The sequence below is a fragment of the Maylandia zebra genome, linkage group LG2 (genome assembly GCF_041146795.1).
Source record: "Maylandia zebra isolate NMK-2024a linkage group LG2, Mzebra_GT3a, whole genome shotgun sequence".
Classification (NCBI taxonomy): domain Eukaryota; kingdom Metazoa; phylum Chordata; class Actinopteri; order Cichliformes; family Cichlidae; genus Maylandia; species Maylandia zebra.
This window is the reverse complement of record NC_135168.1, coordinates 17,343,880-17,409,369: the sequence shown is the minus strand read 5'-3', so window position 1 is coordinate 17,409,369 and position 65,490 is coordinate 17,343,880. Positions and strand designations below refer to the sequence as shown.

The 65,490-nt window shown below is 38.2% G+C and overlaps 4 protein-coding genes and 1 long non-coding RNA gene across 11 annotated transcripts in view; 4 read left to right on the top strand and 1 right to left on the bottom strand.

Annotated features, from left to right (window-relative positions):
* Nucleotides 1-5,608: 5,608 nt before the first annotated feature.
* Nucleotides 5,609-16,824, bottom strand: LOC143421023 (uncharacterized). 2 transcript variants are annotated; one of them, XR_013100750.1, is made up of 4 exons: nucleotides 16,647-16,824; nucleotides 16,429-16,525; nucleotides 16,201-16,291; nucleotides 5,609-6,765 (listed from the first exon to the last, which is right to left on the bottom strand). It is a non-coding gene; the product is annotated as an uncharacterized LOC143421023 (long non-coding RNA). The 2 variants fall into 2 exon arrangements; XR_013100752.1 differs by lacking the exon at nucleotides 16,201-16,291.
* Nucleotides 16,825-18,214: 1,390 nt separating this feature from the next.
* Nucleotides 18,215-25,973, top strand: tmem33 (transmembrane protein 33). The gene is made up of 8 exons (XM_004553681.2): nucleotides 18,215-18,353; nucleotides 19,445-19,512; nucleotides 20,226-20,320; nucleotides 20,432-20,619; nucleotides 23,776-23,843; nucleotides 24,273-24,406; nucleotides 24,635-24,718; nucleotides 24,929-25,973. Exons 2-8 carry the CDS (start codon nucleotides 19,465-19,467, stop codon nucleotides 25,056-25,058), a joined length of 747 nt encoding a protein of 248 aa, XP_004553738.1. The 5' UTR covers nucleotides 18,215-18,353; nucleotides 19,445-19,464; the 3' UTR covers nucleotides 25,059-25,973.
* Nucleotides 25,974-26,994: 1,021 nt separating this feature from the next.
* bbs7 (Bardet-Biedl syndrome 7) lies at nucleotides 26,995-34,885 on the top strand. 4 transcript variants are annotated; one of them, XM_004553679.4, is made up of 20 exons: nucleotides 26,995-27,494; nucleotides 27,594-27,659; nucleotides 28,389-28,451; nucleotides 28,526-28,701; nucleotides 28,801-28,987; nucleotides 29,075-29,144; nucleotides 29,236-29,343; nucleotides 29,667-29,797; nucleotides 29,976-30,060; nucleotides 30,167-30,269; nucleotides 30,377-30,569; nucleotides 30,694-30,768; nucleotides 30,872-30,937; nucleotides 31,055-31,194; nucleotides 32,285-32,389; nucleotides 33,039-33,203; nucleotides 33,317-33,426; nucleotides 33,537-33,640; nucleotides 34,178-34,301; nucleotides 34,406-34,885. In XM_004553679.4, the coding sequence occupies exons 1-20, from the start codon at nucleotides 27,459-27,461 to the stop codon at nucleotides 34,537-34,539; spliced, it is 2,241 nt and encodes a 746-aa protein (XP_004553736.2). In that variant the 5' UTR covers nucleotides 26,995-27,458; the 3' UTR covers nucleotides 34,540-34,885. The 4 variants fall into 4 exon arrangements, with proteins under 4 accessions (XP_004553736.2, XP_004553735.2, XP_012775206.1 ...); XM_004553678.4 differs by having other exon boundaries at nucleotides 26,998-27,494; nucleotides 30,869-30,937; XM_012919752.3 differs by lacking the exon at nucleotides 32,285-32,389 and having other exon boundaries at nucleotides 27,004-27,494.
* Nucleotides 34,886-36,523: 1,638 nt separating this feature from the next.
* Nucleotides 36,524-40,131, top strand: ccna2 (cyclin A2). The gene is made up of 9 exons (XM_004553677.3): nucleotides 36,524-36,674; nucleotides 36,787-37,221; nucleotides 37,734-37,992; nucleotides 38,074-38,180; nucleotides 38,349-38,572; nucleotides 38,663-38,867; nucleotides 38,948-39,061; nucleotides 39,290-39,423; nucleotides 39,534-40,131. The coding sequence occupies exons 2-9, from the start codon at nucleotides 37,012-37,014 to the stop codon at nucleotides 39,583-39,585; spliced, it is 1,305 nt and encodes a 434-aa protein (XP_004553734.1). The 5' UTR covers nucleotides 36,524-36,674; nucleotides 36,787-37,011; the 3' UTR covers nucleotides 39,586-40,131.
* Nucleotides 40,132-51,419: 11,288 nt separating this feature from the next.
* Nucleotides 51,420-65,490, top strand: part of anxa5a (annexin A5a) — a 25,466-nt gene continuing 11,395 nt past the window's right edge. For 2 of the 3 annotated variants that reach the window (XM_014408563.3, XM_014408564.3), the window contains exons 1-8: nucleotides 51,420-51,822; nucleotides 51,978-52,062; nucleotides 53,299-53,393; nucleotides 55,648-55,761; nucleotides 57,733-57,823; nucleotides 62,451-62,530; nucleotides 62,873-62,923; nucleotides 64,947-65,040. In XM_014408563.3, the coding sequence (XP_014264049.3) occupies nucleotides 51,784-51,822; nucleotides 51,978-52,062; nucleotides 53,299-53,393; nucleotides 55,648-55,761; nucleotides 57,733-57,823; nucleotides 62,451-62,530; nucleotides 62,873-62,923; nucleotides 64,947-65,040 (649 nt within the window). In that variant the 5' untranslated portion in view covers nucleotides 51,420-51,783. The remainder of the gene's footprint in view (nucleotides 51,823-51,977; nucleotides 52,063-53,298; nucleotides 53,394-55,647; nucleotides 55,762-57,732; nucleotides 57,824-62,450; nucleotides 62,531-62,872; nucleotides 62,924-64,946; nucleotides 65,041-65,490) is intronic. The other variant, XM_014408565.3, reaches the window with a different exon arrangement.

The window sequence follows — 65,490 nt, the reverse complement described above, 5'->3', positions numbered from 1 at the left end:
TGGAACTTATGGTGAATGAAATTATACTGCTTTAGTAATCTGTTACTTAGCACCAATTAGCATGCCATCCTTTTATCCATATAAGGTAACCTTTGGCCCCAAAGTACAGCAGTGGCTAAAACTACCAAACTGTAGATTTCCCAATGTTGCATGAGATGTTACACATCTTGTGCTTCATTTAACATCTAACATGAACTTTACCTCTTTATCATTTAAACTGAGATGTTTGTGCTTCATTATGTTTAAGACACAAAGTGAACCATAAACTACATTTGTTTTTGTAAAACAAATTTGAGCCATATATTTTTTGCGTGAAGTGTAAAGTTCTGTAAAATAACTCCAACAAATGCTCTTATCTTTATTTAAATCGGGAAAAAGATGTTCTATTTCAGACAAAAAAACGTGTTTTTAAGACATTTAAAACATTTAAACAGCATATTGGGTTGCTAGAGGATGCCTTTTTTGTTTTGTTTTTATTTTTGTTTTGAAAAGCTAATACTTACTTACGTGACCTAATGATAAGAAGAACAAACACATGGCAATTTCCTGCAAAAACTGTGACATAAACATATAAAAATAAACGATAAAAGAAAATCATGTGCTATGGATATGTTGTGTGAACCTTTTCAACAGACTTTTCTATGAATAAATACCAGTATTGTTGAATAAATGAATTATAAACATTTGATATTTGTTATGAAGGAAATTCTTGGTTTGTATGTGATATTGAGATACCCAAGAAATTTAATTTGGTTCATTTGGATGAAACTTTTCCACCGCAAATACGTTCTTACCTGGATTATTGAACATTTACAAAGGCATGCTCATGAGATACTCTCAATAAATACAGCCTCACTCCCTCCTCTTTCTTCCTTATCTGTGTCACACAGCTGTTACATGCACCTTCCCAAGAATAGGGAAAAAGCTGATGAGAGCTGGAGAACTAGGGGGAAGGTGGGAGGAGGTGAGACAGGATGAGATAGAAGATGGAGGGAGAAACCAGGCAGTAGAGAGAGAGAAGCTCTTAGACAGATTATTGCTCATTAGAGGCTGCCTTGCACCATACCATTATGTCAGGAGGAATCCTTTTTCATTTGCACAAATTTGCCTGGAATTTTTCTTATTTAGCCTGGCCTCCATTATCAGAGCTGGAAATCAGATTAGCCTATGATTATTCTCTGGCTCGCTTGCCAACATTTCCCCATGCGGCCAGCGCCGGTGGCTTGGATTTGTCTTGGCCTTTTGTTAACCTCTGCCCACCAACAATGCACACAACAACAGCAGCAATATGAAATAATTCAGTGCTGGATAATAGCTCCACCTGAGAGCACGCATATTGGATTTGTCCGTGCTGTACAACCATTTCCAAAAACAAAACAAAAAACAAAAAATGGTATGCTGAGTAAAATATAAATAAAAATACATATGCATTTTAAATTTTACTTCAATAACACTTTTTAAAAAAACAATTAGGACAGGGCCCAAAAAAGACTATAAAAAGTGGCAAAAATGCAAAAAATTAGGTGATTTTATCACCTGAAGTATAAAATATCGTTAAAAGACTCAGAGAATGTGACTGAATATGTGACCATCATTAAAAACATCCATATCAACAGTGTCAACTTTTTGGATTTACTTACTTGGATGATCAAGCATGCATTGAGACTACTGTGCGTAGAATATACGTATAAAATACTGAGAGAAGATTCCAGAAATAGCATTGCCCTTTCCAGGCTTGAACTTCTTCAACATGGATAGAGTGAAGTGGAAAACTGCCCTGTGGCAATGAAAATTTGAAATTCGTTTTGGAGTCCATGGACAAAGAGTACATCCCAGCCACAGATAAGGGGGACTATACTTCATGTTACGAGTGCACATTTCAAAAACTATTACCAGGGATTGTATGGGGGTGTACACAGTATGGAAAACTTAACATCTCTGAAAGCACCATTCATGATAGTGGAGAAACATATGCAGTAATCAAGTCAATATGAATTTTCTTATTTCAGCAAGAGAATCCTGCACCAATTCTGCACATAATGTAACAGGAAGGCTCCATGGTGAAAGAGTTCAGGTGTTATACTAGCCTACAAGCTAAACTCATCTCACGTTAAAGCAAGAAGGAGAAGACATTTTGCTTTTAAAATTAGAGCAACTGTTCTCATCAGTTTCTAAATGGTTACAGGAAAAAGTGGGAAATTGTTACAAACCTTCTAATTTGTTTCCAGCACACAAGCATCAGTGAACATTGCATGTATCCCCCTGATTTATACCCAAAACACCATAAACTCCAGCCAGCACCACTGAGGTGAATTTGTGCTAGTTTCCACTGCCCTCAACTTACTTTGGAGTCTGACATCTGACAGATAATTTTCCAGACATTGTTTGAGGACAAAGAACTAAATGTACTTTCAGTTGTAATTTGGAAGATTGTTCTCTGCCACTACATTAACATTTCAACCACAAATATGAAAAGAGCACAGCCAGCTTTCGCTTTGAGTGTATATAGACAAAGTCTTTTTCAGCTTTTATTACTATGAACCATTGAGACCAAATTTTGGACACGCACCATAAAAATAAAAAGTCTATCCAAATATTGCATTTTTATGACAAAGGATGCATCTGAGGCTTTCCTTTTTACTGGTCCTTTAAGATATCTGACTGCTAGTAGGTAAACTAGTTTAAATCAGATTAACCTCATCCAGCTAAAATATTAAATTATGAATGGATGTCACATAAAAATAATTTACTGCAAAAGGAGTTTAGAAGCAGGATTTGAATGCAGGGGCTTTTATTTGCAATGCAGAACTTGTAACTGTATGCTTCAACATGACTTTCAAGCACTGTTGACTCATTCACGTGTACAGAGGGGGGAACAGGTGGATTGGTTTCCCATTGCTAAATAATCACTCCAATTAAGCAATTAAAATATGAGACAAAATCAAGTTATGGATACCCCACGAATGAGCCCCCCACACTAATCACAAATCAATAAAGACACATTTGATTGTTATCTTTCATCAACCTATTGCTTTTGAACTGCTCACACAGATTTTTCTTGTGGCTTTAATTGACTGTAAAGCAATAAGATGTAATTTGTTGCTAGCTAGGCAGTTTTAGGTTCATTAGTAAATAGTACAAGTCATTCATTCACATCATAAGGAGATTACAAAACCCTAATAACAGGCCATGGATAAGAGGGGTTGACAGAAAAGCCAAGCAGCTTCACACTCCTGAACATTAGTCATTATCATTATTGTTTATTTCATAAACCTAGTTCGTTTGTTTGTTTTTAAACCAGTCTTCCTGTGTTGTTTGAATCTTGAAACCTGACCAGTGTTTTCTAGCTTTGCTGTCTCCTTTGTTTTTATTTTTCTCCTTGTTGTAAGTCCGTCCCCAGAGTTCATACAGTTCATCTAAAAACCCCGAGGTCCTGTCTGATCAGACAGTGTGGCCCTAAACCTGCTTTAAGAGGGTTTGTGAATTTTTTTCGCCCTGTGCAATGCTGCTAAAATATTAAACAATTTAAAATGCTCAGTGTCCTGATATAATTTGTGCTCTATATATTTTGAATTAGTTAAATACACTACATTAATAATCAACAAACGGCAAAAGTTGAGTACAGGTCTAATTTACAATCATGTTGCTTTATGTTTATTTTGAACATCTCTACATCCACCTTTATTTCAAATCAATCCTTATGTGAGTGGATTATACTGGTCTGTCACCATTTTTGACAGAAGTACCTCTTTTCTAGTCTACTTTTAATTTGTTAAAGTGCTCTTAAAATATATTTTAACTCAGGGTTAATTCTTGTCCAGTTAAGTGTTTTTTTCTTCTTTTAAAAGTTCTTGCCTGGTTATTGCAGCACTGCAATAGAAATATCCTAAAAGACAAACTTAACTTTTTCTTTAGTGTTTGGTAAGAAAATGTGTATTTGTAGTGCTTCTATAAGACTCATCTACTTTTTTGCACCTTTAGCAGTCATTTCAAATGCTCAGTCGACTACCACCTTTGATTCAGGGTGTGGGCATTTTGGCCAGGTCAGCAGCAAGGCATCATTGTTCAAGGACAGCCCCTGCACCTTCTTCAATGTTTGACTCTTTGGCTGACATTCATTGACTCTTCCTTTACCTGCTAATCCACTGCTGGAGGTTAGGTTCTGTAGGTTTTGATGCTATTTTGGCTTTAATCGCTTTAATGAATCACATTTCTTTCTTGTTCAGGCTGTTCTACTCAGTTTACAGATGGAGTTTTTTCTTTAATGCTTCCAGCTTTAATAGGAAATTGCGTGATTGTTGTTTCAGTATGTCTGCAGTGTGTCTATCCTGTTTTTTTAAATTATCCTTAGGATCAAATACTTGAAAATTCAGTGACTGATACAACTTTGGATATCCAATTTAGTGTTGATGTTGGATCGGTGATAAATATAACTGCAAATATCTTAAGTTTAGACTATTTATTGGACTTTTGGTACATCTTACATGGCAAACATACAAATATAAAGCATGCTATAGCTATGCCTTCTTTATATTGGTTTTATCATAACATATCAAAAAACACCTTCTCCTCATTCTCTAATCTACTAAAATTACAATTTGCTATTAAAATGTTGTTGACTTGAATCTTCTGCTTAGGTTCACCTAAAATCACCCAGTCAACTACTGCTTTGAGGTCTCAACAGCCTGAGGACGTTAGACTTGAAAGCAAAAACTTGATTGATTGATTGATTGATTGATTGATTGATTGGTAATTTATTTCAACATGTGAACAATATACAAGTACATTTAGAAAAGAAATGAGAGAAAAAATATATATACTATACAAATTACATACAAAAAAAACATTCTGATTAATTTACATGTTGAAAGGGAGTGGGAAGAAGTATACACTTATTTAATCCCACCCCTGTCCCATAAATTATCAGTGAATATTTAGTCAGCTTCCTTACTGATATAATTTGTAATAAAAATAGTGAACAGATTTCTGATATACTATAATATCACATCATGAATTTTTTGTTTGTTTGTTTTTAAATAGAGACATTCACTTAATTTAAATATTTTCCTTTTCTTTATAGATCGAGAAGATCATATTTTTATAACTCTTTTGATTAGTTTTGACCTCATAAGGCAATAAAAACTGACCTCACAGTCAATGCCTTCATTCACTGGAGAAATTTGTGCTCTGGGTTACTAGTAAGATTTGGGAGATGTGTGTTTATTCTGTTATTGTGATTCCATTTTTGACCTCCATTGTTTTGACCTCCGATGCTATGCCCTCCTGTCACTGTGCTGCAAGGACACATCAGCGGTAACTATGTCCTGGGATATGTTGTTCTTATATGGCTTACAAACCCTTATACCTTTCCTTGAATCTTCATGCAGGTGAGAATCCTCCATTCAATGTCCAGTGCCAGATAACCTCTAAATTTAAATTTAAAATCTTGACTTCCTTTCTAAAATTTGTGAGATATGGTTTGGACATGTGCTTATGAATATATATATATATATATATATATATATATATATATATATATATATATATATATATATATATATATAATATTATTGCATGGTGTGCAAGAGCAGATTAATCAAAGAGCAGATGTAGTTGGTGAAAACTTTGGTAGATTTATTTTTAGAATGCGTTAACACAAAGATGTTCATTAACATGCAATACAAATCCAACGGAAGAAAATGCAGATCTGAATGAGTTAAAATCTGTGCAAAGTATTCTTGGGAGAAGCGCATTCAAACCAGGCCGCAACTGTTATGAAACTTTCATTTATTTGTAAATTGATAGCAAACTTTTTTTTAATATTCGTCCTTATTAGCCCAAGCTCTGGAAAATGTTTCCCTACAACTTTGATCTTTCCAGACCCTCATCAGGCCAACAGTCATCAGTCCATTCTCTCAACTCCAGCCAGGAGGGTCTGCAGGACATCGTGTAGCCATGCTGGAGTCGCTGAAAGCTGGCTTGGTAGGAGCAGATTATTGCCTAATTGTGCTTTTCAGAGTTGCTGTGAACTAGGGGTTGCAACAGGGCTGCATGGGGCCACAGCCGTGGACGCAGCACCGAAGGAATCCAACCTAGCAGGGTCTCATTGATTTGCTGAAGCAAAGGTCACCGCAGTTATGCATCTGTAGGCTGAATAATGGCCACCAGAGTGGCAGCACTGGGGTCAGATCACTCAGTTTGAGTCTCCAGTCACTTTCTTGTGGTCAACTTTTTTGGCTTTTGATCATTTATAGTGTGCGTGTATGTGTGTGTGAAAAGCAGCCTGCAGATCTCATTTCCAGTTTGGTTCATCCGCTTCCCTTTTTTCCATTATGCATGCTGAGACTGGATGATCCATCTCTCGCTCTGTTTTTCCCTCTCTCTCTTTCCCTGTATCTCCCCTCCAGCACTCCACCAGCCAACCCCTGCTATTTTCACCCCACACACATCCGTCGCTGCACTTATCCAGCCTCAGACGGCTGCTGGCTCGATAGCTAAACAGATTATCCAACAACAGAGCACCTCTCCTTCTCCCTCTCTTCCTCTCCCTCTCTCCATGCACTCTTCTAGCCGTGGGTCCTTAGAGGCGGAGGGGCCCTATTGAGCGGGGCCCAGGCTCTCCACTAGCCAGGCTCTTTATTGAGGCATCTATGGGGCTTTATGCTGCTAGCGCTCGGCCTTGCCCTCGCCATCATCAATCATCCTCGGCTCCAGGGCTGCTATCACTGCCCAGACAGACGGCCAATCACAGCCTTCCAGGAAGCTCTATAGGAGATGGAGAGAGAAGCAGAGGAGATGGCAAAAAAATAAAAAAATAGAGAATCAGTGTGTTTCTGTTGCTGCCAGTCTGATTTGATTGACACCTTCTGTACCTTCTGGGTGAATGACAACAGTGGACTGTGTGATATTTGATTAGATCATGAACTAAGAGTGCGAGTCATGAAAGCACATATAACCATGTTAAAATAATAATTATAGAAGGCGCATTTGTCAGCAATATCAAAGCCTTTTATGACAGATCTATATTAATCTTGTAAGAGTTCAGTATAAAAAATATTGCAAACCTATAAATCCCAAAGGAGAAAAAGGCTATTCTGACAGATTAAAAAAAATCACTAATGAGTGCTGCAGCCGCACTGGAGGGTTCTATAGTAATAATGTGGGTTTATTTAAAGAAAAGTCAGGCAATTTGTATGTTAAAGCCGACTTTCCTCTTTTTCATCAAGCCTCAACAGTATGTTGAATTTCTACTCAAGGCTTAACTTTTTTAATAACGATTTTTCCCCCCCTGTTCTTTCTTTTTTTGCCCCATCTCTTTCTCTCCGCAGCCCTGAGCTCTCATCCTGCTCCAGGAGGAATAGGCGGAATCTGATTACAGACCTATTTTACAGCAGACGCCGGGGCGCAATAAAGGGAGAGAGAGCACGGAAACGGGACTCGGCCCATCAATTAGATCTCTATTAGCAGCCAATGCAGACCTCACCTCAGGAAACGCCGGGGCTCTGAAATTAAACAATTCTTCAAGCTCGACAAGCCAGTCAGTTCTGTTGTATCTTTTAGAGGGAATGAGGGAGGGGAAGAGTCCTTACAAGAATGCACTACTAGCCTAAAATCATTAAAAGAAAATACGCTATATGAAAACAGAAATATAACCGTGGTGATAAAAGCAAAAAGAAAGATACAAACCTAAACCGAAAGTCGCTACTTATAAAGTAGAAACTATAAATTCTCATTTGAATAATAAATAATGTAGGAGGGCCATTGATGGGATTTTATATGAGCAGTAAACACGAAGGTAAAAACCACCCCAACAATGTCTGAGTAACATTACACGGCCTGTTATAGCCGAAAACATTGAAGTGAACAAAATCTTAAGTATTATATTGCAATATAAAAAATTACAGTCAGGTTTCCTTGTTACCTCTTCCTACAACCTCCTTCCGGTGTCATTAATCTCCAACTGCTGACCTGTTGACCTGAGGCGGGACAATATGTCAATACTGGATAATTAGCCGCGGCATTAAGGCCATTTAGATAGAACACCTTCATGGGCTTCTGAATGACCATTAAATCAAAACGGCTTTTTGGGGAAATTAAAAGTTTTAGTCCACTCTAAAGATGCTGCGAGTCTGCACATAATTGAGTTTTAGTCAATGGGATGTGACATTTCCATGTTAATAGAGGTTTATTGGATGGGAGGGAGGGCAGGAATAGTGGACCAGCTCCCTATAGTTCCAGGCCAAAACCTCCTTTAAGTTTATGAGCACGCGTTTCATTTGTTACACTTAACCTGGTAAAATAAAGACCAATATTATCGGTATGATATGGCACCCGTTGGTGAACTTAATGTCTGTCTGTCACTCACTGTTTCGGCTTGAGTAGTTGAAAAATAACCTTCATGGCACTAGTGTAAAAAGAGTTTTAACATTTTTCTTAAGCGTGCGTAATACTTATCGTTCTGGTAATAGTGGCCATTAAGCTACTTAAGTTTTACGTAAGTGTGGATCAGTTAAGATCTAGCCTGCTCTTAAGCCTTACAGATTTCCAGGGTTTGGGAAAATGCAGTCGCTTTTATAGCCTAATGATTTGTGGTGATTCATTTCTGGCATGATCTGACGCAAGACCATGAGTCCTCGCCTCACAATCTTCGCCTGTTTCTCAGTACTATGGCACGTATTTCTCTATTTGCTCAATCAAAGGATGGCCATTTATCATCGAGAAGGACAGCTTCGTATTTTCTACCTTTCCCGCTCGGTTCCAGGACCAAATTCAGCATTTTTATGGAAAACTGCAGTCATTTTGATTGATGAAATCCAAAGATGTCCAAAACAATCATGGAGATCCCCAACTGTGGCGCACCGGCGGGGTGCTCCAGTGTTGTCATTGTTCCGCAGAAAGAAAGGAGCGCGTCCGGAGAACACCAGGGGAAAAATCACGATTTTCAGTTCAAAAGGCCCAGAAAAGCAGCATTTCTTTACAGGCAGTGGGAAAGTGCAGGAAAACCTTTTTCCACTTGCAGACGAAAACAATACTTGCTTGGCTTTTTCCTCCTGATGCATTCAGCTATAAAGACATGGTCTAATAGAAACAGGCCAGAATAATGAATTGATTATTTTACTGTGAGGGGTGATGTTATTTGTGTCTGAGCCAGCTGAATGGCTGGTGCAACACATCCCCCTGAAGTCATCCGATTTGCGCATACAGGCTCATTGTGTGTCATGTAGCTGCGAAAAGTAAAATAACTTTTCCTTAAAAGCGATTTCACATAGCCTTTATTTACCCGCGCTTGTCTTGTTTGCTGTGATTCATAATGTCACAAGAAATGTCACCTGTCTGGCCTAATTGCCACCTTCTGTTATTAATACCAGGAGTGTGACTCCCTTTTGCACCCGTGGATATAAGCCTATATTGCGTACTTAATACAGCGTCACCCAAAGGGAGATTCAATAAATCTCCCTTTAACGGCGTTTCCCCTCAAAACTCCTTCAGGCGAGTGGAGGCCGTGTCAAGATTGCGATTGTGCGCCAGTGCTTAGGACCAGCTGCTCCCAGGACAGACAAGCCCTTGTCAATTAGGCGGTGACAAGCAGGTCCTCCAACTGCCTGCAGGCGCTCCACTAGCCAGCAGTGTACAGTCCCTGCAATTAGTATCAATTTCTGTCGAGACCTCCTTGGAGCGCGCAGACACAGGCTGGGTAAATGGCCAAACATTGTCCAAATAACACCAAGAGCCACAAATGACAACGTGTAATGGGCCCAGTGTTAACCGCACGGCGCGCTGCAGAGAAAGAAAAACGTTTGAATTTAGGAAGAGCGGGACATAAACCCAGGATAGCTTTCACATAAACGCACAAACCTTTCGCTTATGACCGCCTTATTGCCTATAATTACCGTTACTATTTGCGTTGCTGCAGTTTACCCCAGGCACTGTTTATATTGGTGGAAGAATGACAACATTATTAAATATTTAATCGGAATAATCTTGTTAACTAATCACTTCTCTGGCAGGCGATGCATTCATTAATCAGTCTAATGAATAAACACAAAAATATGTTGCATGAACATTTTGCATTGCTGCGAAAGCACTTTCTGGTTTAAATGTTGCTGGTATTAGCAATTCATAGATACTTACCGCTGTTAGACTGCAGATCGCTTTTATTTATTTATTTATTTATTTATTTACTGCACTAAGAAAAAAGCTGCAAATTTCTAACTACTGACTTTCAAATGATCAAACACAATGCTATTAGACCTGGGGTCTTTCCTCCCTTAATTACGATGGCAAAAGTTACAGCGTGGGTCTACCAGGTTGTTAACCTCTCTATTTGATGCCTTATTTAAACATATTAATACTTCACTGATAAATTGTATGGTTCTTGTCTATAGTTATTAGCATTAATACGTTTTACGAGTCAGTAATTAACACAGATTATCTACAGACTGTTCTCCCCAGTCAGGTAGTTTTCATCACCTGCCAACTGCCAGCATCTCATTATTAGTGGAATATAACTAATTTATAAAGCATTAGCAGATGCTTTCTTTACCTTTGAACCAATGTACAACTTGGCTCTTTGCTTAAGCCAAACCGTCAGTTTTGATCCTACAAGTAAATAAATGTCAGAACAGCACTGTCACAACACTGACAACCCATAGAAGGATTGCTCACCAAGCCCCCTTTGTAAATGGTGTCACCGCAAGCAGCTGGTGGTGACATTCCCGGGCCTTGGACGCTGCCCTTTGCCCTCTGTGGGGGTTGGACTCCGGACAGGGCGGTCCAGCCATCTACACAGCTTCGTGATAGCTCGGGTCAGCAGGGCCAAGTTTCCAGCGGGGGAAGTTGGGGGAAAGTAGGCGAACAAAAACCCCGAAGCTCACCAGGCCAGTGGGATCATTAGTATGAACGTTTGTTTAACTAATTAGCAAGCTGGGCAACCAGAGGGAGGCTTGTATAGACGACATGGACGTCATATATGGCAAAGGTACGGGCATCCGTCACTCTGATTCAACAGAGGATGAATGCAGTTTGGATGATGTGGATGGAGCACACAAATCCAGCCAAGACTGCGTGGATAGTGAGCATCAAGGATCAGATAATAATCCGTCACATCGGCCAAATTATGATGCTCGGACAGTCCGTCCACTCTGTTTTATAGCAAATTAAAGAGTGTGCAACATTTAAGGGACTGACTCCATCCGTTGGCGAACAATGCGTGTTTTTTTTTCGACGGAAGATTTTACTGCAGAGTTCAAAGTACAGGATGAGGACAGGGCAGCGCACTGAAGTTCAAGAACAGTGCAAACAGCACATGCCAACAAAAGGAGCCACTGAGCATTCAGCTATGGCAGAGCAGAAGAAGTTGGTGGGGAGGAGGCTGCGGGTCCCGCGTTAAATATGGGAAAGTTTGGGGAACGAGGTCGGCAGGTCAAGAAAAGTCAACAAGAGAGCAGTCTTGATGACAGAAGGAATTTAATATCAAAAATACATAAATCTTCAAGTGAGGGCAGGCGCATAATGGGCACAATGGAGGCGAGTGTTAGAGTCAACACAGATTTGTTGGCGATTAAATGAATCAGGCCAAGTTGTTAACATTTAACACAAAACGTTGGCACTAGAATAGAGGTTGAGCGGGATGGAAGGGGGTTTCCTGGCTGGAGCAGAACTGTCAGGGCGTGCAGAAAGACAGCCAATGTGCAGCGACAGATCTGGCGCAAGACTGCACATTTTGTGCGTTTGATATTATGCAGCAGCTTCGTTATTTTAAATTTGAACAAATAATTCCAATTTAAGTTATATGAGTGTTCTTAGACGATTTGCTGATCATTTGTGCCGAGTTGTTGGTGCGCAATTACACACTAAGTTTTAAGAATTGGGTGACTTATCGCGCGTTAAGATAAACCCACCTCAGTTTGTTGAATCATATGTCACTGCAAGGATATCGGTCATCTCGAACAATAGGTATTAATCTTCCCATGGTGTAGGAAATAAGCCTACATTTGTCTCCACTTCCCTTCTGACTGCTGTGCTACACTGGACGCAGCGCTGAGAACTCTGTCTGACCTTCGCCCTCGCCCCTGCAAAGCCCTGCAAGTTCCCCGGCAGTCGCAAACAACTCTGAATTCCATAATTCTTCACGAAAAGGCACTATTAGGGAAAAATCCTTCCTTTTTGACAATTTAATAGTGCAAACTAATCATCTGGTTGACACGGGCCATTCATCTCCGTACAGGCAGACAAAGACAAGGCCTTTTCCATAGGTTTGTCTGGATCCTGGAGTCAGACCAGCCTCTATTTTGAGATCAAGTGCACAATAAAAGCATTGTGACTGCTTAATGGCTATGTTTGCGAAGCCACCCAAAACCCAGTGTATTAAATGCATTTTTTTGTAAAGAATGAAAAATAGGCAAACGTGGACAAAAGGCCGCAGAACTGACAATAAACCTGTTTCCACGGTATAAAACTTTGTTTGGGTGCTTAAAGCAATCAAAACACGAAATAAAAGAAAAGATTGGGGATAAAAAACTGGGCGCCACAAAATTGCTTAAACGCCTCAAGTTATGAATTCGTTTCTGAATCAATTTAGCGGTGCAGGCATTTTCCAAACATCCTCTTGCGGGAGTAACAAGACAGGGAAATTGATCCGGTGAGACCTCACCTCTCGGTGCGCCTCAATAAAAGAGACATCAGCCTCTCTTGACGACTGTATAATTTTTAATATATATGCAATAAATGTTCAATTTGTTTCCAGAAATGACGGGAAATAATAACGTCAAATTTTAAAGCCATCCATTACAACCAAACAATGCTCATGCATAGGTGCTCTAGCGCAGAGTGCTTTGATTAATTCGCATTTTGATTGTGTTTGATAAAGCAATAACGTTACGGCGCTCGACTCTGGACCATTTTACACTCCTGGAAAACAAATACGATGGTGGCTGAGTTTTGATTAAAAAATATATGTATTTCAGGATCATTTCTGAAGCCAACAGATCCTCTTTTAAAGGCTTTACTGCTTGTTGTCCGGGTGGAATCTGATAAACTTCAAGAAACCCTAGGAGTGAATTTCCATGGAAATTAAGTAAATCCAATATGAAGAAACAATCTGATTGGTGTCACAGTCCTCGATTTCTGTGGTCATTAAGTGAGCAGTCACAACACCCCTCAACAGAATCTAGTTATAAATTCTGTTTTAGGGGTTGTTATTAGCAGTAAATTCATCAAGATCTTAAATAAACTAAACTTCAAAATAGTAATAGTAAACAGGCTGATTTGTTAGAAAATACATAAAAAAAATAGCCATGTGCTGTTTAAATTGTCTTCCACTCCAGACTCAGTCCAATAACATCGCAAATATATGATTTAGCCTGTTACATAAATAACATTTTTAAAAAATGGTGCCATAGACACATAGCTACTTTCAATACCAGTATATTTAACACCTAATAAGTACCCACAGAAATGATGAAATGGCAACTCATGCTATATTATAAAAAGTCTCTTGGGGAAAAAAAGGGCAGAGACAATTCAGTTTTTGTGGCATAATAAATGTCCCTTTAGAAATTTGATTCAGCCAGGTTACAGTCCATGCATGGATATGTTCAGATGCAGGAAGTCCAGGTAGAAGGGGGCTGAGGTCCCAGATCACTGCAGACCTTGACACAAAGTGCATTAAGTTGGCTGATCTCTCTCAAACCATTTGATTAATTCACTCCCATTCAAAACCAAGCGAGCAAGGAGTGGAGGGACGTGACCAATGACATAATAGGTTCTGTCAAACAGCCTTGCAGAACGCCCAGACCATTTGTGGTGACAATCCTGATGCCATCAGTTCCATTATAGAACCCCCATTCAAGCCACAAACAAACATGGCTTTACTTCCAAAAAAGGGGAAAAGTCAGCTTTCTGGTAGATCCCTTTTTGCTTTTTATCTCAATAGATTTTGGCTCAGTGCTAAGCGTGGACACCAGATACCCTGACTGATCAGTAAATAATATACACTGATCAAAAAGAAAGACAAAAACCAGACCTATGTGCATCTATGCAAATTGCTCTAATTTCATATAATGTGAGCTATAATATCGATAGATGTACGTTAGACTTTAAAAAGAAATAAGGGCTCACATAATACATTTAAAATGGCTACACAATACAGTATGATTGTACACATCTCCCCTGTTACAGGAAGATAAATCTATTTAACGTTTTACCTTCCAAACAAGTTCATTTTCATTTGCCTTAAGTGTTCTGTGATCATTATGTCAATCAAAGCCAACATGTCAGGGAAGGTTTTATTTCTGAGCACTTGCATAAAAAAGGCTGGCATGAAAAAAGATTTCAGAGATTTTGCAAAATGTGATAAAACAGTTTTTAGTGTGTAAACACATACAGCAGCAGACAGTAATGGCCATCACAAACTGAGGGTCGTTACAAATGTAATGAAGAAAACACACTACATGTAAACAACAGACAAAAATGTGGTACAACTGGAGCCACTTGTCTGTTAAACAGTAGATCACATCTCCTCCAAAAGTGTTTAGCTCAAATAAATATTCCAGGTCTAAATCTCCAACAAGATGGTCCAATATCAGGAGTCAACATGCTGTTTTTGTCATTTTGCCTTATATAAGAGCAGCCTGTTAAAGCAATAATGTGTAAGATGACCACTTGCAGGATATCTTTTGAAAATTGTGCATGGTCTAATAAAATTAAGGGATAATTTGTATAACCTAAAATATTTAATCAAAAACATTTTAGTGTGCTGTTTTCTATCTTTTGTGAAAAAAAATATTAAGATTGTAAGAGAACCCTAATCCAAATAAAATCTGCCAAGAGAACAAAGTATATTTTAACCAGCTGACAGAAGTGAAAACAGGCACAGCAAACTCAAATAAATAACTTAAATAACTGACAAGTTACTGCAGGTAAACGGGTATGTAAATATTTGTCTTTCCTTTAGCCTTGGGGGAGATCTGGTACGCGTCTGACTTTATTCCGGCTTTCTTTGGGAGTTTTAAAGCAGTTCAAATGTTTTTCCAACGCGTGATTGGATAAAAATTAAGCAAAAACATTCATTTGTATAAATTGTACAACTTCACTTTTTAAACCTGAAGATATAAAGATATCATTCGGCCTCATCAGTTCGCCTAGAGGTTTCACACCCACCATTAATCACTGCAGTCATCGTGAAATAAGCTTGAAACGCATTCTTTGAGAAAAAAGGCCAGAGTCTGTTGATAACTCGTTTTATTGTTCTTTTAACCAGTCTGAGGGAAATTCACCGTGTCCTTCTTTTCCTCCCTATCAAACCAACTCTCTCTTAACATCTTCTTCCTCGCTTGTCCCGATTTTCATCCCCTTCCACGCCCTGTTTGTTTTGTCCGAATAGATTCAGAGACTAAGATGGAGCCACTACAAGCGCATTCCTTTAAGCATACACGACTGTTTATTTCTTTAAGAAGCTTTTCGCTTTGGTCTGTCACTCACACTCCTTTCTTTTTTCCCTTCTTTTTTCTCTCGAAAACTGTTGAAGAAGCTTTGAAGGAAAAGATTAAAAGCGGAATAAAGTGAGTGCGTAATGCGTAAAAGGGTGTTTCTTTAGATCAAAGACAATAGATATTGTTCTGCTGAAGTCAATTTCTGTAAGTATAATACTTGCATCGTTTTCCCTGTTACTGATAGTCGTACGTGTCCTCGGACGATAAATAACCACAATAACACTTAAAAATCGAAATTTAAGTACAGTTTAAAAAAGAAAAAGAAAAAGAAAAAAATGAAAAAACAGATTGAAGGGCCCCACATTATGAAGGCAAGACAATTTCAAAGCTTATCATTACTTTGGCTGGCTTCCGGATTGTTTATTTTAGATTTTATTTTACTTTATTTTATTTAAACGCAGACTTACGCTGTTTGTGTTCTATTATATTTTTTCTTACTTTTTAGGAAAAAAAATCGTGTCATATTTTAAGTTCTGGGCTCCTAACCCACAGAACTCGACCCACAGAAAAGGAAAAAATCGAGTAAATTATTCGAAACTGCGAGTTTGTTGATGCTGGTGTTTGATCTCAAGGGGTTTCTAATCATTAAAATGTTTAAAGGCAGTCTGGCTTTCTAAAAGCCAAAATCGTGATAAATATAAAACAGTAATGATATATATTTGTCCCATTTGCTTTCAAACGATAATGTTGAGATTTCAATAACCTTCACCTTTAGAAAGCTTCCTCAGCTGGTTCTCATCCACCCAGCAGCAATGCGGGACTTATACTGGTATCATTAACGTCCCCGAAGTCCCACATTTCTGCAAAAACATCGACATTATAATTTTTGTGACATATTTCTCTCTGCGAAACTTATCAAATACCCGCTCCATTCTTCCGTGGGAGCTCGGCCAAATTAAAAGTTGGCCACATAATGTTCTCTCATTTAAATTCTCACCTTGAGCTCTCTAGTGACTGGTAATGGTCCGAGAGGAGCTGACACCTAAAAAAATCATCAAGGTCTAGTCTCAGTGTACGCTATCGTTCGGAGAGTTCTGTCATGCCCAAAGAAGAAGAAAAAAGATAAAATAGTAATAACGTTTTGAAGCAGGCAGGCAGAATCATCAATTAAACATAGAAAATGCATGCAAGGCAGGGCGCTGCAGCCTTACTTACTCTGTGCTGTGCTGAGTCTCCGCAGTTTAATTACAAGCCCTAATTTCCGATCGCAGATAGTGTCAAAAATCTGCGACTATTTCTCAGAGATTCCCTTTAACAAGTGGAAACTTAGTGTCCTCCTGCACCATTTTATACATGATGAGCCGTCAGTAATGGGATTATTAAACAAAAACGTTTCAGGCGCTGGCGTTAACCTTTTTTAATGCCTAATTAGGTTTTGCAAAGAAATAATTAGATTCTACAGTGCTTACACTGCCTATATTTTCAAATGGCATCTGCAGCAAACACATCATCCTGTGACACTCGTGCCAATAATCTGCGGACATATGCGCCACAGCAGCAGTCAGATGCAAGATTTTAAAACATGATGGGACCAAATAAGGTGCACTTAAAGCTAAAATAATTTTCAGCACATGCTATAGGCCAACCTGCAGCAGAAGGATGCTCTGGTCGACTGCGCCCCCTTGTGGTAGTAGATTTAAGGTTCACCATTACTGAAGGAGATTGGTTAAAGGGAAAAAATAAATTCGATATTGTTATTGTCTAATAAAAAGCCCAGTAAACCTAAAATTTTTAATCCAAGCAGTACCGTTTCTGAGCAGTGCTAAGGCTAAAATAAATAAATACCACTGAAAAGAGCTCTGTGAGGACCATAATATGGGCGTTGACTTTGACGCAGGCGCAGTTTTTCCTTTAAACGGGCATAAGAGGTGCTTTTTAACAACACCAATATCGTTACTAATTTTAGATAACGTTAGACTTCCATCTCCTAATTGTTTTGTTATGACATATAACATTTATAACATTTTTTTTGCACATGTCGAGGAGCGTGTCAGGCTACATTTCACTGTGTGTTATACTTGTATAACTATGCATGTGACAAATAAAGAACCTTGAACCTTGAATAATAGCATATCTTTGGTGCCAGACAGCAAAATGGACAATAAAGATGTATCCTCTATATGGGGAATAAATAAACAAAAATAAGTTATTATCTCTTTCTATTCATAGAAAAAATAAATAGAAAATTATTAAATTAAACAAAATATTTTTTTTTTTTTTTTTTTATTGTTAAAAGATACACACTGCGTTTGAAGTACTTCTAATCTTTCGCTTCGTGGTTTACCCTTCTCTTCATGCTATGTTCCTAGCTTTCCATGTTCATGTCACCTCTGAATATTTCGATTTTGTGTATATCACTAACGTAAAACTGCTTTTAATGTTTTCGTTTTTGGTTATCATGTTCTGTGCGAAACCTATGTAGTTTTTGATTTATTACAGCTGTTTATATTATATATCCGTATTTTATTATTCACTGTTCTTTAATTTCGAGTTTGAGCTTTCAGTATTGTTTATATTGGGGGGAGTTTACGGAATGGATTTTGTCGTTTCACTTCAGTTAGAATGCTTTGGATGTATAATTTTAGTTTAGTCTTCATTAGTTCAATTGTAGTATTAGTCGTTTAATTGCCTACAGCCTAATATGGAGGGTATCTGTCAGGAGCACAATTTTCAATAAACATATAAAACAAAGCTTCATTAGGTACATTAAGACAGTTTTTGATATATCGCGAGAAATAGCGTACTTCCCGTCTTACGCTACAAGGTCAGCTGATCGTTTACTAGAGTAGTTCCCAGAGTGCCAAGCTTCTGCCTGTCACGTTAACCGGTTAGCACGCGACGTAAATCAACGCTGTAGCGCTGGTAAGCAGAATGCTTTATTATTGCCATATATAGGGTCAGGTGTAGCTATTAATTAAGTCTTCTTTAAACTGCCGGGCGACCTAACGTTGACAAAGTAATCAGGGAAGCATTCACGTACGACCTAGGTAGCAACTATTAGCTGAGGCGGTAGCTGACGTGCTAGTAACGATGGTAACAGAATATTCTAGATACACCTGCTGCTAAACAGCGTTAGCCTTAATAAAATACACACAGGGCTGCCTTATGATAAATTTGCAGTCATCAGTCTGGGATTTAACAGCAGTATCTGGATATTTTAACCATTTGGCCTTATAGTGTCTGTTATTAACAAGTCATTACCAGCATAAATTAGCACATCCGCCAGCTAGCTACCGGTATATCTTTCCTTTAGAGGGAATGATCGTTGTTAGATTCCATGTGTCCCATTCATATGTAGTTTGTGCTTACAAAGGTTAACCATTTAATCGTCCCGATTTTACCTTAGCGAATAGATCATCTAAGTGTCCATCTCCAGCGTCAGTTAATAGATGAATCCGGAACCTTTGTGAAAGTTAAAATTTACCAGTATATGGTGAAAGATTCATAAGGCCAAAGGTGGCCTCTTTTGTTTGTTCATCAGACTAAAATCTAAATGAAGCCAGTTTAAAAATAACAAAGGATGGAAAAAACTAACAGAGTGAAACACAAAAGTTGTGGTTTCAGCTTGAAAAACTCAGAATCAATAATAATTAATGTTACTAATTATTTTACCTTTGCAATCAGTCATTTTTATGAGATTTCTGTAGAATAATTGACAGATGTCTGGTGGAAGATTTATGTTTTACAGCAGCTCTTGGTGATAGTTTGTCAATGGTTTTATATTGACATATATTTTGTTCAGGAAGCTGATGAAACTCAAGCCGGAGAGTGAAAATCATCATTGAGGAAGGGATGATATTTTCATCACTTGTACTCATGTCACACTGTTGTGATCGTGTGATCACATGTAATTGCTAGACAATATTATCGATTGTCCATCTAATCACAGGTGACCTGAAATTTCAATGAGCAGTTAGGGTTACTTCTAAACTTGAATTTTTTTCCCCCAACAGAGAAACCAGCACCCCCAAAGATGGCTGATGCAAACCAACAAAACCCTCCGCCGCAGCTAGGCCCTGTGGTAGGTTGGCTGCTTTAACTCTGTAGTTCAAATATTCCAGTATTATTGTGCCCAAAGGTGTACTCTGATTGTACGCATCCTGGTCAGAAAAAAAAAGAAAGAAAATAGTGCTTCATTTTCTGTTAATTGTTTCATCAAGAACTTTTATCAGATATTTTGAAGAAATTGGGAACAGTTTTGCTAAGATTTAAGATATCTTGAGCCCCTTACAAAATGTATGTGCTATGCATAGTTTTGACTGAACAGTTTACTTTTTTAAAATTGATATTATTTATTTGAGTGCTTTAGCCCTAGATTGTTTTATTTTCTACATATAATTGGAATGATTTCATCCTAAATCTGTAATTTTGACACCCAAACGTGTTTATCTTAGGGGGCAAGTAGAGTAGGGATGTGTGGCATGTATTTCAGTGCTGTTTGCAAGAGTTGGATGACATACACTACCAATCATTCACTTGAGTAACATCAGTTGAATGAGGATGACCAAGATGAGTTGCAGCTGCCCCCTGACTTTTGAAGGCAAGGCGGTAAAATTAACTTGTAGATTGCATTAAGATGCTTTTTAGTTTGGCTGAATTTTCTATGCTAGCCACTGAGAGAACCTGACTGTAAGTTTAAAGTCAGTAAATCTGCTACCAGTATATATGAGAAAAATGGAGACAAGAACAAGGGATTGGTTCGGTTTAATGTTGAGCATCTTTGTGTCTCTGCAGCAATTTCTAATGAGCAACAAGCTGGAAACTGCAATGTGGCTGTCACGACTCTTCACTGTCTATTGCTCTGTAATGTTCATTCTACCAGTTTTGGGGTGAGTTCACTGTGCAAAATCATCTAATTATAAATGTCAATTAGCTTTAAAAGTAATTGTAATCCAGCCAAAATCAGCATTTGAGTCTTTGTCACTGCTTGTATATTTCAGACCCTATGCAGCAGCTAACTTCTATCAGAGAGCGTTGTTAGCGAATGCCCTCACCAGTGCGCTTCGCTTACACCAGAGGCTTCCACGCTTTCAGCTGAGCAGAGCTTTCTTGGCCCAGGCTCTGCAGGAGGACAGCTGCCATTACCTGCTCTACTCACTCATCCTGGTCAACTCCTACCCCATTACAAGTATCCTTTCATTATGAGCAAGTCTGCAAGATTAAATGGAGATTAGAGCAGGGCAATATGGCCAAAAATATTTATCACGATATATATTTGAAAATTTGCGATAACGATATAACCGACGATATAATTGATGCGAGACAAAATACAACTCCACAACATTACTAGCGCAAAAAGACAACCTTCCATTTATTTTCACTTAAACAAGAAGCTGGTTTTTATGTACATTAAAGCTTTATAAAAATGTAACAGTGCAAATGCAAATTCCTTGCTGAAAGTTTAACCAAAAGGCATTTCCAGTAGAAATGGGCTGACATATCCTGAGCATAGAGCTGGGCGATAGAACGATAACGATATGTATCGCGATATAACTTTTACTCGATAGAGAAATTAAGCTATCGCGATAGACCTCGCCGCTCTTGTCCTCTTAAAAAAATAAAAAAATCAGCCAATCCAAATTAAGTAGCGCAGAGCCGAACCAATCACAGCCGCAGCGTCACGTCACGTGACTTGTAACGTACAGCACAAGTGCCAAGCCGCACGTGTGTTTGTTTGGGAAGCAGCCAGCAGGTAATGGAGGAAATGAGTGTGCCGACTAGAAAAATCAACCGAGCGTGACTGAAGAGAAAACAGATAATGGTTCCAACGCCGGAGAGATTGTCGAACGGAAGAGCCATAGAAGTTCCGTAGTGTGAAGGTATTTCGGCTATTTCAAGTCTGACAAAAAACAGAGTAGCGTGCACTGTAAATTGTGCCGAAAGCAAGTCTGGAAATACAATAAACTGGTGCATGCGTCACACTGTGCGCCACGTTATTGTTTCGGTGAAATGAATTTCTACAATACTGTTAATTCTACTCTCTGCAGTGTTTAAATGCTTACATATACACACAGTTACTGTCCGTCCACACATACGACTCGGTTCTGCTTCTATGCCCCAGCTTTGTTTACTTTTTCCCACCGAGGCTTCTAGACTTCTGATTGGCCAATATTTCTGCACGGTTAGGAATCTAGCGCCACCTGCTGCTTTGGCATGTTCATAGCAGCGTTTTCCTTCATTTCTGCCTTTATGTGTGGACGGGATTATTTTTTAAAACGAAAACGGAAAATCTCAGTTTTCAAAAATACCCATGTACGTGTGGACGTAGCCTCAGTCTCTGACTGGAAGCGCTAATTCGTCATTCGGCTTTTGTCAGACTAAAGTAACTGTTAAAACTGTTTGAAAAGCTAAGCTATACAACAAGAAGAGATTGAGAATTTCCTTTTAGTTCTCAGTTTATTTGATATTGACAAAAGTTAGTCAGTTTTGTCTGTTCTTCTGTAACACAAACTAAGATTTATTTTTAGAATTAATATTTTGTTTCTAAGTGGAATTGACAATTTAGTAGTCTGTTTCGTTTGTTCTATTTTGAAACTTAAACGCTTTAGCGGCTGCCTTTTGTGTAGTTTGCAATATTTGCCTTTATTTATCTGAAAAAGTCTGATGTTCCTTAAGTACATCTACCCTGTTGAACTTATTATGGGAAATAAATATTTACATAAAAACAAGCTGCTGATTATTTCACATTTTACTTGTGAGCAACGGCACATTTAAATCTTACAAATATAGTTATTTGGCTTATATCGTGATAGATATCGTTATTGCCTGAAATGAAAAAAACATATCGTGATATGAAAAAATCTCATATCGCCCAGCTCTACCTGAGCATAACCATGTATAATATCCACTGAAGTTAAAAAGAGGTGCTTTGCAACATTAAACTGCAGTGTGCAGTACGCATTTTTCGGACCATAAGGTGCACGGGATTATAAGGCACATTAAGCGAAACAAAGCAGTCAGATAAATCAAACTTTATTAAACTCATTCTTCTTGCTTCCTCCACTTCTGTACCATTGATTCATTAATGTTGAATTCTCTGGCAGCTGCTCTATTCCCATGTTGCTGCAGTATATTAATGACTAACCTCGTATTGTGGATGGATTATCTCAGTTGTTCTCCTGACTGAAGTTTGGTCCGTTTACAGCATCCTGCCATGCGATTGCATTTGTCTCTAACCATGAAGAACCTTCACGTTAACTTTTATAAGTGGAAAAGTGTTAGTGTTCGTCCTCCAGCTTCACTGTTTATGTTATGCTAACATAGCTGTGTCGCTAGCGATCACGTAGCACATCATTATATACCAGCTAGCCCAACTTCAGTAACCCTACAAACGTCACTGCTGTTTAGTTTCCTGTCTTCATTTATGTTGGAAGTGATAGCAGAGCTGTGCGTTTGATTTTTTTCAGAAATCTCTCAGTCAGAACATGCAATATCATGCTTAGGTAACTAGCGAAACTAGCGAGCTAACTTCCGCTAGCTTCCTGCTAACTTCTAACTCCGTTAAATGTAATAACTTTTGTTTTCATGGATGCCTGGAAGTTAAACTTTATAGTTACACCTGGTAAAGCAGCAATGCTGATCGTTTTATTAAAGATGAAAGAATTTAGACAGTTTTTAACTCTAAGTGATGCTGCAGTGTTGTTTGACCTGAAGAATACGGAGTTTAGGACCCAGATTACTCCCAGATTTAAGAGCATCTTAGTCCGACAAATATGACAATAACAACGGCCGCTTGCATGTTCTGCAAAAAAATGTGCTTTGTTGTGTATCTGACGGACAAACACCAATCCAGTTCCACATCACGGAAGTTGCACCATTTTTACAAACCAATTCTGGTTCATCTGTTTCACTCAACAATCGGCCATGTGCGTATGAAAACAAAGGCACTGCGCATGCGCGTTTTACTCCCATTCTATCGCGATATTTCATTTTCCTATCGTTGCCTAACATTATACCGGTATTACCGTGAACGGTATAATATGGCCCAGCCCTAATGGAGATGATAGCATTGCTACATACATTGTGTGTTTTTTTAGTTTTAAACAATAATAAAACACTATTTCACTGCTATAGTTGGACAGACATTTACTTGTTGCTGCAGTTTTTTTCCAAAGACGGTCTGATAGGAGTCCTTAAAGGGTTCAGACCTGCAGTATTACAAATCAATTAGTCTTAGCAGTAAAAGATTTAGTTTTTCCGTAGTTGGAATCATGCTCCCTTATTATTGTATTATTTAGGAGGAAGTTGTTCTTTTTTGTTATTTAATCTTAACCTTCTTGTCCAGTGAGCATCTTTCCAGTTTTTCTTTTTTCCTTGCTTCACGCAACTACCTACACAAAGAAAGTTCTTGATGTAAGTATGAGTCACCACAGTGACTTATTGAAAATTACTGTGAAATCAGTTTAAACATTATATAGCCACAAGATGGGATATTAGTACCAGCCAGGCCACCATGTCTGAGGCAGCAGAGTAGGTTTGTGGTTGGGTTCACACAGTTGCAACAGAGCAGCGCTTTACATGGCTGCTCTGCTCGTGTGTGTGTGTGTGTTTGAGAGAGATTAGGCAAATGAGAAACACAACGTAAAGAACTTTATACTTAACTGTTACAGTTAAATTGAACTACGAACGTATAATGTACCATTAAGCGACTTAAAGTCTGGAGGCTAATGATTTTTAATGTGTTTTCCTTTACCTTTTACTTCTTGCACCAACTGCTCATTTCAAAATGTTGATTTGCCAAAGCTTTCATTTCACTTTGTGACTGTTTTCTGTTTCTTTAAGACCATGGGCCCAAACAGCATGATGTTTATCCGGGGTCTCCTGGACAAACTGACAACTAATCAGCAGAATATCCTGAAGTTTATTGCCTGTAATGAGATCTTCTTGATGCCAGCAACTATTTTTATGCTGTTCAGGTATGCTTACAACTGTCAACGATTTCTTTTTCTGAAGACCAATTGTAGCATCCCTAATCTAGAGGTATGTGAATATTGATTAGTTGCAGTGACTGTTTTGTGGTTATTGTTGTGTTAATCTCATAAATATCTATCAGTTTTCTCTTAACAAATGCAAGCCCTTCTTTGTAATCTTAATACAGAGTGTCCAGTTTTCACATGTTCATGTCAATAATATTTTGTCAACAGCGGCCAGGGGAGCCTATTGCTGCCTTTCATTTATTACCGATTCCTCACTCTGCGCTACACATCCAGAAGAAATCCATATTGCCGGTAAGACTTTGAATTATCCGTTATTGTCACATAGCAACATGGTGACTCAGTGTTTTGCGCTGTTGCCTCACAGCAAGAGGCTCTGGGGTTCAACCAAGGACATGGCCCTTCTGTTTAGAGTTGGCATGCCCTGCTATTCAGAAGGTACAAAGATTAGATTAAATTTGCTTTCAATACAATCCGAGTGAAGTACTTTTCTTTCTGTCTCAGCACCTTGTTCACCGAGCTGCGAATTCTTTTGGAGCATTTCATCATGAAGCCTGCCTGCCCTGCCTTCTTCAGGAGGATGTGCCTCAGCAGTATCGCCTTTATCAGCCGCCTCGCCCCCACGGGGGTTTGATTACACTAAATTTGTTTTCCTCATGTTTTGTTTTTCAGTAAGATGTACGATGTGACTTAACTTCGATGGGGAAAGACTTTGCCATCAATGGAAGGAACCGTTTTTTTTTGAATGTCAACTTTACAGTCTGTGCTCCAATTTTTGTGTATCTGAGTGCAGCTGAAGACCAGCCAGTAATGCACTGAAGGCTAATGCTGATATTTGCGTTTCCATCCTTTTAATGTGACCTCATTGAAGCGGTGGACATCCTGTTCTGTTACCTTCGATGGGCCGAGCACATTAGCTTGACATCAGCTGGGTTCCCTGTTTATCGGCTGTTATCATTCTTTCCTTTCATGTCTTATTTATTCATTAAAATCACTTATTATATAATGAAACATTAACATTCTCAGATTAGTAAATTAATGAACATGTGTTTATAAACAATGGATTATGATCATTTCTTTAAATAATCATATTGTACTTTTTCAGTTTCCAACTATGTCTGATTTGTAAAGCATCCAATGCTCTTATGTGTCTAAAAGCCTAAATATTAAATGTATTCTATCAATGCCATTGACTCACATTTCAGCAACATGCAAAATCTTATGTAGCTATGATGTCAAAATGGATGTTAAACTGAGAAAATAATCTGCTGTATTTTATAGGATATTTTAAGGTACCAGATGTTCTGCTGTATGATTCACAAATGGAATAACTTGCAGAAAGCATGCCATGCTTATGAATGCACCCTGACCTCATTTCTCAGTTTAAAAGCTGTTTTGATTTTGAGTCATTCATTTTTTATTAGGCTATAGGTTTCTTGCTTAATGCATGCCCTGGTATGTTTTTCTTTCCCTGCCATGTTAATTGTGTTTACTTGCCTACAGACAAACCACATTTTTATAATGAGAATAAAGTTATCTCCTAAACAAACATAGTGTTGAAGAATGCTAATTGGGTTTGGTACCAATAATTTCTTGCATTATAATAGTTGACTTCAATATGAACAAATCCTAATAAGGATTTATTTATGCCTGTTTTTAATTGTTATTCAAAGCATAGGTCTAATATAAAAGTATTTATCACAGATAATTTCAGTGTAATTGTATATTGTTTCTCACTAGAGAAATGTGAGTTAGTGAATAATTGTTCAGACCCTATGAGTACATTGTAAAAACAATTTTACATGTACATATCAAATACATCTTATAGACACACTGCACGCCATTTATCTGGGATATATTTGCAAAAAACAATGTGTGATATTTATGTGTCATTTTAAATAAGAGTTCTTTGATTTTATGATGCAACAGATATTTATGTGGGAGAGTAAAAAGAGCTTGTTCTTTCATTTAGGTTCATCCACGTACTCTTCCCTGATTACTCCTGACAACGCCAGTTAGTCATCTGAAAGCACAAGAAAGAAGACAATTTTCAAGAAAACTCTGACAAGATACCATCACTAAAACCAAATTTTAGTTTCTCTACAGTATGTGCCAGCATTTGTATAGGTAAAGGACTGTGTTTATTAATGGTGTAAATGAAAAAAATATATGACTATGACTTTTAAGTACCTTTAACATTGACATAATAAATGTGTCACTATAATTAAATGGTGTTTTATGTTTATAAATGAGAGGTGCCAAGAGGGTCTGGATAAGTAGTAAACTTTGTATTTCCCAAAAATAGAGAAAGAGTAAAAGTTGGTACAGATCCTTGAGTAAAAACTATTCAGTTGTTTCCAAAACTTTGAAAATTCAAAAGGCTAATGGGATTTTTCACATTACTGGCAGAATGGCACACTTAAGCCACTTTTAAAAACATTATTGTCATTATTTGCTGCTTTTATGTTTCATTTCTCTTTTTGTCTTTTATGTATTCTTGTATTGTCTGCTAGATATAGAAGTGATATGACGCACCGGTATAAAACGTGAATGAGATAGCCAATCAAAATGCAGCTTCAATGTCCGTTACTCCCTTTCAACCAGTGGAATTGCAGTTTTGTTACAGCCTGCAACGTTGCCATTAGCAACGGCAACTGCCCTCTACAAGTCCCAAAATGTTGCACAGATCGTTTATACCTGATATCGGCGTTTAATGGGAATTTATTCGCGCTCACATCTACACACATCGACTTCCTTCGTGTCTTTTTTAAAGATGATTTTCGGTCGTTGAGGAAGCCTGCGTGCCAGTACCAGTTAGCTCCGATTGCTAAAGCTAGCACGTTGAGCTAATCCCATTGCTTTAGATAATCCCAGTCTCAGCTAGCATCGTTATCGTCTTGGAATTGGGTTGAACGTTTTTCTGACAAAGTGTTAATTGTAACGGGCGGCTATGGGCCAAGAGTAGTGTCTGAATAACCTGCTTGGAATATTTGCAGATTTTTTTTCCTACTTAAGTTGAAACAGTAGAAAGAAGATGGATCTTCGCCTCAATAGAGTTGATTACATTCAGGTAAAACAAAGCAGACTACGTCGGGTTTATGCTGTGTGTGTTTTTCTCTCTCTTTAATTAATATTAGGAGTAAAAGTTCTCCTCCATTCTATCTCTCAGGTTGGCGTGACATCTCAGAAAACTATGAGGCTTCTTCCTCCACTGGGAAAAAAGGCAACCCAAAAGGTATCGTTTATGAGCCATACAGTAACCTAAATTAATTAACATTTGTGGTGTTAGTATTGTTTTCTGACTAAATCCAGATTGTTTTCCTGCTTTTGCTGAAAACTGCAGATGATTAATTTTGTTAATTGACCCTTGGGGATAAATAAAGTCTTTCTGATTCTGATTTTAAAAATGTAACCAGTTTTATTATTTGGGTTTTAGTTTATTTATCTGTAATACATATTTTGTTTACTAGATGGTCAGAAATCAAAACCAATGACATTGATTTCTGATAAATAATTGCTTTACCCGAGCCCTTCAAGAAGTAAGACTTGTCATGCTGTGCAGTAAGTTGGGCAGTTGTTTTGAAGTTTTAGTTTAATTGAAAGAGGGACATGTAAACTGCTTGTATAGTCAGTCAAATTTCATAAAGATCAATAGACTTTGTCTCAAAACAAGATTTAGACACTATTTTTCCAACAGGCTTTAATTAAACATGTTTTCTATTAGTTCATTGTAGAAAACTTTAAAAAGTGCATTTTGGGTAAACCTCAAGGGTCATATCACCATGTGGGATCAGTGCTCGGTCGAAACAAATTATAGTATATGTAAGGTCTCTTTTATACTCTCTTTTGATACTGGGCTTATCTTCTAGATATGACTCCTTGCCTTTGCTACAATCGTTAATTAAACTAAAAAATGAAATTGGTAAGTATTAGAGTGCTTGACTGGTGTCTCCTCATGTTTTAGGTTGCTATTGCTGATCATGATGGAATACTCACATGTTTTGGCATCAAGAAGGGGGAAGCAGTGGTGAGTAAATATTTTCCTGTCATCACAGAGATTTGAAATGAACAGCTTGTAAGACTTTTGACTCTTTGTTTCAGCCTGTCTTTAAAACACTTCCTGGCCAGAAGATAGCCCGAATGGACCTTGGAGGTGCTGCGGGAACTCCCCAGGAAAAGATCTTTGTCTGCTCTGGTTCTCAGGTCCGAGGATTCACCAAGAAAGGCAAACAGTTCCTCACTTTTGAAGCCAACCTAACTGAGAGCATTAATGCAATGTAGGAAACATGTTTTGTTTTTTTTCTTCATTTTGATTTACATTACACGATTGAGCTGTGCAGAGTTGTGTCATCTTTACCCCACTGGGTCTTTTCCAGGCATGTCTCAGGCGCTGACCTTTTTGTGTGCGCAAGTTACATCTACAACCACTACTGTGACTGCAAAGATCAGGACTACTACCTCTCTGGAGACAAGATCAATGACATCACATGTTTGTCCACTGAAAACCTCACTCACCTCGTCCCCGTCCTGGCATGCCAAGATCGAGTGCTCAGAGTCTTGCAGGTAGACTGAGCTCTCATTTACTGTTCTGATTATGAGTTGCTCTTTGTCAAATGAGAGATGCCAATTGTTTTATGGTTTTTTATGTAGAGATCTGAACTTGCATATGACATAGAAGTTCCTGGACCTCCTTCTGTGTTGGAACTGTATAAAGAGCAAGGCAAGTTGATTTCTTTGTTTACTGTAACCATAAAGCATAAAGCTGCTTTATATGTACCCGTTTGAACTTAATTTCTGAAATTTCTCTTTAGGAGAGGAAATTCTATTTGGAACCACAGATGGAAAAATAGGATTGGTTGAGATTGGTGAACTTTCAGCTGCGACCAAATGGGAAATTGACAATGACAAAAAGAAAGGAGGTATGTACAGAAATGCATTATTTTCTCATGAACACTGTTAGAAAAGATGGGCATAGCATCGAGTTCTTACACATGAAGCCAGTGTACAGGTGCCTTAAAAGTGCAATATTTTTACTGTCTAGCAGAGGGTGATTGCTCTGAGTCAAAGCAGTCATAAAGCGGAGTCTACTGCATGGGCATGCAGTAACAATTTGTTTCTCAAACAGATCTATCTGATCTCATTTTATACACAATGTATGTTTCCACAATGTTTAAACAGATACTCATGCATACTAGGTGATGACTTAACCTCTGGCAAAGTGATCATGTTTTCTGTCTCCCAGGAATTCTTTGCATTGACAACTATGATATTATTGGTGACGGAGTGAATGATATCCTGGTGGGGAGGGATGATGGGACGGTTGAGGTCTACGGCTTTGACAGCTCTAATGAACCGACATTGCGCTTTGAGCACGTAAGTGATTAAAAATTCACTCTCCATAGATTTACAGTTGTATTTTTGTAACTGTTACAAACCTAAAGTTATTTGAATAATTGTTGCTTAATTTACAAATATTAATGCATTTAGGTATTAAATGACAGACTCCCTTCTTAATCTTCAATATTTTCTCTGCTGTGTTTCCTCATAACAGGTATTGTCAGAGAGTGTGACCTCCATCCAGGGTGGTTGTGTAGGGAAGGAGTCTTATGATGAGGTCTTGACTGCCACCTACACGGGTTAGATGATAATGTTTCCCTTAATACTGCAGCTTATGCATTTTTTCCCCTCAGGAACAATAAGTGTCTGGTGTCTTGTGTCCACTCTTTTCTTCACTTCTTACAGGATGGGTGACTGGTTTGACCACTGAGCCTCAGAAGGCCGAGGCTGGCCCCGGAGATGAGGTCAGGATGAGCAAGGAGACACAGTCTAAAGTAGAAGCACTCAGGTATTAGCAAAATCTTGTTCCCTTTTTTTTTTTGTTTGGTTTACTGTGAAGTGTGATTTCAAAACAAGTCTTTCAGTTTTTCAGTTAGTAATGTTGTTAACTTTCAGGGCAGAGCTGGAGCAGCTGCAGGTCAAAGTCCTGCAGGGACGTGAGCAGTACCAGCAGACCTCTCAATCAAGCACGGCTGTCTCTGCTGTCCCCGTCTTCAGCATCAATGACAAGTTTACACTCTGCCAAGACGATGCCAGCTACAGCCTCACCCTGGAGGTGCAGACTGCCATCGACAACCTGCTGTTGCAGGTACATGTGTCTGTTATACCGCACTGTTAAAAGACAAGTTGCAATACCAAAAAAAAGTACACTTTTCATTCCGTGTAGCAAAAGTAAGCTAGCAGAATATGACTGAGACTAATGTTCTACACAGAGTGATGTCCCTATTGACCTCCTGGATGTGGATAAGAACTCAGCTGTCGTCAGTTTCAGTGAATGTGACTCAGAGGTGAGCTGTGTAAACTATGTGCACACAAAAACTTTTACAAACTAAGTCATAAACCTGCTTCTGTGATCAAAGGCCTCACATTCATTCAGTTTATGTTTAGCAGCCCAATGGGAACTTCCTCCTGGCCACATACCGATGTCAGGCCAACACTACCAGAATTGAGCTCAAAGTAAGTGAAAGTGTGGCATTTTTAAAATGGCTACATAATCAACTTGCCTCAGCTATTTGTGATATGATGTGTTACAGAAGAAGTAATATGTTTAATCCACAACAAACTGTTCTATAGGTGAGGTCCATTGAGGGACAGTATGGAACCCTGCAGGCGTATATCACCCCAAGACTGCAGCCTAAGACATGTCAGGTACGCCAGTACCAGATCAAACCTCTGTCCCTCCACCAGCGGACTCACAGCATAGACCAAGAGAGGTAATTAAAAGAATAAAAGAAAAATTTGCACTACTTTGAATTTTGAAAACAGTCTTTTCAAGTATAATAAAATCATAGAGATGTGAATTGAAATTTGGTAATCTCATTCTTTTTGAAGCAGAACACAAAAGATAGTTTTAAAGACAAAAACACATTATTAGCTTTAAACCTAGAGTTGTGAATGGTTCCTACATTTAGACCCTCGAATTGAAACTAAAATTGTCAGTGCAACATAAGACACAGTGTCCAGTTTGCCTTCCATCACAGTGATAAAGAATCCTGAATTAAAAAAAAATAATCTGGATCTGAATTCCCAACAAACATAAATCAAGCCCCAGCTCTGGTGAAATTCTGATGTTATTTTTCCATAACTTTTAGAGTAACAAACCCACAAACAAATAAAAGTGTGAGTGACTACACACATATATACTGACAGTTCCTTTGACATCATGCATGCGTTCCTGGATCCACAAAGACATCTGAAGATTAGTAGCAACTAGAACTGCGATATCTCCCAGTTTTTGTTATTTCACTTTATTATGTGTTTGTTGTGAAATGACATGGAATTTCTAGTTTTGCTTCCAGTTTTTAGCAGACACATAATCTCCTTGGTGGATTTAATATTTTTATTTTATCATTTTTTGTGTGTTGAAAATAAATATGCTTACTTCTTGCTTTTAGGGTACGTTCACACTGCAGGTCTTAATGCTCAATTCCGATTTTTTGATCAAATCCGATTTTTTTGTCTGCTTGTTCACACTACAAATAAAATGCGACAGCAAATGCGCTCTAGTGTGAACGTCCAAAGCGGCCCGCATGCACAAAAGAAGACGTCACACACACAACGCGCTCTGTTTAGACCCAGAGAAAACAATATTGTTTGACTGATGGCCCTTAATGTAAAGACTTCGGACTTTACGTTTCCCAATTTTTGCTTTGAGTTATTTTGTTATTTACATAATAATGTAAATAACCTAATAATGATCCTTATTGCTGTTTTAGAGGAGCGGTGCTTCAAAGGATAGTTGCAGATTTCTGTCAGAATCTGCAGATTATACAGTATAAATAAAATGTTCATGTTTCTCCAAAGTTGTCCTCCCAACAGTTTCACTAACATCTACACTGGATGGCCAGGAAGTGTTAGCGATGTCTTATCGGGTGCTTCTCCGAAGCTGATAATTGGCGTCTGTCTTGTGTAAGTGATGTAAAAGATGGATTTAATGCGACTTGACCTTTCAAATAGCAGTCACTTTCTAAAACATCGGATATGTATCGGATTCAGTACCACATACGAAAGTGACCCACATCGGATTTGAAAATATTGGATTTGTGCTGTTCACACTGTCATAGCATGATCGGATATGGGTCGCATAGGGTCAAAAAAATCAGATTTGATGCGCTTTCGCCTGCAGTGTGAACGTAGCCTTAGTAACCTCTACTTTTACTATGGTTTTCTATGAGATATGTGTCAGCAACTTTGTGTTGTATGTATATATTACTGTTAATAGCAGCAACACAGGAATGTTCTAACACGGTTCTTTTATCAGGATTTCCCTTTTTTCTCATAAAATCCCATATGGAAAACAAATAGTAAAAACTTATATGTGATTACTCATGAAAGTGGCCACTTTCTCATTACTTTCATACATTGTTTTAGTAAGTATCCAAAACATACAAGTTTCATTATATAATTTTTCAAGGGATCTTATATCTGTTTTCACTCTTATATGCTTTTCATACAAGTTTCACACAAGACAGATACAAACTTTATAAGATTTATATATATCTTTCCCAGATGGGATCATTTGTTTTCGTTTCTCTTTGCTTTTCTCACTCTATTTAAGGCCAATGAACAGGCTCAGTCTGGTTGGGCAGTTCAGTTTTGCAGAGATCCACTCCTGGGTGGTTTTCTGTTTGCCGGAGGTACCTGAGAAAACACCCGCAGGAGAGAGCATCACATTTTATTTCCACAACACCTTCCTTGGCACACAGCTTGAAGCCACCTACTGGTAAATGCAGGCACACAGTAGACAAGCTCTAAACTACATACACTTTAAGTTTTTGAAGAGTTTAATAGGTAGTTTCATATAGTTTAATATATTGAACCATTTTGTATTCACAGCAAAGGGGAGGGTCACTTTAAGTCTGACAACATCTCTACGATCTCCATACTGAGTGATGTTCTGTCTAAAGAAGCTACCAAAAAGAAAATCAATCTCAACATTTCGTACGGTAGGTGTATTATTGTTCTATTTCAATACCATCTGTCAGGTTTTATTTTTGTTTTGTTTTTTTAAATAGAAGAAATAGAAAACCTGTATTTATGTTTATTAATCTTCCAGAAATCAGTGATGACTCTGTGAGCCACACCCTTAACATGATCCATCCAAAGCTGGAGTACCAGCTGTTGTTGGCTAGAAAAGTTCAGCTCATCGATGCCCTTAAAGTAAGTGTAAAAGCAAAAAAGATATTCATTCCTTTGAACTGTGTTGTGGAATTTGCAGTAAAGACCACCCGGTTTGATCAGAATTTAATCAAATACCTTCTAGAAAAAAGTCTTGCAACTCGGCAGCCATCTTGCTAATGCCACAAGCAATTATTTTTAATGGTTATGTAAATGAGAGGTGAGAGAGTTATAACTCTAAGCTGACATAAATTGCACGTATAGAATCTTCAGTTAAACTGATGATTTTAAAATGATGAAAACTGTTTTAAAGCTATTTAAACCTAAAATGAGGATTAAAAAGCTGTAATCCCTGCAGGTTATATTTTTATTACAGAGGCACCAGTTTCACAATATGGCAACGTTATTTCCATTGCATCCCTGCCAATATACTGTTGAAACTGTTGCAAATCTGCTGTGCACGATTTAGTGAAATGATACAGTTTCCTCACATGTTTCTTTTGAGTGTAATTTAATGTAGCTACTAATATCTGCTTCCTATTTCCCAACATGCGTCTCTACTTCCTCTGTGGTCATCAGGAGCTTCAGGTTCATGAGGGGAATGCTGATTTCCTCATTCCAGAATATCGCAACATCTTGGATGAATCCGCTAATCTCCTTGAGGAGTACAAGAAACAGCCTGCACACCTTGAAAGGCTTTACGGTGCAATGTTTTAACAGTTTCATTTAACTGATCTCATTGTGATCCTTACCGTATTAATATTGTTGGCCTATGATAGTTAATATTTTTCATTCTCTTTCCTGTAGGAATGATCACAGACCTCTTCATCGACAAATTCAAGTTCAAGGGCCAGAATGTAAAAACCAAGGTGTCCTCATTGCTGGAGATACTTGATAACTATGACTTGAATTCTCTGTTAGATTTTTTTAATGAGGCCTAAGTTTTTAATAGGTCAGAAGGTATTCATTTAGTTGTCTTTGAATGTTTGTGCTATTTTTGTATTCTAATGAAACACTTGTTTCATGGTAGTATCTCTGTGTTTCTGTAATGTTATTAAATATATTTAGTTACTTTTTGTCATAGCTACTGAGCACAATATTTAAATATTTATGTATTTTAAAGTATCTGGAAATAACTATAAAAAAAGTTACCTGTATGAATAGCTGGCATTTGAAGTGACCAAATATAAGGTTGTTAAAGAAATATGTAATGTATATTTTTATGTTATGGTTTTCATATGAGTGATTTTCATCTCTTCAAATAAAAATGAGATGATGTAAAGTTCATTATTCACTGGACTAATGCTACTACAAAAACCTACTTGTATAGAAGAAGAAATGCATAATACAGTGAATTTTAACAAAGAGCCAATCAAGTCTCATTCATTAAACTGTTACATCTACACTATCATGGACAGCAAATCTATAGATTGCCTATTTGCTTCCATTGTCTGATAGAGTACCAGAGATCAAGTCCTGCAAAATCACACCAACGTTGTGGAAGTTAATTGAATACATATACTTTGAAGGACTGAAAGTCCCAATGTACTTTTTCCACAGAATTTGTATTTTTTGCTACTTTGTGACTTTACACTTTTTACACTTTACACTTTACCATTTATTTGGTATCTAGTTTCTTTGCACTTTTAAATTTGACATACAAGTAGTTTAGAGAATATAAAGCAGAGGCAGATTTAGCAGTTTGCATTGTCCTTTAAACTGGTGCCATCTGAAACGCTCCCTAAAAGACGAGCAAATATATCCTCCTGACTACCAGGAAAAAAAATGTTGTCCTTTTTTTATTTTTTTAAATCCCCTAATGTTTGTAAGGTAATCAGAAGGCTGAAAGGATTTTTTTGGGGAAAAAAAAGTTTTTACTTTTTAGATATCACCATGACAACTGGCTTGTTGTCCAACCACTTAATGACAGCAAGTTCAAGAGGACTTCGTCTGAGTACCATCTCTGATGCTCCTCTTTCTTTCTTCTTGAAGGCCTTATTCCCTATGATCTTCTTCATCAGACAACTCAAGATCCTTGTTTCCCTCAACAAACTGCAATAAATTTCTTTCTGCTTCTAAAAAGGACTCCTTTTCTGGTCATTTAAAAGAAACAGAACAAAATGGAGGAAATGACTGCAAAAGTCCACTACGGAGGACATTTAGGAGGATATGTAACATGCTCTGTAAAGGAGAATTTCCTTTATTATTGTAAGTATATTTTGCTGTTAACATTTAGTGAATATTTAAACATTATATTGTATTAAAGATTAAATATTTAAACTTTTACTTGCAATAAAATACTCAAGGTTATCAAAATTGTTAACTAAATAACTGGATGGAAGTATAGTTCAAACTGCTTTGTAAATAAAAAATATATATATATAAAAAAACAGTCATATCAGTAAAAGCTGATATTTAGTTGCGTTTATAGCAGTGCCTGTTCATATGTCATATGTAAATTATAGCGGTCCACTATTTATGCAAAAGTAGAAGGATATAAACTTTGGTTTTATGTGCAATTTGCAGACAGCAAATAATTAGTTTCAGACTGATTTTAAAGGCAAGCGCACTCAGTTATCCAGGTAACAACTTCTCTGATTATGTATTCATTAAAAATTAAACTATAACCAAGCTAATTCAAAAAGTGGTTTAATTATTGTGTGTATTGCATGCAGTTAGTACTTCCCAACACAAGTCTTTAGTCACTAAGAACAGATTACAAATGGTTCATATGATTAAATGCCTTGGGTAACCTGTGTGTCTGAACATATATGAAGATAGCAAAATAAAAAAAGGAAAAAAATAAAACAAGATCTTATCCTTTATGCGTGCATTTGCTACACAGGCCCAGCTGACTTAATAAAGCGATTTTACGTTCAAACATGCCAAACCGGTTTTGAATTTAGTAATCAGAAGATTATTGTACTCTTCGGTTCCCCGTACATTTTACGCGTCACTGCCTTCGCGGCTTCTGATTGGTCTGTTTCAATCCTCGCGGGCTACTTGAACTGAGAGAAAGCTGCAGTCTCTACAGGTTTCTGTGTAAATGGATCGAGGTTAGCTCCCTTGTTTCCAGGTTTGTAGTGAATTCGAAACTCGTGCGTTATGGCGACTTAAATTCTTGTCTTCCGACTGTAGCCATTGTACCACCAATTGTGCATGTCTTGTTTTTGTCTGCTTTGTTTTAGCACGGGGATTCCAAGTGTGGTTACCATCTCAACAGCTTAGTTTTGATTGTGAACAATTCTTTAAGCTTCCTCGGCAAGGTAGACGCTAATGATAACCTCGCTATAATATCCATATACTTGATCCCTTTATCCACGCATCATATTTGAGGGCTCATTTCACTAGTTAACAAGTACTCAACAATTGTAGTTAAGCTAGCGGAAGGCAGGCTGGAGTTGGAGGGCAACATGTCAGGCGCTAACAGAGCACAGGGAAGCGCGGCTAGTGACTACCAGAATCAGGAAAATGTACTGCAGAGACTCAGAGGCTCGCTTAAAGCCCGACCTGTGGCGACTGAAAACCAAGAAAACCTTCCTCCGAAGCAAGCCGCCAACAGAACCGTGCTAGGAGCCCTGCAGAACAACCAGAGGAACAAATCCCAAGTCGGCGGAAAGCAGGTAACAATGCTAACTGGTAGCTGCTTAGCTGGTGCTGCGCTTTGCTGTTGACTACATGTTTTGGAGCCAATACATTTTACCATGTCCCTGCTTGTTAAAAAATACTTGATGCTTTTATTATTCTTAAAACTTAATATTTACAAACTCACGAACGTAGGTGTGTGTGTACGCCCCGTTCCCACCAATTGACCGCCATTTTAATATCAACATTAAGGTGAAGTCAGTCATGTAGTTGGCTGCTTAAAACAACAAACATGCCTTCTTGAGGGTGCTTTATTAACGTTTCCCTCCCGTCAGCGGATGTAACAATTGAGTATTAACATTGAACCTGACTAGTGTAATATCATCTGAATGTTCTCAGTCAAGTGCAGCACACTTAGTGTTGTAATGAAAAGTCTTCATCTAACCACTAAGTTGAGCAGCATGTATGCCCTTGGATGGTGTTGCTGTCAGATCTAATCTAACAAAGTTTCTATTCTGTGGGCCATGTCTGAATATTTCTTTGCTTCCAGGATTCAACACAATCCTTGTCTTGTAAAAATGAAGACTTTGGGAAAAGCTGCTTTGATAAACCACTGGCCAAGCAACCCGCTTTCCAGATCCATATTGATGAGCCTGATGGAGCCTGTGTCAAGAAGCCACTGCAAGCAGTTGAGAGTATCAAAGCCAAGCCCACAGTTGAACAATCCCCACTGGAGATCAGTGCTGTGGCACGGCTCCGGCAGCCCCTTGCCACTATTGAAATTCCATCAGCGATGGATGTCAGCTTTGGTGGGTTTAAAGGAAATGATGCTAGCAACTGTTACTCTGATCTGGGTTTTTACTGTTTACTAAATATAAAACTCTTCTCAGATTCTCCAATGGACATGTCTGTGGTTGAGGGGGAGGAAAAACCAGTGAATGTAAATGAGGCCCCAGAATATGCAGCTGAAATTCACAGCTATCTGAGGGAGATGGAGGTGAGAAATTGGCATACGAAGTGCTAAAGCAAAAAGCATATGAGAATTTTCTGGCAGTGCTGCCATCTTAGACATGTCCCCTGGCAACATTTTTCAACCTAAACCTGTTGATGGTTATCTGATCCTGTTTGCAAACTGGCTCTTTATAACTAGATTGTCACCCCACAGGTGAAAACCAGGCCTAAAGCTGGCTACATGAAGAAGCAGCCTGACATCACAAACAGCATGCGAGCCATTCTGGTTGATTGGCTGGTCGAAGTTGGCGAAGAGTACAAGCTCCAGAATGAGACACTTTATCTGGCTGTTAACTACATTGATCGCTTCCTTTCCTCAATGTCTGTCCTAAGAGGCAAACTTCAGCTGGTTGGCACTGCAGCTATGCTGCTAGCTTCGTATGTACCTCTTTGCATGTCAGATTCTACAAATGTTCAAAGCCCACTACTTTGCAAACATTACATTTGTTCCTTTTGAATGTTATGCAGGAAATTTGAAGAGATCTACCCACCAGAGGTGGCAGAGTTTGTTTACATCACAGACGACACCTACACAAAGAAGCAAGTGTTAAGAATGGAGCATCTGGTGCTTAAAGTGCTCTCATTTGACCTGGCAGCACCAACAATAAACCAGTTTCTCACTCAGTACTTCCTGCAGCATGCTGTTACCAAACAAGTGGAGAGCTTGGCAATGGTGGGCATGAGATTTCTGTAGTCTGAAAGTGATGTCTTAAGTGCATTGTCTAAACATTTGTTGTTGTTTTTCATCTTCAGTACCTTGGTGAGCTCAGCCTGGTTGATTCAGACCCCTTCTTGAAATACTTGCCATCGCAGACAGCAGCTGCGGCCTACATTCTGGCTAACACCACAGTGACTGGTGCCTCATGGGTGAGCTCTATAGACTTGTACAAATGGGCAACTATGAGGTATTGGTCTATATGTAGGTGGAAATGCCAATGGTGTCCAGCAGCACAGCCAATAACTCAGAGCTTGCATCTACTCTTAACTGTTGTTTAAAGTTAAACTTGTCCAAGTTTATGCAAGCTTTAGTTTAGTGTGTGGGGAAATGTATTTGTATATTTGAAGACACAAACTGACCAAAGTTGTGCTCCTTAGCCCAAGTCCTTGAACGAGATGACTGGCTACTCTCTGGAAGATCTGATGCCGTGCATTGAGGATCTTCACCGCATATACCTCAATGCCCCTCAGCATGCACAGCAGTCTGTCCGGGAGAAGTACAAGGGCACAAAGTAAGTCAGCAGATTTGTTTGAAAACTTCATGGGGAGTCTTTGTTTACATTTGGAACAGTCTGGGTTTCTTTATTTGTGCTAAAGCACTAAACCCTTGTCTCTTCCACAGGTACCATGAAGTCTCAAGCATCAATGCACCAACTAAACTGCAGCTGAACTGACTACTTCATTCCCTTCTATCCATGTTGTACTCCCCTGTCACTTAATGATGTGTGCCACAATATCAAATGCCCTGCTCTTTTTGGAGTAGCACTAGGTATTTTAGATGTTTTGACTTTTTTTTTTTTGTAATTTTTATATTGTAAAGTCTAAGATTCATGCCACACTACAGTTATTGGCAAAATCAAGAAGTTTTAATCAGACAAATTATAGGCTTTATAGCACTGTTGGGCTACTTGGCTCCTCAGTGTTGCTAATTGACCTGCACATGTACCTAAACCCACAGAACAGATTGTGGCCTCAATTTTTTTTTTTTTTTCTAGCTTAGTTTCCTAAGCAAGGGTGCAGGGTTGCGCTTTTTTTTTTTTTTTTTTTTTTTTTTTTTAAAGAGGTGTAACCTTGGACCATTTGGCCTAATGGGATGCAGATTAAAGTGTAGTTTGTCTGTCATTGAGTCATTTGATTACATTGGTGTCTTGAAAGCTTTTTTGGGACATCTTCTGCACTGTTAAACTATGGCTCTTGTAAATAAAATTCTTTTAAATACATTTTCTGATGCTTTATCAACACCCTAGACTCAAGAGGGCAGCAGAGGACAAGTTCTTAAAAGCTTACATCAGCTTAGGAATGTGAGCCCTGGTTGTTTGTATAAGGCTAAACTAATTTCTGGGTATCCAAAATGGGATTTCTGTTTGAATTGAGGACAAAGTGCCATTGAGGAGTGGTAATTATGGGAAAGGTAAAGTCAGTTCTTTAAACCAGTAAGGTTTTCCTGTGCAGCCTTTCTTACAACAGGATAAGTAGGCTTTTGAAATATCAAAAGCCCCTCAAGGCATTTAAGGTTCTGTTCAACAAGGGAAGGGGAAAATAAGGACACACACACCCCGTGTTTGGAGTTTTTGTTTCAAACTAAATGCTTTTCCACTTGTCATTCAACAACGGCTTGATTTTTATCTGAACGCGAGTTAGTCGGCCAATAGCATTGAAGGTATTGCACGCTCCCCATCGTGATAAATTGGGAGGCTGGCTTTGTGCAAGGAGTCTGACAGGAGAGGGGAAGTGGAGCCCAGCCGCAGAAAGGATTTTCATCTCAGAAGCATGGACCGCTCAAAAAGCATGCACTCTCTCAGCAGGTTTCCTTTATTACTGACTGCACGCACTTGTGACTAACGGGAGGATTTAACCATGGAAACTGATGGGAATTCTATAACATAGCCTAAACGGCTGGATACCTGGCTGAATGATGACTCGTGCAGCTACGGCATAACATCTGTTTAACTCCTAAGATCTAACTTTGTTAAAGACCATTTTTGGTAGTGTAAAGAGTGGCTTGCTGCTTAACCCCATGCCTGCCCCCAGAAGATTTGTTGTGGCGTCCACGTCGCTGCCGCTGGCACTGGGCTGGGGCTGGAACCTGAGCTTGTACGTGGGGATGCTTCTCGGTCTCCTGATGCTCATGATGCTTCTCCTCTGGATGCTTCTCAAACAGCTCAGGAACTCGGTGGCAAAATCGATGCTGCAGCCCGTTCGCTCTTTTAGGCAGCCTTGCTTTGAACAGAGGTTGGAGCGTGTGTTGTGAAATATGGGACAAATCTGCCAAAACACTGCCAGGACTGAGGCATGTTGGCGTACTTGATTGTGCCTTTGCAGAACTGTGTAAGAAAATTACTTTAAAAATGATCTGTTATGGACTCGTGCTGAAACTGCCTCACAAATAATAAAAGCTCATGATTTTATTCATAGAAACCCGTTTGTTCTTTTACCAGCTTTATATGTTGCTTATTTTCAGATAAGCGTGAAGCAGGGAGCCTTATCTGTGTTCTCCTTCAGTAATTAAAATTACCGCTAATTTTATGCAAGAGCTATTAAGTGTATTTAGACAGCCATAGCCCAAACATCTAAACTGCTGAGTAAAAGCAGAAGCCAAGATTAAATCTGCATCCTGATCCATGCTGATTAAAGCAGTGCATTCAGTAGGCCAATTTGCACTCATCTCATTTTCGTGAATTGGCAGGAGGAATATTAAGGATTTCTGCTGATGAAATATATAAAAGGTGCTATGCCACCTTTATTTTTAAGTATTGTACATATCAAGGGGCAAAGTGTCATGAGACTTAAGGTGAGAAAGCTAATATCAACTAAAAGAACTCACAGGGTTAATGCCATTTAACATTTCCCAGGGATGTAAAAGTGGCCAATACACCTGATCTATTGACCACAGATAGGAAGCTATTTTACTGCCAAGTGTGGAGTCCACTTTTCCACTTATTGAAGGACATGTTTATGTCCTGATGAGAGTGATCTTTTGCAGGATGACATAAGGGATCACTGAATTATCTGATGCATATCAAAATAATGTGCACACTATGGCTTTCCTGATCGCCAGATTTCATACAGCACCAGATAGATGCTCAACACAAACATTAAATCATCAAATGCATAAATATCTTTCGGAAGAAAGACTTTCATCTCTTCAGTTCAGCTCCAGGAACAGAGTCAATGCCAAGATAATTTGTGTTGGGTTTTCCTTTAATTTACCATTTACCTGTGGTTCTTACTGTGTTTTATTTTTATTCCTCTTCAGTCATTAGTCAGAGGAGGTCATGCAGGCTTTGAATGATTGAATAGTCCCAAAAGGATCAATATCCTGTTAACCTAGAGGGGAGCATGTTCATAACACAATGGCAGCTGATTTCCTTATACTTCAACACAATAATGAAAACACCCATTATTCATATGTAGTGTACCTGTGTGATGCAAGTTATTTCTTGCAAATCATTGTTGCCAGAAATAATATTGTTAAGATTTCTCAAGATCTGTAAATATTTGCATTCCTACATTAACTTTATATTTAAAAGTCAACTAATTTGGAGGTTTTCTTACATCTTTGACTAGAAATAAACAGAAAGGGGTAGCATGGCTAATCCAGCTGCCAAAACTACTAAAGGTCACTTACGCAGATGTGATGGATGTAGAAATTTTTCAATGTGGCTCTCTGCAAGAAAGCAAAGAAGCATAGTGTTCCAAGGTGTCAAGCTGTTTCTGTGAATACTTTCTCTGAGACATGTCTGAAAACACTTCGCCACCTCTCAGCTAATTTCACACCAGTGAATCTTAAGGGATTTTTCTTCAGCAGATTTGTGCACGGGTTATTTCAAAATAATAACAGTTTGTTTATCTGCTCACTCCAGCTGTAACTCAGAGCTCTGCCAGCTCTGATTTATTTTGCACATGTGCTTTTGAGCTTAAAATTCTCCTTTGGTTACAATACTATGATCTCTTTATTTGCAATATATCGTAAAAAAAAAAAAAAAAAACCTTAGTGCAAATCAATCTGAATCCTGAAAAAGTCAAAAGCAGCAGCATCTGCGGTGTAGGTTCCTGTAGAGTCTATGCTGCAGACAACAGAGAGTTAGACTATGACCACGAAATAATCAAAGCATCTGATCTGATGAAGATGAAGAATTCTGCTGAAAAGAGCAACAAAACTGCTGAATCGGACTCATCTTCTGAGACCAGAGATACACTTTTTAAATAGAGACGTGTTCAAAACACCTGCTTGGCAATAATAATAAAATATAAACCAAGGTAAACTCTGATCAAAACACTAACCATTTTATGGACAAAGATTTTGTTCTTTTTGGTATTTTTAACATTTGGGTTGGAAAAAAATTAATAAAATTCATTACCTGTAAAATGGGTAGGCTAGCATTTTTTAATTTTCAGTGAATATTCAAGTGTTGTTTTCTTGATTTTATTAATAAATTTCTAAATTTACTTATTTTGCATTTATCCTCGAAAAAGACGCGTTTTCTATATAAACAATATATTCTAAAATGCTGTTAATCTGACATGCTTACATAGTTTTATGCTGTAGTTTAAGCGCAAAGCTAAAGTCAATCCTAATAAAATATATTTATTATCAGAAATATTAGCTGGAGTTTTATGTACTTTACATCTTTGATTATTGGAAATTAACTATGTATATAGTCAGCCCCCTACCCCCAACCCCCAAAAAGCTAAAAAATAAAAATAAAATAAAGATTACATTTCATGAATATTTGTCTAAATTAAGTCTGCTCTCAAACACGACAGTAGTCTATTTGTTCCCAAATCGCAAATGTTGCATCTAGCACAACATTTATTCACTGGCTTCATACACAAGAGCTGTGGATGGTTTCCTCTTAGTAGAGGCAGTTTATCTGCTCTTTTAATATATTATGATGAACGTTCCTGAAAAGGTATAAGACACAAGTTGAACCTGGCCTCAGCAAAGCTGTAATTTGTGGAAAGTAGTAAACATGTGATCTATGGTGACCCTTTGATTGATGATAGACCTTATTGTCGGTCATTCAGTACTGCATATATTGAGTTGTAGACACAGAGCTCTGTAACACAGCTGTCGCATGGCACACCGCTCATGAATGAAAATCTCTCAGTGATTTGGTTTTAAAGCTGACAACTTGGGAAGGGCAATGGGAAGAAACTGCTGACTTTTGGTTTCACTTCCCAGCAGTTTGCAGGATCACTGATTTAGATGATAAATAATCAATAGATGTTTTCTCATATAAAAACAAATAGATTTTAATACATAAATGTCATATATGATTTTAGAAAGTGCAATTTAAAAAACAAGGTTAACTCACTAACTTTGGTTTTAACATGATTTTCCTGCCACACAAATTGTGCCAAACATTGTGCACATTTGTCTCACCTAAATGTTTCTGATCAAACAAACATGAAAATAGTTTTAATATAAGACAAAGATAACGCATGTTAAATGCTTAAAAAAAAAACAAACTATCCAAACTATCTGGCACACTGTTGCATTGCTCCCTAAACCAATAAGTGGTTGTGCCACCCTTGGCAGGAAGAACTGCAATCAAGCATTTGTGATAACAGGGAATCAATGATGAACACTGATCTTAACTGAGACAAGTGAGGTCTGGAGTTCTTTGGATGATGTTTTGGGTTCTTTTGTGACCTCTTACATCAGTTGTTGATGTGCTCTTGGAGAAATCTTGTTAGACTTTAGTAATTTTGTTACTGTTCCAGTTTTTTTTTTTTCCATTTGTTGATAATGGTTCATTGTGATTAGCTGGAATGCAAACCTTGTAACTTTTTCCAGACTGTCAAGGACTTTGCTTCTCAGCTGTTTCTTTAGATGGTCTCATGATGTGTTGCTTTTTGAGAGCTGAAACTAGAGTCCAAACATTTTGATTAATCTCAGTTAACTCATGATTTAACAAAGGCGACCTTTACTTTTTCACACAGGGCCAGAAAGGTTTGGATAGCTTATTTTCTCTTAAAAGAAATGAAATCATCATTTAAAAAATTGCAATTGGTATGAACTGGCATTACTAGAATTTGTTTGATGATCACAGTGACAAATGTGTGAAAAAGATAAGAATTCAGGAAGCAGCAAATACTTTTTCATGGCAATGTTTGATGTTTTTTTGGACTAGTCTTCAACTTACAGACAGTATGACCAAGTATGTCTCCTTATGTAAGCTTCTTTTTAAGTACATATGTATCATTAATCACTAACTGTCTGAATTTAACCACAACAGCAGTGATTTCTGTATGACTTGACTTGTTTTATTTATTTTTATTTTTTTACATTAATCTTTAAAATTCAGAAAATTAGTTAGGTTACAGGCAGAAAAAAAAGACTTATTAGTTATTAGTTATTGCACATATTAATAGATATAGTGTTACTGCATATTTTAACACTTTGCAAATGAAAAAATTGCAATTTGTCTTATTTAGGCTTAGATTAATTATAGTCGTTAAACACAGCTAATGACATCAATGTTTTTAAGACAGCCAATGTCATCCATCACATTGTCATTGGTAGGAAATTATAGGAAAATCCCTTGCAGACTTGTGTGTATATATATATGTGTGTGTTACAGTTGTGTGTTACTGGCATTCAGAGCTCCCTGCTTGCCATTTGATGGAGTGCAGATTAAAAGAACTTTTGCACTGGTTTTACTTTTCAGACCTGAAGTTATGTCCATCTTTTGTTTACTTACTTACTTTATTTACAGCTTACAATCAAAATCATTACAAATAGATATGTATCTGAAACTATCACCCCCCCCCCCCCCCCCCCCCCCAAAAAAAAAACAAAAAACAAAAACAAAAACAAAAACAAAAACAAAAAAACCCCAAACATTTCATTTGAGAGATAAAGATGATCAGCTAAAATATTTTTTTAGGTTAATCCAGGCATGAAGTTTGGTGCACTGTATGAGGATTTTGCTAAAAATATGAATTGTAATTCAGTGTCCGTAGCGTTTTTAACAGTCATTATCTACATGCACATATCACATGAGAGAAAGAATGAGAAATTAGTTTTTGTAAAAACTGCACATATTATCCAAGCACTTCATATGAACACTTGTAGCTTATCCGATTGTGAGATATTAAATACTCAGAGAAGTACATAATCCATTTAGTTTGTGTATGTCTGCCTCTGGTGAGTAGACGATATCTCAGTTACCTGAAAAATATCTCCATTCAATCTGATATGTTTGTTATTAGCTGCTATACGCTTGTTTATGTGGGAATCAAGGAAATTGGCTCCTTGTCAGCCTGGGAGACTGTGAAATGAAACTGTGAGCTTCCGTAACTGGATCACCTCAGAGATGGTATTCACACTCCCATCTTCTCACAGGTGCTCACTTTAATTAAGGTTTGCTGCGAAGGAGACAACTATAATGATATGTGAGCTGCGCCGCTGATCCCTTCCCTCCTATCAGCCATCAAGCATCTCCTCTTTGTGTCCTGTCTGCACATTAACCTCTGAGTAGCCATGCTTGAAACCATGTTAATGTAGAGCATGAAACAAAAAGCTAAATGTAGACAGAGGCAGAAAGAACACTGAATTAAGCCTGCATGTTAAAATACTGATTTATTATTTAATAGAACACTAGCTCTCTCAGGCATTCATTCAAGACACTGGAGTAATTATGGGCACATGCTATTAATCACCCAAAGACATTTTCTCATATGCCATTCTGGTTTCTGGGTGGAAGGCAACCAAGTACTGCCAAGTACAATATGTGAGACATGGCTAAGTGGTGGGGCAGAAACAAAGAGCCTTTAAACTGTTCATCAGGTCAAGTGGATCAGTGTTTTATATTTAGTTTGACTGAAACTAATAAAAAATTATCAAAAAAAGAGAAAAAACAAGAAATTAGAAAAAAGTCTGCAGCACCTGCTTTTTTTGACACAAAATAATGCTGCAGCTCCTGTCTGTAATGACAGTATTGCCTCTGATTCCAGGAAATAACAATAGAGTAATAAATTAAATGAATCTTAACTATTTCCTACAATCAACACATCCTGCAAACATTCCCCTCCTGCATACTATACTTAGCACATTCTCCCCAGGAAGTTGACCATAAATGGAATTAAACAGGGCCCTGAATGGTTTTGCAGTTCTTAGTTTCAAACAAGAGAAGAAGTGAGAATAACAAACAAAAGAATCAATACACATCTTAAAGCTTCTGGCCTTCTTTCAGAAAACTCGGTTTTTGCATTTCACTTATATTATACTTCACCTAATTGCTAATTAGGATTTTATACAGAATATATATAAGCTATATGATGATGAATGCATTTTTGTAAACTACTCAGTATTGTCCAAAACATATCAAATTTGCTCCACCTCAGCCAATTGTTGGTCATAAAAACAGAATACAACTATTTTAACTGTCAAACTCAAAGGAGCATTTGTATAAAGAACTACAGAGTACTACAGACTTTAGTCAGGGTTAAATTTAAGATAATTTAAAGCAAATAATCAACCCCATCATAGGGCCACTAAAACAAAGAAAATGTATTTCTAGAGTGCAAACAAAGTTTACCCGCAGAAAAGCTTGGAAACAAAAATATTCAAGACTAGTAATAAAACTTGGAAAAAAAAACATAAGAAAAGAGGAAAGAATAAATGATTTAAAAAATGTATTACTAACAGTTTCAGATAGACTGGTGGAACTTTAACATGTTTGCAATTTTTTAAAGAGTTCAAATTAATTAAATACGTGATCAAAGCTGCTGGGCAGCATCACACATTCTAAAAAATAACAACTGCTGTCTGTGAAAATTTGTAGAAATTTTTAACCGCTTAATAAAAGTCACACAAAGGTGACTTGAAGCATGAGCTAACCATCTCACGTTTGATTGTCAGTGAAAGGCAACACTACCTGCAGATGAGGATGTGCATCTTGTCAGCTTTCCTTAGTGAGGAGGAGTTTTAGGGGGAAGAAAATAAAGAGCGTACCTGACTCCAGATCATCTGTGTGGAGGAGAAGACAGACATCAGTTGGTAAGAACAGAAACTTGTTACTGTTGAGTAATTCCACTCGATTTATACTGTTTTTGAATAAATCCAGTGAATCTAAGCCTTTGTTTCAATATTTTTTAAAATTGTTTCGTTTCCTTTCAGTTGACAGCCATTATCTTCAATCATCAATAAAAAAAAAGCATGGTAAGTGTGTCCTTTCATTGTTTTGTGCTCTGTGAAAAGAGAAGCTATGCAAAGTGCCAAGAATCCCTCCTGTTAAGCTGCAGCTCTAGGACTTTCTTTGTGTAATGAAGTGTGGCTTGACTCTTGAAAGGTCATTCCCTTTTCAAGTCACTGTGACATTCGTTCTGAAACGATGCCCATCACAAATAGCTCAATCAAATGGCTTGCATGTAGCCCTAAATTATTTTTCCCTCTATATATTTAGCTAAATTCTCATTTTTCCAATTTCCTTTTTCCACGAAGACTTGGTGTGTGTGGATACCCTGACTCTTTGATGAGCCTCATTTCACCGAAAGGAGTTTCTGTGTGAAGATGCACTCATTACAAAAACATTAGTATGCCTGCGCTGTATACTTACATTGGCACAAAAAGAGAAGCAGCAGCTTCATTTGATATCCTTGATTTGATTTTATCCCCATCAGTGTGCTGAGATACCTCAGACTGTCTAATGAGGAGACGTGAAGAAAGAACTCAGTTTCAGTTGATGATGGTGGTCTAGTTTGTACCATATTGAATTACCATGTACATGGAAACTGCAGGCACCTGTCTCTATTGTATCCCCACTGGCTTACAATTTCAGAGTTTATATTTGTGTTTATGCTCATTTTATAAAAAGTGCTGGACATAAACACCTTGCTTAAGTAAGTCTAAAGAATCCCATATGTAATTTGGGCATCTGTAATCCATAAATCTCAAGTCATCTTTAACTGATAGGACCTGACCTGTGATCTCTCAGGATTTAGTCAGGAACAGCTTTTAGCCAAAAGAGAAAAAAGAATAACATTTTAGAAGAGGAGATATTGGTGAAGATAAAGTCAAAGGCAAATGTGTAGTTTTTGAGCATGACTTCAATGGTTATACATTGAATGTTATACACAAAAAGTTATTCTGGTCTCTAAAAATGCTCAAAGGACATGTATCAGTTTTCAATGTTTCCCGCTAATGTACAGAATAGGTAACTCATTTACAGTTTGACACACTCACAAACAAACACCCAGTGCTGCTTTTAAGTTAAAATTTGTGTTTGCTTACTAATCCCTTATATCTTCATTTAATTATCCATCCATTCATCCAGACATCTAATGAAAAGTCTGCTACAATACCTACTACAGCATAAAATGGACAATTCCATCTCAATTTTTCATATAATAACAACCAAACAAAGAAAAAAAGCCTTCCCCCTGAAGCTTTTGCCTTGAAAAAAAAAAAACAATCCAGGGAAGAGACACTTCTTAATAAGAATAATCCCTGATGATAGAAGCCTGTATGTAGGTAGCTGAAAGAACAAGTTTCTGTTAATATGCTAATATGCTAATGCTAATATCCTACATTTCTGATGGTTCTCTCTCTCGTTTTCCCGTTTGAATTTTTGAGTTCAGTTATTTGTTTATGGCAGCCAAAGACTGTTTCAGAAGTAGAGCAAGATATTTTAATTCAATTTATGCACGCTCACTGCCCAGTAAGAAATTATTTTTCCTGGCCAAAAAGAGAGTATGTGTAATCAAGTGAGTCCTATTTTCCTTGTGGAGTTTTGTTCTGGCAAATCCAAGCTGGTCAGCTGGGAGGCAGTTGATAAACTGACATGGAATTATCCATCAGTCGTTTTGCTTTTTGTGTGTTATTTCATGTGATGCAGATTTGACTAATTATCCTTCAGAGCTGCTCTTGACCCCAACGTTCAGTGTCGTTTGGACAATAGGTTCCTTCACATGTCAGAGTAAGAATTTATAAAGGACTTCTTTACATGGTTTTATCTTTCAGCCACACATGACTTTTTATCATAAACTGCTTTGTAAAACTGTTAAGATTACTAGTGTATTTCAGGACAGTTGATCTGATAAATGCTGAGACACCTCAATTAATGTTGGGAAAAGGCTAAGTAAACATTTCCAGATGAATATCTGTTCTAGATTCAAGCCTTTGCACCATTTTTAAAACACCAAGATTGCCAAAGTGAAAATGCCCAACTACTGGGAGATGTTAAAACAGATGTCCATCTTTTGTATACATTGTGTGTCTCAGTAGAAAGGTGGCTTTATAGTGTAGTGGTTTACAAATGCTAGTGCAATTCCAGCCAGAGACACAAATTCCCTTTTGTTTTGCAGTAGGAAGGGTGTTTGGGATAAAACTCAAACACGTTGAACTACTCTTGTTACAAGGAAGCATCTAAAACGAACTGTTGTGTGTCTTAGTAGAAAGTCTGAATGATAGAATTTGTAGCAAAAAGCAGAAAGAACAATAATGCTAAAAACTGTAACATAAAAAGCTTTTGAGAGGTTGTGGTGCCAAATTGAACTGGTTGACAATACAGGCAGAATAAACACAGTGACAGTAGCACTGACACTTCAAGGAGACGCTGTCAAGTTGCAGAAGGAGGTTGCTCTCTTGAGCACGCTGTAACATTTATAAGCCATTTTTGTATGAACATACAGAATAGCACACACAAATGATCAACAAGAGAAATAATACAAATCTTTATAAAGAGGTGTAGGAGGTGTATTTGTTCATTTCTCCACCTGCACAGTTTATTACAAGGCTGCAGCTGAGGTTTTACTGCTTCTTCTACAAATGGCCTTTTCCCTTAAGAATGTGTGCACGTCCAAGTAAGATGAAAACACATTTTTTTAAAATTACCTGCTGACAAAAACCAGCAGTCAGACCTGATTTAGGTTCTACTTAAAGTATTGCCTCACTGTTGGGTTAGACAACATTTAAACCCATGCAGGTTTTTGATGGCCTTTGGCAAAAGTTTATAGTGCTGCTACTAACAGTCGCTTGCAATTTTCAGTATCTTAAAATTTTTATGCCCACAGAATAAAAAATTTCTGCTGGAGTTTTATTCTCTGCCAGAAAAGGGCATTGCATGAAGCACCATCTACCCGACTAGCTGAAATGGTGCTAAAGTTATGAAAGTCTTGTACTAATTCACTACTACTGCACTACCATTGGTTTTAAATTGAGAATTGATCTGGGAAGGATTTAATTTTAAGTGCAATAGGTGCACAAAAAATAATATAATTGTTTTTTTTTCATGTATGATTCGAGCCAGAATTGGTAATAACCTATGTGTGAAAGTACAGTGTTACGATCCAATGTTGTCAGTGTTTTGTGTTAGGCGTGACTGTTATGCGTTTCCTGTTTTACTTTGAAGGTCTGTCTTATCTCAGTGTGTTCAGTTTACGCTTCCTTGTCTCGTCAGTTCTGATTTGCCCCAGCTGTGTTTCCCTCCTGTTGTCCATTCCCTGATTGCTCCCTCCATGTATTTAAGCCCTGTGTTTCAGTTTGTCATGGGTCGTGATCTCCCCCCGTGTTGTAAATAGTTTGTTGTATATAGATGTAAATAGTTGTCAATACTTTTTTAACTCGTTAGCTGTAGGGGTGAGAAGCCATTTTTCTTTGGGAACCTTTTCTCCTGTTTTTGGTTAGGGAGGCAGGTAAGACACCTGTAATTTTCATTTGGGGTTTTCTGTGAAGGTAAGCCAGCTGCATTTCATTTCTAGAGTTTTTGTTTGTTTTGGCCATGCTCACCCTGATGCCTGCTACCTTTTGGGACTCAATAAACTGACTGGCTGTTGTGAAATCCGTGGTAGCTGTTTTTTGTTGGTTCGTCCTCCTTGAGAGCAGGGAGTGTGGGGGGCATTTTTTCCTTATTTTTATTTTCCTTATGTCGCACGCCGGTTCCCTGGTCTGGGGTGTAACAACAGTGAGTATTGGGTATATAAAATGCATGCATACTTGCACTTACATGAGTGCATTCACATCAGCATGCTAACTGTTGTTACTAACAAAGACAGATGAAGGAAACCTTTGCTTGTTACAAATGTTTTATTACTTACATGTGTTGCTCTCTTCCTACAGGCGTACCGAGGCAGCGTTAGACCTTACGTCAACTTCAATGCCAAACATGATGCTGAAATCCTCCATAAGGCCATGAAAGGGATGGGTCAGTATCCTGCTTAAATGTATTGCTGCTCACTTTCATTTCACATTGACACTAGCATGTCATACGACATTAACTAACTATTGTATGCAACATTTCACAGCGATGACCATAAATACAAAAAATGAATTCTTTGCACAGTTGAAAGCTTTTTTTTTTTTTTTTTTTTTTTTTTTTTATAGCTGCTTAGGTGTGTTTATTTATTTACTTGGCAGGTCCCTATGTAAGTCATTCAATGAAAAAGCTGTACCTCTGAAAATGGGGAACTAAGTATAAAACTACTGTAATTTCTAAATAGTCATGCACAATTTTTGTAACATTCCTTGGTTTAAAGCTGAAATTCTGCACATAATTACATATTGACTGCTTGATTTAAAGTCCACTGTGGTGATGTAAGGAGGCAAAGCTACAAAAAGCATGACCAGTCATTTCATCCTATATTAATTTAATAAAAAACTGTTGTCTTCTTATTTGTCAGTAGTGGTTGTAAATACAGGAAAGGATGTGAAAACAGATAATGAACAAAGATAAAAACACATTACTGACACAGCTGTCAGAGCATCTGAACTGCTCCCTTTTGTAAGCATCATCTGAAAGATGGGAAAGCAATTCATTTTTCTAGTGTGTTTTACCAATTAGTGTATCACCAACATTAAAACTGACGCATGTGTCAGAGAGAGAAAGCGATAACACTGTAAATTATATTTCCTAACACTTTATGACCAGTACAAGCAGAACCATTAGATCTAATTAATGGTTTCCCTGTCTGCAAACTACTGTGGACTCAAACTTGAAACAGCAGACTTGCACTACTTAAGTACAGTTCTTTAGTCAGTGCTGTCACTGCAGATCAGCTGGGCTTTGTGCCATAATTACCTTTCACTAATTTAACATTTGATCCCTGAATTGAAAATGATACATGCTGCTTCAGCCTGTTTGCGTCTCTGAGCCTTTTTTTTTTTTTTTTTTTTTTTTTTTTAACTAAGGTGCTGTTGACTTTAGAAAGCTATTGGTTGTTAGATCATCTGCCATGCCAATCCTTTTGAATCCTGATCTCATGCTCTAACAGGCTGACTCATTTAGGTTAGGATATACTGGAAGCTATCATAATAAGGATTTGTGTTGTGTTTGAAAAGAAAGACTTGAAATGAAAAGCTTCTTTTGTCTTGACCCACATTGCAGATGATTTCAGAGTCATTTTCCACACATTATTTAAGGTTTATATGATTTCTGGTGCAGGTACAGATGAAGATGCCATCCTCATGCTTCTTACAGCCCGCAGCAATGATCAGCGCCAGCAAATTAAGGCAGCATATAAAAAGGCCCACGGAAAGGTGAGAAGAGCCACTAGGAATTAAACAGAGAACTGATATACAATTACAGGTCGTGCCATCCACTCTGCATTCCTCACTTCACAAAACCAACCTGGCTGATGGTCAACTTCACCCCAGGCACTGAAGACTGAGAATATATCATCCTTCTAAATATGCTGCAGGTGTTTCACTGAGCGTGAATAGTTGTCTGTCTTTCTGCATTCACCATGGGATGTATTAGTCTTGTCATGAGTGTACCCCACCTCTTGCACACTGTCAGCTGTTATGTGCCTCCCCACCTTCCTGCACCATGCTTCTGTGTTGGGCTCACAAGTAATAAGCCCAGAAATGAGTATCTGTCTACAGTAGGTTTGTGCATGTGTAACATCTTGACTGTTTTAAGAATTGTATATTTAACATGCACTTCTCATGCTCATTTCCAGCCCAGTATATTTAGTCTTAGACTCCAGCTGTGTGTGTGTTTCACAACTCAAAATAATCCTTATTTATGTCAAATTGGGCCTTGATGCAACCTCTCACTACTTTCTCTGTCTCAAAAAAGACAGTTTAGCTCCTCTTCCTTTAAGGTAACTGTCTTCTGATTGGCTGCCCCTCACAAACTAAAACTCTGAACAGCGGGTACTTGGGGCTTCTGTGTTATTTGACATCAAAACAAAGGGGACTACAACGTGTCGTAGCTTCCAGCTATCGTTTACACCTGAAGGCAATTTACAGTCATTATATTTTACTAATTTATTTATTTTTACTAAAAATAATAATAAAAAAAACAAAGAGGCCCTAGCCTGAATTTAAGGACCTTTTTGCTGTGAGGTGACGGTGCAAAGCACTGCACTAGCATGTCAGAGTCACATTTTAAAGCTATTAAAGAATGAATTAGCTATGTTCAAAATACAAACAAATGTGCTTAAGTAAAGACCTCAATATTGCACTTGATTAGTTTTGAGCTTTTCCTTGGATGAGTTCTCCAATACCTATTTAATCAATTAGGGAGCAGGTACAACTGATAGAGGAATAAATCCTTATGACTTATAACATTTCCATTGCTTTTTGTGCACCTAACTAGGTGAAATTTTGCATACAGGACCTTTGCTTGTAATTTTTTCACATTGTTATATTACTTAAGTATAGAATCTTGCTGGTTTTTCACCATTGGCTGTCTTCTGTTCATCAATTTTTAACAGCAAAAAGGCAGCCAAAAACATTAAGTCTGTGATTTAAAGGGCAAGATTTTGGATCAAGACTGAACAGTCCTCAAATAAGTGGCAGGAAGGGCAGTTCTCCCCAGTCTCTATGGCGCAGAATTCAGTGCAGCTAGTTAGACAGAATTTTAAGCATCCATAGTCTCACTGTTCTGTCACACAGTGAAGATTTTTTTTATGCCCGCCTGTGGATTGAAAGCTGAAAGCTAATTTTCTTTCTGTCTCAAGTATAAGTAGATGGAGGAGTTTGAGAGAGCATAGATGTATCACAAAACAGCTCCAGGGATAGCTCTGTATATTACAGTGTTTTATCAAAATGACCCAGAACGTGAGACTTTTTGCTTTGCTCAGTATTGCAGAGAATCTTTATGAGATGTATTAAAATGTCATGACGCCATTACACAATTGTGCTCAACTGCAAAAATATCTGAAGCCCGAGTCTACTTTTTTCTATATAACCGAACAAAATATTACATCCTCTGTCATTTTCTTTTTTCCACATTCTTTGTAGGGATTTGATTAGTCTGACTTGAGAAATTTAACTCGTTCTACACACAAAAAATACGGTAACAAATAGATGGATTGTGTTATCCAGAAATATGGGGAATTTCTGCTTAATATCTAATGTATTCAGCTAGAATCGTGATTTCTGGACTTCTCCAAAGAGCACTTGGATGAGCACAGTGCTGTGGGTGTTTTTGTGTACACAAATAGAGCCACATACTCAAATAACAATGGTATATGCTGTTGTTCATTTGGTTCCTGCAATGCACAAATCATTGGAGGCAGAAAACAATTTAGAGAAAGCCAGCTGTGAGTAATTTGCAAAGTAAATATATTTTCCTCTTCTGCAGGTCCCATTGAATACTCCAAGTATAAGCGAAGCAGTGAGATGTAATTTTTTTTTCCCCTCATCTTCTTCACATCAAGGTCCTGAATGGCCATTTTGTGTTTTTTAATGTTGGGATCTGGTGTGGTTTATATAAATGTCCCTGTTACCAATATAGTTATTACTGTTTTAGCTCCTCTCATTATTATTAATTATTTGACCACAGGACTTGGTCAGTGCACTGAAATCTGAGCTCGGTGGACTGTTTGAGAGTCTTATTGTGGCTCTGATGACCCCATCTGTCTTATATGATGCTACTCTCCTGCACAACGCTCTCAAGGTAACAACTTAAACCACGTTACAGGTCTCATGTAAATGTGAATGTAGCCTACGTTTTTATTGTGATGTTTTTTGAATAATGTTTGATTAGGAAACACTTCATAGTTGACAACAGACATTTCAACTTCTCAAAGCCAGACAAACAAATGAGTAAATTAGGGACCACTGAAATTTCAATTTTTGGTGTATGTGTGTGTTTTGCTGTTATTCATTATTCACTTTGTACATAGAAACAAAATAATACTGTTCAGCAATGCAGTGGCTTCTCAAACCAATAGGTGATGTCATTATGATTATGTCCATCTTTTATTCAGTCAATGCACTATATTCATATTGAAGCCACTTTACAGATTTCAACTACAAGAGATGAAAAGGTTTAATTTTTTTAATCTACATTACACAGAGTTTCAACATTAGCAATAAAGCATCTAATACATGAAAAAAGAGTTGCAAACATAATTGCTAGTAAGATATCATGCACACTACCAGCTCCCTCCCTCTCTTTAGCCCACATAAATGGAACTCAAACATTACTGAAAAAGTGTTCTGAAAAGTTTGGTTGAAAAGGTAAAATGTTTGCCACCAGAAGGACCTTTTTCCAGTTTGTCTTTTTAACTAAAAGCAACAGTGGCAGGAACTCTTTCTACATAATAAAAAAATAGTTCCTGCCACTGTTGCTACTAGTCTCTTAACTCAACTCAGCTTCGTTATAAATCTTTGGGCCAACAGGTAGGCCACCTAACATGTATTATTATCTGTTTTCCCACATGACGTTCAAAACCTTTTATTTTATGTTAACAGTATGCGATAGAAGCTGCTTGACAACTCCACAAAGACCATTTAGACCAATCTCTGATGCCCATTCTTTTTTAGATCAACATTTTGGCATTACATCACATTTACTGATATGTTACAATGCTATCATCAAGCTCGACTCCAACAGCAGGAAGCAGCTGTTTTCAACCAATAGCCAGGGCTCGTTTCCAGAACACAATAGTTTAGGGTGCTTCTAAAATTAGTGGGAGTGCACTTGTACTGACAGCCAAAGTGATCATCAGCCATTTAAAAACTCATTACTCATACTTCTTATTATCTGACTATTCAGTTTTTGTAGGTCTGCTAATTCATATATCTGAATCAAACAGAAATATAATGAAAATGCAGTCTTTGTAAGTCTTTAATATTTTGAACAAGCAAATTTTCAAAAGAATACCATAATAATGCATGCAACCACTAAAGTATTATTTATTTCTCATTAATTCATACATATTTGTTGTTTCTAATGCCCCTTTTAGACTTCCTAGATTAAGAAACTATGATTATGTATTAATGTAATAATAGCTGAAGTAGAAAAATGTTAAACTCTAGGCTGTCCAGCAACAAATAGCTAGTGGAGACATTATATTTCAGACATTTTATGAGTGCTCTTTTTCAGGTCACAGGAGGCTCATAAAGTTAGAAGGGAATTGCATGAGGGAAAAACATTTAGCAAACTCTCAGATTCTCATATGATTTACAAATGAAATTTTTTTTCTGTCTCATTATTCTTCAGACACATTTACATTTGCATTACCCATGTGCAAATGAAGTGTTTAGTCAAAGTGAGAGCAAAGCATTTAGGACTTGGCCTCAACATTCCTATCACACCCACTCCTCCATTAGTTAGATTTGCCAGACAGTCTTGCTGTAAGGTTAATTGCAGCATAGAGAAGTGAACGTCAAAGATAATTCTCTTTAGTATTGAACCTATTCGTTCTCTAATTGCAAACCTTTTAACTCTGCTATGCTCTCAAGTTGTACATCTTTTATTATTTCTATATTTTTCTTTATCGACTTTTAGGCTTTCTTTTTTTCATATTACTAATCAATGATATAGCCTAATGTATAATAAACATGTACTAAAATTTAATATTGAACAGATATGGATATTGTTTCACACTGACTCCATTTATCTCATGCGTCGGGTTCCCAGGGTGCCGGGACTGAAGATGAAGTGCTAATTGAGATCCTGGCCTCAAGGACTGGCGAGCAGATTAAAGAAATCACCAAAGTGTACAAGAAAGGTAAAACACTCCACTGATGAAGAGGCAGAGAAAAACAGACAAACATGGTTACTGTGACTACTACAAATAATGACGCATCTAGAAGAATGCATTAAGATGTTTTGTTTTACTGGCACTGCACTGGCAGAAGATATCTGCGCCTTTAAAAGCTTTATAGCTTTTTACTTTTTAAAAGTAAACTGCCATTAATGTTTTGATAGTTTTTGGCACAAAGGGGATTTGATTAATGTCAAGATCGTGTTTTGATTAAAGCTTAATTGGTTATAATTGTCACAGTTATCAGAATCAGAATCAGAATACTTTATTGATCCCTGGGGGAAATTATTTTTTGTTACAGTGCTCCATTTTAAACCAACATTAAGACAAGACAGACAATACGCTAACTAAGAATAGTACAATATATACATATATATACATACATACATACATAAGTCACTTATAAATAAATATTTGGAAAAGAAACATGTGTAGTTGTAGCAGCAAACAGTGTGTTAAGTGGATGCGTTGTACAGGGAGATGGCCACAGGCAGGAATGATTTCCTGTGTCGTTCAGTGGTGCTTTTCGGTAATCTCAGTCTCTCACTGAACGAGCTCCTGTGACTGACCAACATGTCATGGAGTGGGTGGGAGGTGTTATCCAACATTGTCTTTATCTTGGACAGCATCCGCCTCTCCGACACCACCTTGAGGGAGTCCAGCTCCATCCCCACAACATTGCTGGCCTTACGGATCAGTTTATTAAGTCTGTTGGCATCTGCGACCCTCAGCCTGCTCCCCCAGCATGCAACAGCATAGAGGATCGCACTGGCCACCACAGACTCATAGAAAATCCTCAGCATTTTCTGGCAGATGTTGAAGGACCTCAGTCGCCTCAAAAAATAGAGACGACTCTGGCCCTTCCTGTAAAGTGCTGTGGTGTTTTTAGCCCAGTCCAGTTTATTGTCAATGTGTACTCCAAGGTATTTATAGTCCTCCACAATGTCAACACTGACCCCCTGGATTGAAACAGGGGTCAAGTGTTTCCTGGTCTTCCTGAAGTCCACGATCAGTTCCTTGGTCTTTGCCACGTTGAGCTGCAGATGATTCTGCTCACACCACGTGACAAAGGAGTCGACCACAGCCCGGTACTCTGTCTCATCATCCCTGCTGATGCATCCAACCACCGCAGAGTCATCAGAAAACTTCTGAAGATGGCAGGTCTCTGTGCAGTGGCTGAAGTCTGTGGTGTAGAGGGTGAAGAGGAAGGGGGAGAGGACAGTCCCCTGTGGTGCCCCTGTGTTGCTGATCACCTTGTCAGACACACACTGTGGGAGACGTACATATTGTGGTCTTCCTGTCAGGTAATCAACAATCCAGGACACCAGAGAAGCATCCACCTGCATCGCTGCTAACTTATCACCCAGGAGGGTCGGCCTGATGGTGTTGAAAGCACTGGAAAAGTCAAAAAACATGACCCTCACAGTGCTCGCCGGCTGGTCCAGATGGGTGTAGACACGATTGAGCAGGTAGATGATGGCGTCCTCTGTTCCGAGACGAGGCTGATAAGCGAACTGAAGGGGATCCAGGTGTGGTCTTACTATGGGTCGCAGCTGGTCCAGGATGAGCCTTTCCAGGGTCTTCATGATGTGGGAGGTCAGTGCCACGGGCCTGTAATCCTGGGGGCCACTGGGACGAGGCGTCTTTGGTACAGGGACGAGGCATGATGTCTTCCACATCACCGGGACCCTCTGCAGACTCAGACTCAGCATAAACAGTTTATGAAAGACTCCACACAGCTGGGGGGCACAGGCCTTGAGGACAAGGGGACTCACTCCGTCTGGTCCAGCAGACTTGCCTGAGTGAAGTCTCCTCATTTGCATCTCAACCTGGTATTGAGTGAAGGTGATGGGTGGGGGAGCGGTGTCAGGAATCTCACAGGAGGCAACATGTGAAGAGAGAGGCTGGCACAGTGGTGTGGCTCTGGATTCCAGGCTGACTACAGGTGAGGTTGTGGGGGTGGGAGCAGACACTGTGGTGTCGAATCTATTGAAAAACAGATTCAACTCGTCGGCTCTATTCTCACCTCCCTCAGTTCCCCTGCTGTTGGTTGGCCTGAATCCAGTGATGGTCTTCATGCCCCTCCACACCTCTCTCATGCTGTTCTGCTGGAGTTTCCACTCCAGCTTCCTCCTGTAATTGTCCTTAGCCTCTCTGATCTTGTCCTTTAGTAACACCTGGACCTTCCTCACCTCCTCTTTGTTGCCCCCTCTGAAAGCCCTCTTCTTGTTGTTGAGGAGGGCTTTGATGTCCTTAGTCACCCACGGCTTGTTATTTGGGTAACAATGAACAGTCTGAGCTGGAACAATGGAGTCGGTGCAGAAAGTTATGTAGTCTGTGATACACTCAGTAAGCCCATTGATGTCCTCGGCGTGAGGCTCACAGAGTGTTTCCCAGTCGGTCACCTCGAAACAGCCCTGTAGTTCCGCTATTGCCTCCTCTGACCACCTCCTAACAGTCCTGGTGGTCACAGGTTCCCTCCTCACAATTGGCACATAGCGGGGGGTGAGGTGAATCAGGTTATGATCTGACCTACCAAGTGGGGGGAGGGAGGAGGAGCTGTATGCATCCTTGGCGTTAGCATACAGTAAGTCTAAAGTTTTCTCTCCCCTGGTGGGACAGTCCACATATTGTTTGAATGTTGGTAGTGTATTGTCCAGTGATACATGGTTGAAGTCACCCGAGATCACAATAAAGGCACTCGGGTGCTGAGTCTGTAGCCGAGCTATGGCAGAGTGGATAGTGTCACATGCAGCTGTGGGGTTAGCAGAGGGGGGAACATAAACAGCCACCAAGATGACGTGAGAGAATTCCCTGGGTAAATAATACGGCCTGAGTCCAACAGCACACAGTTCAGTGTCCGGGCAACAAATCCTTTCTTTGATTGTTATGTTGGCAGGGTTACACCACCGGTTGTTAACTAAAACAGTTAAAAATAACAACGAGGAAATGAGTCATAATTAAAAGAATCCAGTTTGGATTATTAGTGGAAAATGAGAACTTACCAAACGTAATTTAGTTACATGCCCATGCCCACAAGTTTTTTGGGGGCGCTGAAAAAAACACAACAGTTTATAAAAGAACTAAGATGACTATGCCACTTCCAAGTCATCATTTTTCAATGTGTAGGGTTACTGTTGTTACAAAAGGACGTGTGTGTGTGTGTGTGTGTGTGTGTGTGTGTGTGTGTGTGTGTGTGTGTGTGTGTGTGTGTGTGTGTGTGTGTGTGTGTGTGTGTGTGTGTGTGTGTGTGTGTGTGTGTGTGTGTGTGTGTGTGTGTGTGTGTGTGTGTGTGTGTGTGTGTGTGTGCGCGCGCCTACGAGGCCTTCAAATATTCAAAATCAAGATACCCAGTCTGTGTCTGGAGTGATTTTTTTTTATAGGTAATTAATTGTCTTAAAACTATAGAGATTAAATTCGATCCATCCATTTTCTTAATTGCTTATTCCATTCAGGGTCACTTAGTAGCAGGAACAGTGTGTAACAGTGTGAGAGGCGGGGTACACTAGATAGGCTGTGAGTCTATCACACGTTTAAGGATTACACTGACTTGCTAATTAGCTAATAGGCTGAGTTAGCTGAAAATTATCTGGCCTTTCCTTGTGCTTACAATTCCAAGTTGTCCAACTTCTCACTCAGTTTAATTTGTTCCAAATCTTCGTTAAATTTATATGATGTTTGTGTAGGAAACTTGGGGATCTACATTAGAGTACACAGGACAAGTTTGAATCGCTTTATCCTTATGACTCTGTAAGCAAACATAGATTTTATAAGACAACTGTGAATAAGAAATTCACATTTCGAAGCCAAAACATTCATTTTGGACACCACAAAAGCCAGAAGTGACCATATTTAGACAAGATGGTTGAGTGCTAAGTTATTAGCTGAGGGTAGCAAGCAAGGGTATACAGCTTGGATATCCAAGCTGCATAGGAGCAATGCACAGGCACTCATGCCTGCTAGTAAAATAAAGGTCTGGGCTCATTCCCAAGGGCTCACCACAGCAGATGGATCTGCATACTTGAGTTGTAACAGATTTGACATTAAATGCCCATCCTAATGCAAACCCCTCCCTCAAGTATTTTAGTCCCAAACCTATGATGGCGTGCCTATTGTCAATTTACTGCATAGTACAGAAATAACAGTATATCGTATATAGTTTCTTTATTCATATAGATTTATAATATCTCCTCTTTTCTCTAGAGTACCATGCTTATTTAAAGCCCATAGCGTGGTGCTGATCCTTTTTATTTTCAGTGTAATATGTTCTGTCATCCGAGTAATAAACACACTGCACCTTTGTATCACCTGTCACACTTTAATGAAAGGTCTCTAACATAGCAGCTGTGACTTACAACAAACCGTGATGGAAAATATGTGATAACAAAGGCTCAAATGGCCCAAGGCAGAGAATGCAGTTTATCTGATCTGGACGAAAGCATAGACCCTTAGTCAACTAATCAAATCTCTCCTCTCATGGCTCATCCTGCAAAACAGAGGACAGCCTACTAAGGTCGACTGAAATCATTAGCAACTGTCGTGAACAGGAACTGTAAGCAATCGTCTGACCCCCTTCTCTTCTTTCCTCCAGAGTTTGGCGGAAAGCTGGAGAAGGATATCTGTGGTGACACCTCAGGGCACTATCAGAAACTGCTGGTGATCCTGCTGCAGGTAAAGAAGGGCACTGCTGGAAAGACTTATGTTTCTTTTCCTGATAATGAGATCCTACAGTGATGCCATTAGAAAGTCATGAGACGTGTAGGCTGGAAAGGGGGAGGGGGATGACAGCACATTTAGTTTCTTTAATGTGATGTTTATACAGAAGGAAAAGTAATTTTCATGGTTCTTGTAGATTTGAGGGATCATTTAATTAGGTGTTCAGATGTTACCTGGGTTGAGAGGTCTGAGCGCACCATGTTTCCATCCACACTGACCTACTTTACTCTATGTTTGTCCACCTGTCTTTGTACCTGTCTGGTTTCCTACCTCTCTTTTTTTCGTCTGGCTGCAAAGGGGAGTAGGGAGGAGGGAGTAGACGAGGAAAAGATCGAGAAAGACGCTAAGGTAAGAAGGAAGAACATGAGATAAAAATACACATGGCAAGAGCTGGCTTTCCACTTTAGCTTTGTGAGTTTGTCCAGCGAATTCAAGCAACTTCAACACTACATTAACAAGAAATCACTGTTTTTATTATTACCCAATTACACTGGTGTTAATCGAGCCGGGTTTTTTTTTATTTTTTATGTCTAATTCCATTGTTTTTACAGGACTACTATGTTTTCCTTATTTTTTGTATACAGTACTTTGAAAAAGTCTTGAGTTACACTTCATTTCTTAATATTTTACTTGAAAATGGGAAATAAGTGCAGCAATTTATTGAAATGTGGAACATATATGACAAAAACAGAGCTTATGCTATTCTAAAAAGGATGAAAGTCAATATTTGACCATGTTTTAACACAGCCTGAGCTTTCTTGTAATTTCTTTAAGTAGCCTTCAGGAATAGTTGCCCAGGTTTCTTGAAAGATATTCAAAGCTTTTCTTTGGAGGTCGGCTGCCTTTTTGTTCTGTTCTCTATCAAGATGATCCCACACTGCTTCAATAATGTTGCTGTCCAGGCTCTCCTGCGAGCGGTCAATGCCCATAATAGTGTTCCATTGTGTGTTTTTTCTATCTATGCATGCTTTTACTGCCCTGGCAGTGTGGGATCATTGTCATGTTTAAAAATTAAGTTGTTGTTATCAGCTGGTATTGCATGCTGGATCAGAATCTAATGGTTCTTCTCTGCATTAATAATTCATCATTCCATTAATTTCAATAATCTCCAACACCTGTGGCTGAAATAAAGCCCCAAACCATGACAGAGCCTCCACCATGTTCTACGACTGCAGACACTCACTGTTTGCCTATCAGAACAAGGTTAATTTAAATAGGAGGAGATAAAATGGGTTGTTTCAGAGAAAGAATAAATGGAGGCATCTCACCAAAGCCCATTAAAGGGTCAACAGGGATTACTTTAAACATTTCGTCACTCATCCCAGTCACTTGGATAAGTGACGAAACGTTTCTCCGACTGAAATCAATACATCCAGATCAACAGAATTAACTTTTTGGGTAAGGTATAGGGAGGCTTAGAAGATCATTTTTAACATGGCAAAAAAAAATGTAATAAATAAAAAATAAGGATTATTTCTCAACTAGTATTGATTTCCAGCCACCCAGTGAAGATTCCAAGAAGTTATAGCTCTCTACCAAAAAGTCCTGCACATATCCCCTGCAGTAAATTATTGAACTGTCACGTACACACTTCGATCTTTGTACTGGATAAATAATGTGTGAGGTGTTGAGGTGTAGGGAGGCGGATTTTGTTACCTTTGGAGAGACACAGTCTAACTGTTTCCACATGTCCAGTATGTGTGCTAAGCTCACTGCATGATGTTTAATAGATAGACATTGGGGTATCACTATAAATATACAGTTTTCCACATATTCAATAAGTCTGTTTAAGTTTAAGGAAATGGAAAGTCTGTGCCTCAAGGGGAACTTTACACACTGATATAATTTGTATTACTTCCTATACTTGCACCAAAAGTTGGCATTAGACATACAGAGGTGTGTGTAATTATGGCATCTTGTTTTAAAACCATTACATGTAGCAGACATTAACATTCAATAACATGTATCTAAACACACACCAAATTATCATGACTAGCAGTCCGTCTTGACTCATAACACCAGAGCGTTGTTAAGCCACTCTGTGATCAAATTAGGAGAAATAAGCAATGCTAATTCATTAAAAAGCAATAATAAATGACTCATATGAATATGTTATTATTTTGGTATTTGATCATATGATAAAATATTTCTGAGCAAGGATAGAAAAAAAAAAAGCAAAAACCTTCGTTTGGTGAAGGACATAAAATCAGGAAATCTAGATTTTATTTATAATAACAAATAGGGGGAAAAGACATTGTTGATTTGGCACAGTACAAGGCTGTCATTTCTTAACATGTGTTTCAATAAATCAAGTCAGCACGAGGTGTGTGTGTGTGTGTGTGTGTGTGTGTGTGTGTGTCTTCCATTACAGGACTTGTATGCTGCTGGTGAGGGAAAGTTTGGCACAGATGAGGAAAAATTTATCACAATTCTGGGCAACAGGAGCGCTGAACATCTCAGAAAAGGTGAGTTTGCCAGTTTGCCTGTGCCAGCCCATTTGGATGTCGTGATATGCTGTGTAAGACAAACACTGAAAAAAAAAAAGGAAAACAAAAAAGTCAAAGTGTAAGAAAATGTGCAGGAAATATCAGTGAAGCATGCTTAAACAGCACAGATTGTGGAGAGTAAGTTGAGAGCGTAGAAAGTGCAATGGTTTAGTCAGATGTGAGCAAACAACAAACCGATCGATGTGCTTTAGCAAGTCTTTTAAAAGTCAGTTGTTGGCAAGTTTCTATCAAATTACTTTGACTGCTCGTTTCACAGTTTTTCTGATCTAGTAACTTTAACTTTTTTTATTAAAATAAAAAATGTAGACAAGTTTGGTTTAGTAAAATGACGCAGCAATACTAAGATAAAATACAAAGTAACATATTAATTTCACAATTAAACCAATATAACATAACATATGACAGTGG

Coding starts and splice junctions, on each gene's coding strand:
- tmem33 (XM_004553681.2), top strand. CDS start 19,465: ATGGCTGATGCAAACCAACAAAACCCTCCGCCGCAGCTAGGCCCTGTG. Junction 19,513..20,225: donor CGCCGCAGCTAGGCCCTGTG/GTAGGTTGGCTG, acceptor GTGTCTCTGCAG/CAATTTCTAATGAGCAACAA. Junction 20,620..23,775: donor CAACTCCTACCCCATTACAA/GTATCCTTTCAT, acceptor CTTCTTGTCCAG/TGAGCATCTTTCCAGTTTTT.
- bbs7 (XM_004553678.4), top strand. CDS start 27,459: ATGGATCTTCGCCTCAATAGAGTTGATTACATTCAG. Junction 29,344..29,666: donor CAATGACAAAAAGAAAGGAG/GTATGTACAGAA, acceptor TCTGTCTCCCAG/GAATTCTTTGCATTGACAAC. Junction 32,390..33,038: donor ATAATTGGCGTCTGTCTTGT/GTAAGTGATGTA, acceptor ACTCTATTTAAG/GCCAATGAACAGGCTCAGTC.
- ccna2 (XM_004553677.3), top strand. CDS start 37,012: ATGTCAGGCGCTAACAGAGCACAGGGAAGCGCGGCTAGTGACTACCAG. Junction 37,222..37,733: donor CCCAAGTCGGCGGAAAGCAG/GTAACAATGCTA, acceptor CTTTGCTTCCAG/GATTCAACACAATCCTTGTC. Junction 37,993..38,073: donor AGCGATGGATGTCAGCTTTG/GTGGGTTTAAAG, acceptor AACTCTTCTCAG/ATTCTCCAATGGACATGTCT.